General features: G+C 36.1%; 1 protein-coding gene and 1 pseudogene across 1 annotated transcript; both read right to left on the reverse strand.

Annotated features, from left to right (window-relative positions):
- Positions 1-18,678: 18,678 nt before the first annotated feature.
- LOC145771225 (receptor-type tyrosine-protein phosphatase epsilon-like) lies at positions 18,679-52,423 on the reverse strand. The gene is made up of 22 exons (XM_082582959.1): positions 52,141-52,423; positions 49,637-49,743; positions 42,293-42,385; positions 41,809-41,955; positions 40,616-40,794; positions 40,154-40,218; positions 39,452-39,574; positions 38,352-38,455; positions 35,463-35,559; positions 34,657-34,715; positions 34,116-34,250; positions 29,023-29,157; positions 28,644-28,792; positions 24,607-24,742; positions 23,772-23,875; positions 23,478-23,587; positions 22,795-22,868; positions 22,081-22,200; positions 21,375-21,518; positions 20,530-20,675; positions 19,638-19,773; positions 18,679-18,953 (listed from the first exon to the last, which is right to left on the reverse strand). Exons 1-22 carry the CDS (start codon positions 52,421-52,423, stop codon positions 18,894-18,896), a joined length of 2,706 nt encoding a protein of 901 aa, XP_082439085.1. The 3' UTR covers positions 18,679-18,893.
- On the reverse strand, positions 30,030-30,875 carry LOC145770134 (uncharacterized; annotated as a pseudogene).
- Positions 52,424-71,920: the final 19,497 nt, after the last annotated feature.

Consider the following 71,920-nt stretch of genomic DNA (forward strand, 5'->3'; position numbering starts at 1 on the left):
CAGTGATCAATGAAGAATATAAAAACAATGATAAAAAATGATTATAAAAAATGTTACAGTACTACAGCATGAGTAATTGAGTATTGTATGATCTTATTAATGGAAAAGTCAACTATGTGTAATTTGCTAAACCTAAGGGTGAAACAAGTCGTTTTCATTTATAGTATATTGTGAGATAACTTATTTAGTTATACCATTGTTGTACTTCTGTTGCATCAAAGTTATCAATCCATCCTTGTCAATTTCGCTTCTTGATTGAAAAAGATTTCCACCGGATGCCATGCACGTTTGATGAGCGCTGTTTGCATTTGTTTTATCATCCGACCAAACGTATATCTTGTTTTGTTGTCCATGAAAACTGTTATGGCATTCTGTATAAAAAACGTGAATATGTGGATTTTTTGTTTGATATTTCTAAACTTTCCATCAAGTAACAATATGTTTCCCGAGTGCCGAGAAACACATGTTTTTAGGAAAAGTCTTGTTGGCTAGTTTGGAGGCTACACCAGTATGGTTAGCGAAACACAATGCTCGCTGTTCTATAGTGAGTAGTCAGGTAGTGCTGACGTCAGGAAAATTGCTCTTTCTCAATCAAGTAACAATCTCATAGATTGCAGAGTTCATCTCGCTACGGGGTGAAGGTCTACGCGTCTTGGATGATGACACCTACGACTGGCTGTCCTCTAATAGCCATCCAGTGTAGTCCGGGAACATTGGTCAAAAATAGATCATGCTTGATGCTTCATTAGATTTCTTTATATTGTTGCAATCATAAAATAAAGTTCGGTTTTTGCACTTCATATTTATATGAAACATGTTTTCTCTGCGATTACATTAATCCTTTTTCCTGTGACGTTTTTTGGTCAGTTGACCTGCAGACGGGGGGGTCGGTTCCACACTAGCACTTTAAGCTCATGTAACTCAAAAACTACGCAAGATAGATCAATCAAATTTTCACATGATGCAGATAATTTATCTGACAACACAGCATCGAAACTCTTTTAAAAATTTGTTCAAAAAAACAACTTAAAAAATCAAATAATTTGATGGTTGGTCATATTTTTTTTATTTGACTTGAGAAATCGCTTCTTAATTAACTTATAATTAAGTGTGACGGGTTAATTCCATTGTGTTCGATTGTAATATTTTACGCGGAGACGTCGTCCACGCTTCAATGAAATCGTAATTGGTGTCCGACTTGCGTTTGCTTGTTGTTTTGCCGGAGGCATTGTAACAATGTTTTGCTTTGTTTCAACATTTGCAGAGAATGAGACAAAATCACCACAAAAAACTATTTCAAGTTCTTTTTGAGCCACATGTTTATAGTTTACACTTTTTCAAACGTACTCTCATTACTTGATATTAGAACGAAATCAAGCATTTTTTTTCACATTTACACTGTCGAATTTGGTTATGCTTGATCAAGAAACACTTTGTATTTCACAGCACATCTCAGGGAGCAATTTATTCGTTTTTAACATTGTTTTTAACGTCTAGAGACGTTGAATCGATGTAAAAAGTGTCTGATTTGCTGTCTGGGCAGCGGTTGAATACAGAAAAGTAAGGTAGCGTAATGGTGTCACGTGGTATTTGAACAACAACCTATCCAAAGGTAGTGACTTGCTTCGATAGGAGCTCGTTCCATTTTAGGCCATCATCCCATGCCATCATGCACTCGAAAAACAAAGAGCGTCTAAAATTCCTGACTGATAAACTATGTCACGATGCATTACAAAAGTGATATGTTTCAATACTTACCAACAATGATCACTTTGAATGAAACAATTTTGCAAACAGTTGTAATAAAATGTAGTGGTAATAATCGTTTAATCAAATCGTGTTGGTAGGCTATAGAAGAGGTCGTTTGCACATTGCCAAATGGAACTCCCGTTCTACGTGACAAACTCAAAGTCGTGGCATAACGATACGAAAAATGGATACATTTAGCAAGATATCAAATCTTGCAAAAAAAAGCTTTTTCGGGCCGAGTGCTATTGTCGTACAAAAACAAAAAATCTCTAAAGTGTTGACTTTTTCCTTGGCCAAAATTGAAGGTTATTGATAATTTAAAAATGCACTTTTGTGTCTAAATGATTAAAATGTTTTTTTTTTTCATGTTGTTAACTAGATTTGCAAGATAACGTTTTCTACATTTTTTTTCTAATTTGTTGGACATGCATTTTGTGTCAAGTTATTATATTTATTACGCATTAGAAGATTTCGTTCTTTTCAAATTTTGAAATAGCATTTTAGATGCAGTTTGCGGTTGGTGGCGTTACTGCAAAAGCCATCTTTTGTAATTGACACACACCCAAAAACAAAAGGCGCATAAACTACTGCTGGCTGATAGACCACCTCACAATACATCATAATGATGTTTTTCCGAACCAAAGACCCAGAAAACCAACTTTGTTGTATGTTAGTTTAGACCAGTGGTTCCCAAACTTTTGCAGCTTGTGGCACACTAGAAAAATTATAAAATGCTTGCGGCACACTTATACAAGAGAAGAAAAGTTGCTTCAAAAAAAGTTATTTCCACGTGTTAATGGAATGGATGTGCTTGTTTATATGACTAAAACGAGGTTGCATTGTTGGCAAATATACCCGCATTTCATCGTCCATTCCAAGCAGTCTCTCTCGTTTACAGCTTTTAATTTCAGCCCAAACAGAAAAGCCATGTTCAAATAGCCATGAAGATGCAAATGGTAATATAATTTTGATTGCTTTTGCACCGATCATGGAATAGGATTTGAAAGCAGACAGCCAAAGCTCATCCAGGTTTTTTTGTGGAAATAGCATTTGAAAAATAAATTAATGAGCTGTTCCTCTTCTGCAGAAAGATTGCTTGATTCATTGCTTCCAAATGGTGGGAAGTAATGTTGCAGTGCAAGCTGAAGTCCAGACAATGTGCTCATGATTTGCGAAATGCTTTCTTGTTTATGAGTTGATTTATTAAGAGCAAGAAACAAATCAAAGACTTTTTTCAAGACCCTTATTTTTCCCCTGCATTAAAGGATAACCATCAGTACAAACGCTTACGCAGTTACTCCATTTTAACTCAGAAAGCAAAATATTTTCATTTACCAATTTGAATATGTCTTCTCCTTTGGTTGTGCCCTTCATTTCGTTGCAAAACAAACATTCATTTACCAATGTTTCATTGTTAATGAAGCGAAGAAAAGCCAGCAGATGAGATTTCTCAGTTCTGTCAGTAGATTCGTTAACTTGTTAAGACCATAGTACATACAGCTCTTTGTCTGTAGCAAAAAAGTGGTCGCAAACTTGATCCTTTAAATCTGAGGATAGCTCTTCTATGCTTCATGAAATTGTGTTATTTGACAGTGGAACTCAAACTTCTTCTGGGGAAGCACTACCAAGCATTTCTTCAACAACAATGGCTAATGCTGGCTGATTCTGCATCCGTATGTGATTTTTTTACGTTTTGCCAACAAGTGTGCCACTTTGTAACTTGCAATCAATCCTTTTTCCTGCAGCTTGAGAAAGCTATTATTTCAAATATTTATACAGTTCTTTTCCAAAATTCCAAAAAGATTTGCGGCACACTTGAGAATCTCTGGCGGCACACTTGTGTGCCGCGGCACATAGTTTGAGAATCACTGGTTTAGACGTCTGCAGACATTGAACCAATCACGAAACGTGATTTGCTGATTGAACCAAACTGATTGCTGTTCCTAATGTGCAAACATTTTGATAAAAAGTAATCAAGTTTTGGCCACAGCTTTCTGGTCCACTTAGGCTACTATGGTCAATCAACTCACGTTGCAAATAACTTATCGAGTCGGCATTCCTGGGTAGGCTCACACTGAAGTTGTTCTGTGTAAAGTCTTGCTTGTGAAAAAATCGAAGTAAAAACACAAAATGAAGTAAGTTATATTTACAAAGTATTATATTCTTGAATGAACCATAGTTTAAAAAAAAAATAGTTTGAACAGGTTTCATCTGATAGAAACTATAATTGATATCATCGCGAAGGATCAAATAGCTGCAAAAATCACTTCGAGCAATTGTTTGTTATGATTTTCCTTATGCAAACCAAGGTGAACCTCAATATACATATTTTTACGCCAAACGATAAAAATCGTTGTTTCTTTTTTTCTAATTAGTTTTATGAGACAAGGAAAACAATCCGTATAAAAAATAATTCAATTCAACATACTTCCCTTATTTTGTCAGATATGCATTTTGTGTAACAATGCTTTAGAAAAATTGCTGAGTATGGTATAGCGTTTGAGATGCAGTCAGAGAATGCAACTCTATGGTTAAAGGCGTTATTACAAAAGCCAATATTTTGTCATGGAAATGTATTCGAAAACAAAAAGGCACAAAAGCAGCTGACTGATAGTCTAGATTGCGTTACAATACATTACAACAACGAGGCATTGATTTCAGATTCTTTCAACCCAACAAACAACTTTGCTCCAAATGACACCAACGTCCAAATTTATGAAGAAAAAGATATAGGCCTACACCGTTTTGTGAAATTAAGCTTTTGAAGACCAACATTTGAATGAAAAGTTTGAATTTATTGAGTTGGTCCTAATAGTGTTTCTGCTGAGATATATCAAAACTTTTAAATCCTCGTAGAGAAAAAATAATTTTGTAATCTCTCAAGCAACTGCAAAATTACCATTTAGGTAAAGATTCAGTGCTGCTACAATATGCACAATGTTTGTCAAAGCACAATAATTTAGCTGCTCATGTTTTTCCACAAAAGCCAAGCAGTTTAGATATGCATCAGCTTGCTGGGCGTGCAGTTGTTCTCTTGCGTTATATTGCCTTTTTCATTATTTTTTGCATTTAATTGATAGTGACTGTATCAATTTGATCCGTTATAGGGCAATTTTGTGTCACTTTTGTGCGAGGATGGCTTGCCTCCCCAGAATCCCTCCCTGGCGTTGTCACTCCGTTTTACTAATGTATGACTTAGCCTAATTCCCTTCATAATTTACATAATATTGTCACTACTGCTCGCAGACTAAATTTATTTGTTTCTTAGCAACCGAAAAACACTATTGTTGATTTCTTTCTAAACTTAACTGCTGCATTCTTAAACTGACCTACTGAAGATTTTACTATGCCTGTTATAAAGTTGTGCTGAAGAGAATTTATTATTCGAAATCGCGATCTACACAACAAGATAACTTGACATGAATTGGACTAGTCGTACATTCATCTTGAATTTATAATTATTTGGCAGTGCATCCTATGGATCCGTAATTGGGCCTCTCTCTTGCATCAGCTTGCTGGGCGTGCAGTTGTTCTCTTGCGTTATATTGCCTTTTTCATTATTTTTTGCAGTTTAGATAGTCTGTGTCAAGTTCGTTTCAGTATCCACCAGTCTCTCGTTTTGATAAAACATTTTCACAACATCCATAAATATTCATGTGAATATAAGTGTACAGGTACATGCAAAAGTTCATTGGCGGGTCAAGAACGCACTCCTTGCTTTCCGACAAGAAATCAAGAAACTTACCACATCAGTCTGCTTGTTTTATGAGATAAACAGAGTTTTGTCAAGAATTTTCCTACTGCTTCTTGTTATAAGTTAGAAACAAAATGTATTAGCCATAGAAAACAACGTAAAATTACATTTCTTTCAGCATAGCTTATCGGATGCTCTCTGATAATTTCATAGTAACTCAGATGTAATTAAAAGATTAATAAAAGCAACTCAAAACTCGAGTTTGCAAACAAAAAGCGGAATCATTACGGTTGAATGCTTTACAACAAAGCCAACTAGTAACTAGCTAAAATATCAGAGTATGTTATGAAAATCATGTAATATCTTTAAAACTATAGACAATAGCAACGTCATTTAAAGCGGAATAAATACTCGAATAATTTTTAGGAAAAGTCAAGAAAATTCAAAGCTGTTGATGGCGTAGTTCTGTAATGATATTGCTTTGAAAAGTACCAAGTCCCCACCGACCCCCCCCCCCCCACAGGAAATAGGTTTAACAGTCAAGTTCAAGTATTTACCTGCATCGGCCATCCTCTTGGTGACAGTTAGTAATATGACTATAAAGATGCATTTTATTTCAGCGAACATCTTACACAATTATCGTTACACTTCATTCAGTATTAGATTAGACTCAATTAAATATCTTCTACCAATCACAGCAAACTTGTCAGTTGAGCTGTTTTGTATGTTTCACAATTGATTGACTATTTCTGGATTTAATAGCCAGAAATTTGTATAGATGCCAAAAAAGTCACCAAAGTAGTTTACAGGGCAATTAAAGAAGTATTTTTAGTCGCAAATTATTTGCGGCTGGACAGTGGACATCTCTGGATGAGTATGCAAACTATTTTGATTGCAACTGCTAGTTGCAGTTTTGTTCAACGCCAATCCAGTGGAATTTAAGATTTGAGTTGAATTAAGCTACTGATATTCTCAGTTTTTGTCTGAGCTTTGTTCTACGTGTTTTGGAAATCAAGCCTTGAGCTTAAGAACAATTTCAGTCACAAAAATAATTTGTAAAGCAAAATTGATTAAGTTTTGTAAAAGTAAAACAAAACACTTTCAAAAATTATTGTAAAGGTCAATGTAACAAGATTAATCTGCTCTTGAAAATGAACTTTCTATGAAAATTGGCTCTGATTGTAACTTCAGTAGCTTTCAAAGTCAGGTCTTCTGTTTACAAGTTGGAGTTGCAATGACAGGTTGTTTTGTACACAATTTTGTTATGGAGCAACGTTCACTCGCTTATCCATGCTTATTCACATTTTATAGTAATCATGTTTCCTAACTCTTTGAAATATCTTACTTTAAAACTCAGTTGTTGAATTTTTGAAACTCCCATTGCAAGTTTGCCTCTTATTTGCTATATTTTGCTATGTTGTCTCAATAATCACAACCCAAATGCCTATCGTGAACCTGAAATCACTACATTTGTTATGAGATTCGTAAATAAACTGCTTAGCTCTTCTTCCCTAATCAGGTTCTTACAACGTTTGTTGGATTATCTACACAAGCCTATACATCACTGTGTGATTTTAAATTCAATTGTCTGGATTGCATGACTCACGCACTGATGATTCTGGGAGTTTATTCCTAATTGAATTGCATAGAACAATATGGCAATTGTAGTTTTCAACAACCTGGCAGGTTTTAATTAATCTCAACCATATACCTTTTTTAATAGATCTTGTTTAGGCTGCAAAAAGAAACTACTTTGAAGCCTGGTTGCAAATTGGCCAAACTAATGCACAGACAGTAAGCTTGCGCTATCAGCCTGTAAGAAAGCATTCCATAAATAACATGATGAGTTCTACTGGTGCAAATGAAGCTAAACTGTCACAAGATGTATAAAGTGACAATCTGCTTTTATTCCGACGTTTCGTCAATCAGACACGACTGAGTTCTTCATGAAGCTAGACAGGTAGTCACTACCTGGTCTAGCTCCCTGAAGAAGTCCGTAGGTACGTAATCTAGGAAAGTAGGCTACGTAATCGTTTACTCTCCTGCTATGAAGCTATTTTCAATGAGGTTGTTGTTGCTTGTCTTCAACAAGAACACGAAAACGTGGAGTGGTTTTTGACAAGGCAACACGCATGTCATTTTTGGCCTCAATTTATATTGTTTCAAGGTAAAGATAAGCTAGTCGCTTGTGATGTATCTTTGGGTAGTCATGCCTACAAGAGGGCAACCACACAGTTGGCCAGTCCCATATCCCGTGGGGTCTAACAAGGTTGAAATATGCAGCTTCAATTGAGCCGATTGCACCAAGCTGTCAGTTGCCTTCTCTCTCAAGTTTTACCTTAAAGGCCCGCGGACAAACTTTTTGCGCCCTCGAACAATCTTACTTTTAGTGCATAAACTAAAGTTTCATCATTATCTACGCATGAATTTATTTTATATCATGAAGAGATGAATGCTGTGCATCAAGATCTGGTGTATTTTTGCGAGGTTAGATGGCTAAGTCGCAGTGCCATGTTACAACAATTTTATGATTTGCGAAACGAAATAGTGACTTTCTTGAAACAAAAGAATGCAGGTTTCGGCATTGATGAACTTAGTGATCCTGATTGGTTAACAGATTTAGGGTCGAATGCACCAACAGTGATTAACTTAAACAATGATTAAAGTTAATCATTGATTAACTAAACAGTGATTAAAGTTGATTCGTTGTTGGTATGCACCAACAAAATTTTGTGCATGATTAGCTAATCAATGATTTAATCAGACTGTTGATGGTTTTTGCTGAGTCATAACTCTAGCAATGAGTACTTGTTTGGAGTTCAGTACAGTTCAGTGGCAGAAAAAGGTACCTAGGTCCTACATACATTATTTGTTCATAGTAATGGCAAAAAGCGTTATATTTGCTGATAAATTATTTGGTAGAAACGTAAGCTGGACCGGTGTTCACAAATTTGCTCGAAATGATATCTGCTGTAATATGTACTGAGCCAGGTAGCCTACTAAGCAGCCCTTTTGTCAGGTGCCAATGAAACACCTTTTTAAAGTGCTCCCTGGTTTTAACTACTGAAGTTGGGGTGCCGTAACTTTCACTACATTGCAGAAGCAGCCTGAAATCAGCTGAATTTAGCAGATGCAGTTAGGCTACAAGGTTGTTCATCAGAAATTTGAAAGTGAATCTTTGAGACAATTCCACTTAGAACAGTGTTTCCTAACCTGGGATGGGAGAGGTGTTATGACAGTCTAATATCAGAAACCATTTCTCATGCTTTTTAAGAAGTTTTGAAAGGGCATTTCAAGGGTCAGCGACGGTTGTGCAAGGTCGCTTTGCAAGTTGCTTTGCTTTTCAAAGCTTTGGGGGCCTGGATTTTTGCTTGGTACCGGGCCCGAAATGTTCTCTCAATGGCCCTGATAGAAACCGTTGCATTTTGAAAGAGGTTTATCTTGTTTTTGACCATTTTGTGCTCGAAATTCTCAGAATGAACTAAATTTAATGTAATTTTTTCAAAATTCTCTGAGGGAGGCCTTCACCTGTTACTGGGGTTGCCTAAGTCAACACACTGGAGGGGGTCCATCTATATGAATTGACTCCTTGCTGTTTAAACTCCTGGCAATGCCACTATAAGACTACAGGGTGCTAAACTGTCCAGACCAGTTTACAGTACGGTACTGCTCAGGCTTTGTTAAAAACAACATGTTTTATTTTACACCCATTGCGACAACATACAGTACACTGCAATTACACATGCAACACAACAGACGACTGGAAGCAGCGAAGGAACCATACAGCTATCGAGCAGACGCTCTCACCAGTCAGGCGGCTAGATGTTAAGGTGGAGGTAATGGAATGCATTTCATCAAGACACAACTGCCAACTAGAAATTTATTTTCATAAACATTGGGCTAATATAAATTTTTCTGAAATGATTTGACTACATTATTTTACTGTTTTGTATTTCAGTGTAGAACAAATATTTCAACATTTTTTCTTGACTGTTAAATTTATATAATTCATTTATAAAATGTCAAAACAACGTTCGCAAATGTTTTCTTCACACGAAAAAGATCTGTTTCTCACTTGCATTGCAACATATTGCAATATTATTGAATGCAAGAAGACTGATGGTGTGACTATACACAACAAAAATGATGCCTGGCGGGAACTCACCAAAGATTTTAATGGTGCCTCAACCTTGGCAGTTAAAGAAGAGGGTACGCTTTGAAGGTTGTGGACAAACATGAAGGCCCAAGCAAAAAAAAGAGTCTCTTTGGCCCGCCAAGAACGCTTCACCACTGGCGGTGGTCCACCCCAAAAGAGTAATGACACCGAAAAAGAAAATTTGAATTAGCTGAACAACTGATACAGGCACAAATCGAGCAATGTAAAAAATAACAAATTTGAGCTTTGCTACTCTGTTTAAGTATTTATGTGATAACTAGGGCGATTTTTTGTAACCAAAGTTAATTTTTTATAGTTGTACCAATTAACAAAAGAAATGTATATATAACCAAAATTTCATGGTTGTGGGGGGTCAATGTTTAAGATGTTATAAAGTTACCAAAAGTCACTTTTTGTGTTTTTAGATTACTTTTCATTTGTTAGGTCACTTTATTTTGCATACTTTTTTGCCTAATTCCCCTATTTGTATATCTTTTATTGCTACTGGAGAGATGAATTTACATTTTATGTACAGTAATGCCAAGACTTTAAATATATCTTCTACTATGGTATGGATTTTAGGTATGCACGAGCCCATGCTTGTTTGTATCACGTGTATTACCGAAAACTCGTTAATAAATTTTTGTGATCAAACAAATTGTGTTAACTATATTTAACCAATTGTTTTCCCTGCAACAGCTAAAGTGTTTGTTTTTTCCTGCAACAGCTAACTTGTATAAAGTGTTCGATTGACAGAAACTTCTTCCCAGAGAATGTAAAACATTACATTGTGTAATTTGAATGTGTAATTCTGATTTGAGTACAAATTGAAACTAATTTAGATGCTTTTTTATGTGGAATTGTTGCCATTTCTTTCGCTTTCTTGTTTTCGTTGAATAAAGTTACTTTTTGGTGACTTTTTCACAAAATTGAAGTCATTTTGGTTACAAAAAATCGCCCTAGTGATAACATTTTGTATGTGTACAATTGAATGGTTGTAACTTTTCGCTGTTCGTAATTGTTATTCATACAGAACAATTTAGAAATAAACACACCAGGTAGCTGTAGCCATGGTTTCATAACTTCATTAAAACAGACAGAAAAAACTACTACCCTGCCAGCAAATCAACCACTATTTACATTGATTCAACGTCTGTAAACGTTGAATCAATGTAAAAAAATGATTTGCTGGCTGTGTATTTACTCACAGATCCCTCATCAGGTGTACAATGAAAGAAAACAGCAACCGGCTCATTTACAGCACTGGGTGAAAATCAATCAATTACGTTAAAAATATTACTTTAGTTTAAAAATATTGACAACCCATGTCCTCCTGGTGACAAGATTGGTGTATGAGTTCCAAGACCGGATTACTTTAGAAGTATTGAGTGATAAGTTGCCGTCTCATTGCGTTTCCACCAACTGTGGGCATGGGTTGCCGTTGGCTCTTTATGCTGGAGTTGGCGTGAGATGAAGATTCTTCAAAATCCACCACGGCGAACAGCAAAATTATGCAAACAAGCAGTTGTGACTATAATGGGAAGGGTGTTATCCAGTTTAGTTCGGAGAGGAATTCGCAAGCACCGAAACCTTTGCTTCCAAACTTCGCTTTGTGAGGTCTTCAGCATCAAGTTCAGCAGAATCCACTACATTCACTGCATCAACCATGTTGATATTACTATTTTGTATCTAATTGTACCCACTGGTACACATGAATTCCATACATGTAATGAAAATACAAAGTGATAGGTGTGCATGGTCACTGTGATTAGGTAAACATTGATGACAAGCAAAAGGGTTAGGGATGGACAATGTAGTATGAGTATCAAGTATGTACGGTATGTTGTACAACAACTCCTACCATAAAAATAGTTCTAAATATAAGTCATGAAATGCCAAAATATGAACAGTCACATATATAAATATATCAAACAGCTTGTTAAACAATATTTAATAGGCCTGGGACAATGTATTTTGGGACATCCCTAGAAAGGGGTCTAAAATAGTATGTATATCTATGTTATACAACAACTCCTACCATAGAAATAGTTCTATATAACATATCATTGAATGCTAAAATATGGACAGCCACATGCATATAATATATCAAATATAGTTATTACGGTATCATACATACTCCCTAAAACCTCTACAGCCTGTTTCATCCTAAAAGAAGGATCAGCAGAAGGTCCTTATTCGAAAACAGCTTGTTAAACAATTTTTTATAGGCCTGGGACAGTGTATTACAGGTATAAAGTCACACCAAGCCATCAGTAATAGAGCATATGCTACAATCAGGGGTGCCGGTAAGCTACTGCACATATTGCAATATAACAATTTCTGCTATTCGCTTTTAGCCTAATTATAATCTTTTATTTTTGCCTCAAAATAATATTCACGGCACAAAATTCTGCAACACAGTAGTCAGTAGTTTACATCATTATAACAAAGCATGATGCCTTTCTTTGTATACCGGACACTTGTTCATTACTCAATAGTGAGCTGATAGATGAGCATTATCGCTATATCTTATCTTAAAACTTTTAAAAGAATTGGCCTTTCAGCAACAAAAATGCCCTTGTTTCATAATCCTGCACCCCCAAGTCGAAAATTGTTCCGGCACCCCTGGCTACAATAGCCAAATTTTGGTAAGCAACCCATAACCTCAGCTCAATCAGTTGCTGTCCATGAAAAGTGAAGAACCTTTACAATTACATTTTGGTCATTCTAATCCTATCACACATCACACCTTCCATACCGTAGTTCAAAAGGTGCAGCCTGATGTTGCAATTACCAAGAACTAATACAATACCAGTACTAGAAACCTTTGCTGGAAAGTTAATCAAGCTTTAAACCTACTCTAGAGCTGTATTAACTCTGTTACTTAACTTCCTAGTTAATCACAGTTTAATCATGGTTTAAATAGCCCTTGGTGTTGGTGCATACCAAAGTCTCACTTAATTGTAGTTTAATTTAAGATTAAGTTAAATACAGTTTAATCACTGTTGGTGCATTCGACCCTGAGCCTCTCACTGATTTCACTTCTCATATGAACAAAGTAAACTTACAGCTACAAGGAAAGGAGCAATTTATTAATCAGATGTATGATCATTGATCATATTACTGCCTTCGTAAACAAGCTACGTCTTTGGGAAACTCAACTAATCAATTCCAACTTTGCTCATTTTCCCAATTTTGGCCTTTGTAAACCTTTCAACCCTGATAAGTACATAATCACCTATCATTTCCACTAAAACTAACTTTGAATCTCGATTTTGCGATTTGAAAAATCAAAAAAAAACAGATTCGATTTATATGCCATTCCATTTTTAATGGATGTCAATACTGTGCCACATGCAGGCCCGTAGCCAGCCGGGGGCCAGGGGGGGCCTCGCCCCCCCTGAAAAAAATTTCGCCCCCCCTGGCAAAATTCCAACATTCTCGAGCAACAGCTACAATTGTAATGATTTTGCCCATCTTTCCCGTTGCAGAGCTCCAACCTAGGCCCAATTAACTACAATTGTTTTGTTTAGTTAACAGCTAAGATGATTAAACAATTTCGCCCCCCCCCCCACCCCCTCCTTTGGCAACCTCAGCATGTTCAATTCAACCAAGGCCAACACGTGTTAGGTTGGTAGAAAAATTGTCAGAAACTGTGCAAAATAAAAATGTTTTGAGAAAGAATGATAACCTAACAAAGAGGGAATGGTTTTCCAGCAGGCCTACAAACCGGTACAAATTAGGCTATTTGATATCAGCTGTCGATATTCTCGGTACCATATTCTAAGGGTCAGTGATAACCAATTTGTGCACTGATAAACCAAATTTGTGCAGAGATAAATCGCAAAATGTGCAGTGGTAAGGAAAGTGGTTTTTGAAGACAACGTATACAAAATATAAACCGTAATCTTTTAAGCAGTGTTTATTTTTTCTCTTCAATCAGTGTAAATAAATTTTGTTTCTAGTTTTCTAATCTGTACAGTGTTCAACCTTGCAGCAGATATTGCTACATTTGGATCTAGCACTGCCGTTTGTGAGTGTGGATTCTCAGTGTTAACAAGGGTTGACGCTCCCACTAGACGGAGCATGTTACAACCAAAACAGGCAAACTTGGTGCTTATGGCCTTTGAACATTCTGTATCGAAATCTATCGATTTAGACTTGTTTGTGAGACGGTTTGCATCCAAACATCCGCGACTGCAATAGACTAGCTCACGGGTGTATAGGCGGAATGTAATCATATCTATCAAAATCCTCGGCACTAGCTTCTTCGAGCCAGTTAAAGTTTTTGCTCATAACCAGTGGCGTAGCCAAAGGGGAGGGTCTCTTTATGTCTCTAAAACAAAGTTTGCCTAACTTTAAACGAAACTGCAAAGAGCGAGTTTTGCCATTACCAAACATTCAAATATCTTAGCCTGGAATTAGCAACAAGAAAACATAGAGACTTGTAGCTTTATTTCCGAAAAATGCCGAAGAAAACATGATCTTATCCTTTTGCTATGCCACCGGACAGCACCATTTTACAGGAATATTCATATCCACATTTTTGTTGAAAATACTCTCAGAATGCACCAAATTCAAAGTAATTTTTCAAAATTTTCTGGGGGAGGCCCCCCAGACCCTCCGCCGCTGGGTGTCGCGATAAGCGAAACTCGCCTTCAACCCCACCCCCTTTCAAAATTCCTGGCTACGCTACTGCTCATAACAAGTAGCCTAACGCTATTTATACAACAAGTCAACAATTGCTGTGTTATGTTGGTCATTGTAATATGGTTGCCGTGATTTAACTAGCGGATAAAATAAGAGACCAGTGTTGGTCTTAACACTAATCTGATATATTACAATTTTTGTGGATACCGGTATTTAAGAGGTTAAAATGCCAAAATCATTTAAATTTTTTTGGCCCCCCTTAACAAAAAGTTGGCCCCCCTAGCTCTGCGGTCTGGCTACGGCCCTGGCCACATGAGATGCAAATGGAAATAATTGAACTTCAATCATCCAACATATTGAAGGCCAAATACGATTCAGTTCCAATTGTCAACTTTTATAAAGAATATGTCCAGAAATCCTCATCTGTATGACAATGCAAAACGTGTAATGTGCATGTTTGGAAGCACATATTGCTGTGAGCAGCTTTTTTCAAAAATGAATTACGCAAAGAATAGACTTCGCACTCGTCCGTCAGATCGTCATTTGAATGACGTATTGCAAATACCATCAACAAAGTTGCCAGTTGATTTAAACACCTTGGCCATGACACAGAAACAACATCATCCTTCACATTGATAAATGATAAGCAAATAAAAACAATGCATTGCGTTTTAATACGTGTTTGATAATAAATTTGAAACGGCAACAAACACGTCTCATTGTGCAATAGACACAGCAATAGGAGTTGCAGGTGTGCAATGATTTTAAGGATAATGTGGCGATTGTTTATAGGTTGACATTTATGCGGCCCGCACGTTACCGGAAGTTTGTAGATTTGGCCCAGTAGTACAGAAAGTTTGCCGACCCCTGCTTTAAAGTAATAAACGTTTCCTCTTTTCCCTGTTTTAAGCAGACAAGTAGCAAATTCCAGTCACTCGGGATGTCTTATGTTGTAAATGTACAACTTCTGATAATCTCTTCTGATAGGTTGCGTTAAATTAATCTTGCAATGCTCAATGCACAGTCGACGTGTTGGTTTTTGGCGTGATTCATAAAGCTCTTGTTCATGTTTCTCAATGTATACTTTTCACTTTAATTAGAACAAGTTACGTTAGCTATGTGTTTATAAAGCCTTTGCTAAGGCAACTTTATGAGCTAAATAAAATGTGTCATTTTGTGTCTTGCCAGTCAAAACTCCCCAGACGTTTAATCATTCTCTCGTTATTATTTCTACTGTGGTATTGAAGATTACTTTGGTTGGTTCTAAATCTCTATTCTCGGACTGACAAAGCCTTGATTGGTTATTCCTGGTAGTTTCGCATACTTGTAGAGGCTCTTGACGCAGGGCTGGTTAGCGAGATTGGCAGAGTAAAGTTTTCCGATTTTTGAAGTGTTGTTGCCGGGAATTTGTTCCATTCACTAGGTGCCGCTGAATGGAGAGTAGTCCTTAAATGCATTGCTCAAGCGCATACCCCCGAGAGTCGAACTTGCGCCGCGTGATCTTGAGCTGGACGCGTAACCACTGAGTTAACGGGGCGCACTGAGCTAACGGGACGGACTTTTACAAAAATGACAGTGAAAATGAAAGTAAAATGAATGAATTAGCGCACTCACGTACAAAAAACAGTGGATGTGAATGTTTATGTAAAAACTATGTAAGAATTGTTTGTGTTGATGAAAAAAATCATCGTTTATGTAAAATGGCAGATTGTAATTATTGTTCGCCATGTCGTTGCTTACTTTTTGTTACTGTATTTTTCATATTTCAAAAAAAGAAAAAATCTGTATTTTTGTGCATAGTTTTACTTTTTGTCTTGGTCAATGAGATGCCGGTATTGTCGTAGTTCATTAATCCCAGTACTGTTCTTCTAAGGTTGTTTTTTGCCGTCCTACTGAAGTCATTGCATGAACAACTTGGTAAAGTGATTAAGTATGATAAAGTATTTGCTACCTACTTGTTTTTTTTAAAGGTACTGCAGATGCTTAATTTATCGCAACGATAAGATTTGGTACATAGATTGAGTTGATAACCACTCGACACTCCATCTTTGAATGTAGCCTAATCCTTTGAATTTACTCAGAGCATAACTTTCAAATAAAACGATTTATCAACATTGGATTCTCTGTACGTGTTTTAGTGCAACTCGGAATCTCATACAACAACCATGATCTTGTATGATTGATTGTTAAGAATTTAACTTAGAATTTATCTTAGTGTTTGAGGCCAGGAGTCCAATAAAACGTTGCTGCGTTCCACTGACGTTAGAGGAGGTGGGCACTGGGCATCCATTGCTTTAAAAGTATCTTGCTACTGTTCACATTTATAAGTGATACTAAACAACATGACTTCCATGACTTGCAACGCACAAAGATATCCCACGAAAAGTAAGAGAAATGCGAGTATAACGCAGACAATAGAATTACATCACTTTTCTGGGTGCTAACGGTCTAGAAGATAAAAATTATTGTAAAGTTTTAATTTTGTAATTTTTGAAGTGGTTATTCACAATTTCAAGTTTGAAAAAAATGTTGATGAAAAACGTTTTAAGTCTATTTAGTTGAATCCGACAAATGACTATGTTAGCATGTTTAGTTCGCTAAAAGACAGGTTACACATATTACACATCAAACTATTTCAAGGTAAAGATCAAACATTACATTATTACATTTATTTCTCTATGGTTCAAAAAATGAAACGAAATACAACAGGGTGAGACAGTGAAAATATTTACTAAAGTATAAATTGCTACTGTACATGGCATTATTGGCAATCTTAAAAATCAAAACAAATGGTTGTTGACTGAATAAGCAGTAAAGAATACTATTACAAGCTGGGCTGTGCACAACAGAAAAAAAAACGTTATTTACAAAAGGCTAAAAACTGCTCATCATATTCGGGAACGGTAACGGTCTTTTCTCTTTAGTTCACAATTATAACATGCCGCAAGAAACTAAGGTGAACTGCAGTATTTTTAATTCCTTCGAGGAAGGCCATGCTATCAACTGCATGCATTTCGAATGCACTACACAAATTAAATGAAAGCGTCCAGCGAATTGAAGCATTTTAAAGACATTAAATACTGTACAATTGAAGACGCCAAAGAAAGGCGAAGCCTTGCATCACTTTCTTACATGTTCCTTAACTTTTGAATTGAATGTTTTCAACTTAAAAAAAGACAAGGAACTTATTGCAGAATTGACGAACAAACAAGATAAGCCATGCCCTTGCTTTCTCTGATTGCGACGTTTTGCCTTGAATTACTGTAGATAATAAGTAACCAACTGTTCGTTTCTAGCACTAGTTGCTACGTTCATCTGATGAAATTGAAAGTAAAATTAACAACAAACAAGATGGTTTATTGCTTCACTGACGTTTCGCGCACCATGACAATGCGCATCCTCAGAGCGAATAACATACAAAATAAAATTTCACCAGGTTATATACTGCAGTGCGATTGAAGGCAAGAAAAAATAAAATAAAACACGCAATATTTTAAAAAATTGGCCAATAATGTTTGAGCGGTTACTTTCCTCGTTAAATTACGTAAAAAACTTCCAACAATAAACATAAAAATTCGAAGCGGTGACGACCAACAGAAAAAGTGCGATTGAAGGCAAGAGAAATAGAACACAATGTTTTTAAAGATTGGCTAATGATGTGCGGTTACTTTCGACGTTAAATTACGTAAAAACTTCCAACAATAAACATAAATTCGAAGCACTGAAGACCACTAGAAATTCGAGACAAAATTAGATTGCAATGACTTTTCTAACTGTGTTTAAGTAGGCTTGAAGCCTGCATGTCGAGACAATAATGATTTATAAGGTTTTGGTAAAAGGTTTCCGTCGTAAGTCAGCCCTCTGTTCACATATGTTAGAAGAGGATCACAAAATTAACTGGTCAGAAACAAAAATTTTGAAAAATGAAAGTAATTATTATCAACGCACCACCGCAGAAAGTTGCTTCATCAACATCACATCCAAACAGTGCAATGTACTCAACCGGAACGACGGAAACCTTTTACCAAAACCTTATAAATCATTATTGTCTCGACATGCAGGCTTCAAGCCTACTTAAACACAGTTAGAAAAGTCATTGCAATCTAATTTTGTCTCGAATTTCTAGTGGTCTTCAGTGCTTCGAATTTATGTTTATTGTTGGAAGTTTTTACGTAATTTAACGTCGAAAGTAACCGCACATCATTAGCCAATCTTTAAAAACATTGTGTTCTATTTCTCTTGCCTTCAATCGCACTTTTTCTGTTGGTCGTCACCGCTTCGAATTTTTATGTTTATTGTTGGAAGTTTTTTACGTAATTTAACGAGGAAAGTAACCGCTCAAACATTATTGGCCAATTTTTTAAAATATTGCGTGTTTTATTTTATTTTTTCTTGCCTTCAATCGCACTGCAGTATATAACCTGGTGAAATTTTATTTTGTATGTTATTCGCTCTGAGGATGCGCATTGTCATGGTGCGCGAAACGTCAGTGAAGCAATAAACCATCTTGTTTGTTGTTAATTTTACTTTCAATTTCATCAGATGAACGTAGCAACTAGTGCTAGAAACGATAATTGTCCTGATGAACACCCAAACTTTTCAGTATTCAGTTTAACCAACTGTTTATATCTTTCGAATGCTTGACTAAATGGCATTGGTCGCTAGGTACTCGCTGATGACCAGATAACACGCTTTGTACAACTCCTGGAAGTAATATAAGAAGATAATTACCTGCATTACTTAGTAACTTCAAAACAAAAATTCAAAATATTTTGGTTTGTTTTGGCATCAACACACTGCCTTGATTTTGCTACGTTCTAGAAAAGCAAAAATTATTTCAGATGGCCTTTGGTTTTTTCTTCTTTTATTATTTGTTCAGGGTGACAGTATTTGCTGATCAAGTTGTAGAAGATGTACAGTAAAAAAAATTAGTTCATTGCAAAGGTTCCAGAAAGTTTATCCTAATAAAATTTATATTTCTGAGTTTACAATATAACCATTTCTTTTTTGATAAACAATACATATAAAATAAAATGATTACATAATATAAATGTTCAACGAGATTTATGAAGGAAAAAAGAGAAAAACGTAAAGAAATGGAAGACACTGCTTCAGAGAGGATATAAAAGCTATGGGATTGAAATAAGACCATTCTCATATTACACTGATGTGTACATAAAATATCTCCGCATTAGCGACCACATATCCTACGATAAAAGCCATAATAAAATAACACGTTAGCATACTAGGCTACATGCAAAGATAGCTTGTCGATATTTTTAGTACTTATGCAGTTTTCGCTACGCAACATGGTCACTGAAAAAATGGATGAACTTCTATCCTATATATCCTCAGAAAGAACACTTTACAAATCATATATCTTCTTACCAAGGTATCTACCATGCCACATCTCCAATCCTTCAAATCTTTGATAGTCCGGAAAATGTCAACTTTATTTTCAGTTTTGATTTGTTCTGTGGAATCCGCTACAGCGAGAAAAAGTCCGGTTCTGTTCCTCCCGTTCCTTTAACGATTGTATTACAGTATTATTGCATATTTTTTAATACAACTATGTCTCTGTTTGATATAATTTGTTTTCCTATGATATTTCTACATATTGTATTTTGTTTATATTCTAGCTTATTATTATATTATTCTACAACATACAATAATTATCACTTTCATTAAAAAAAAGCTCAATGCCAAAGTTAGGCTCACTGGAAAAATTTAAGCCAAGCAAATTTAAACTATTGTGTTTATGTCACAGTAATATATTTTAAATGTGGTAAGCATTCTTAACATCGTGCGGTAGCCTTGTTTGCTTTCACCAAAATAGTGTAAAGCATTGTTACATAAATAAATGCCAGGTACACAGTCTTATTTTGTATTTAATTACTACGCTGTGTCATAATAATATTTTTGATTTATTGATATTTTCCTGTTTATTTATGTTTGGTCAATGTTCAAATTATAGTTTGATAAAAAGCAATTAAGATTTTGAATCTGAAAACAAGCTTAGATTTTAAGTCTATTTCCATTTATTGCAATACAAAGTTTGATTATTTATATTCAAAGGTTTAACTGTTAGTGTTTTGATTAAAAAAAACCTAAAGTTTTATGTGTATTAAGAAATAATCTCACTTTATCTACAATCTACATGAAGAAGAAGATCTACATATGATATTAAATTAATTAAAACAAACTATGTCTGTACACCTGCACAGAAATATCATAAAAAAAATTGTTTGTATTTTGATTAAAGGAACGTGACTGCACTCACAAGCAATAAACGAGAGCTGTAGATCCCGAGTGGACTTCCATTGACAACTTTATTTTTGAAATAATTTCTAGAAAATTATTTACGCTTGGTGGTGGTAAAGTGTCGTTCCAGCATCGAAGGAGCACATGTGTGACATCAACCGTGGACTAAAATGATACAAAATTATATGTAGGCCTCTTCGTGTGAATTTTATTTTATAAGCCGAATAAATTTAGTAAAAATAATAAGATAACTAAATTTTATAAAGAAAAATTTGATGTACAGTACGAACAAATTTTAACATTTTGTCCATTTAATATCTCATTTAATAAACATAAATCAATAATAAAAATAAATTTAAATAATAATAAATATAAATCGACTTGTTTGGTTTAAAACTTAACATTTTTGGGTAAGAGATAAGCAATTTTGTTTCCAAGGATGGTTAAAGTTCTACATTTACAGCTTATCTACAGAACTAATTTAATGCATAAAATCAAAACTCAGAGAATACTTTGGTGATTTATCATTATCATGGTGTCATAGTGTCAATGATATTTTCAAAGTTAATCACTTGAGACATACAAGTTCGAAAATACACATAAAGTGTACACAAAAAAGAAAAAGGTTTTGTCAATACATAATTAAAATATAAATTAAAGCAAAGTTTCTATTGAAGACATAGACTTCTTTAGTTTTCTAAAGGAGTGTATGGTTGAAGATGACATACAGTTTTTGGACTAAACTCGTCAATAGATCTAGAAATGGCTGAAAAAGTTTGTTTTTGTACAGTATAGTGTATATTCAGAGTAGCCTACTATCTAACAACGACTCAATCTACCCCAAGGTTTCAAATAGCCTCATACCGCTGTACTGTCTTTAAAAGAAACACGCAGCTTCTGAATTACTATATCATTGGACTCTGTCACTTGCTGAATAGAAATCATGACATTTCTCAGGTCCACTACTTCTCCATCTTGCCTTGGCTTTGACGTGAGAACATCTTCATTCTGTAAGTGGACATAGTTACTTTAGCTCTGATGCTATATCGACCTAACTTTACTTTAAAGAATTCGTATCAATACCAGACGGTGCAAAGCTACAGCATAAGTTGCTACAAACGTAAAAAAAAATTAAAAAAGCTGAACAGTGAGTAGAAAAAAAAGCTAATTTTTAAAGAAAGACAATTTAAAGTTCACAGAATTTAAAGAACATGTGAAATATAGACTTTGATAACATTTTATCATAAATAAAAAGAAAATTTGTAATCAAGTTGATCCTTAAAGATACACTTGGTGAAAGCTAAATAGTTTTGAACAGCACAGAGAACTACTATAGTTTTTAAAAAAGTTCTCTCCTTGTATAATTTGCAGTGCAAAAAATTGGAGGTTACTTTTTAGAAACTTCCTGCATGATAAGTAGCTTATGACTAAATTTCAAGAAATTCTTTGACTAAGTGTGACTTGAAGACTAAGGGATGAAGTTTGATTGAAATCTACGATCTGTTGTGAATGTTATATCAAACTTCGAATAGAGTTAATCCGTAGGAATATCGCCACCACAGTCTCTTACAGTTGATTCTAAAGCGACTACAATATTCGCATTGTGTTGAACAATCATCGACCAGAATTCCAGCTCCTTCCCCGCTCTTGGGGATGACGCCGCGATAAAGCTTCCAGGGTATCTTGTACTCTAAACAGTAACAAATTGCAGTAATAATCGGGAGGTAGTAGATTTGCATGGAATTTTCACAAGTAAAGCTCGTTGTTTTTCAGAAAATTTTTTAATGTACTGTATTTCTGCATTGGCGAAATGTGTTGTAACCAACGAGAATGCCGTCTGTGGACAGTCTAAAATCAAACGACCGTCAAATTGCCTGATTTTTGAAGTTTGGACAAATTTGTGTGTTTTGATGGCCCCATCAATGAATAGGTGTAGCAGTTCAGGCATGGCTGGATACAATTTTATTCCATCTGATTGATACTGAATCAAGCCAAAGGTGGTATGTAATCGAGAGGTGAACATTTATGGTACAACATTTAAATGTGACCTTTAATTCGGTTACATCTCAACAAAGTATTTTAACTTTTTTCTTCGTAAGCAGTCTTCACTATTGCAATTAGCCTACAACTCATATCACTCACTCTAGTCGAATTATTGGGTTAAAGTTACCAATTAACAAAGCTTTAGTACTGATTTTGTCACACCATTAACTTTTTACTGTTAATACAATGGTTTATTATGCATTCGATTTAGAAAGGCCCTAGAGTTGTAAAAAAAACTTACGTTAATGAAATGTGCATCCATTTTAATTGGTTTGTCTTGGTTTTTAAGAGTGATGTTTACTTGGTTCCATGCATCTAGAAAGGAATTAATTTTCTATTGTTATTAAATCATTATCATAAAACACAAACTGATATTGTCACAAAATACGGTTTTAGTGGATTAATCATAATTTGATGCATTGTTGTAAACAAATATCAAATTTGTTCATAAAAAAATTTCAAATATTTAATTATAAAATAATTTCTTGTTCTGCAGTTCACTAGAAAAATTTTAAACTACTAAAGTGATGTAAGACTACTCTAGTAGATATTAAAATCATGTTCAGCAATAAATGAACATAGCACTTATATTTATGGCACTGAGGATGAAAACATTTATAGCGCTGAAGATGAAGACAGTATAGTTTTCGAAACGTTTGTTTACTGAACAGTTTAGTATGTACATTTTAGGCGCTCTCATGTTTGATTAGAGTAACCAGGCATTCCAACCATTTTGCTCCTAAGATATATAGGCTACTTATAAATTTTAATAAATCTAGATCTACTGTTATATTTTATTCAACAATTATACAAAGTCTGTTTTCCCTTGTTTACCCCAGGCTTATAAATATGTGTATATAATATAAAAATATTGTTTATTTTTAAAACTACACTCTTCAAATAGATGGTCAGATATAAACATACTGGTGTTAGCTTGAAACGATTCATTCTGGTAAACGTTGTCAGCAGCTTCAGAGGAGTTTTCTGCTGCTAGGCGAGAGAAGAGTTGAAATTCATACTCCAACTTCTTTTCCCTGATATACGATATCACAACAACGAACAAATTATTTCTACGCAAACAAAACCTTCAACAAAAACTTTAGGCAATTGGACTTATAACTCTAATACTAAATAAAATAAATATGAATAACAGTTTAAAATTTTGGACTAATGATACTATTTGTATTGATATAGCAACATGATAATTATCTTACTTACCAGTGATTTTGTGACATAACACTTGAAAATTCTGTTATCAATATGTCTGTGGAAGGGAGGATGTAATTCTCCAACAGCAACTGATGGACATAGATATATTGATTCTGTTGAATTACAATGATAAATAGTGAGCATAAGTGAGGTTAGATTAAATTATAAACCAATAGTGTTAGTGAAAACAGCCACATACGTGATGGACGATTCAATAGAGGTTCATTCAGTAATGTTTTGTGTTTTAAGCTACACCCTTGAAAGTAATTAAGGATTGTTTCACACTAGATGTCAAGCACAGGATGTAAGAAGATAAGCTTCAGCCTTTAAGCACTATAGAGAATAGATTAGTTGTTTCCTTTCTATTGGCAGGTTTTCTTAACAAACCACTCCGGATTTCGACAACCCAGTATTAACCACTACAGCAAATCTGCTACACCATTTCTTTGCTATTTATTTTGACCTTGATTAGGTGTTTATTTTATTTTTACAATGACATTCAGCTTAATCGTTTTCACATAACAAGAGAATGGGATGGAATGTAGTATAAATAAATTTAGGATTCAATAATTTTTTCAATAATCTTCTTCTTGCGCGAAAGATACTTTGCATAGTTATGATGTTTCAAGTTGCCTGTAATAGTTCTTCGTTTCTATATGTCCCACATAGTGCTAGACTGTCTGCTTGTCAAGTAGTGTAACTGCAGAAAAAAATCAACTAACAGTATTTAAAAAAAAATATATATATACAGTAAATTATTACAAACGTATTTTAAACCATGCCTACTTTGCAGTTTAACTATTTTCAAAATATAATAAATATCATAAGATTTTTTGAAACTTACAGCAGTTTGCACCATATCTTTTCTATTTTTTCTCATTTTTAGCACAGCAGCTACCACATCCACTTTACCAGTTGCATCCAATTCTTCCATGCAGTTATCTACCGCAATGTATGTACCTGTCCGTCCAGCGCCGGCGCTGATTCAGATAAAAAAACTTTTATTTACAAACCAGAAACGACTCTACTTTAGTCAGAATAATGAAATGATTAAACTATACATTACAAAGCTACTGCAATCACATAGCTTAAAAATCAATACTGTTACAATGGGTTTTAAAGAATAAAAGCATCAATAAATTATTGGCATTATTTTTTTATTTTATTAGTGTAAAACCTATGCACTGTTTTGTTGAATCAGACATTTAGTAAAACAACTGCTATGACAGAAATCTCAAATTAATCATAGCATTGGAAGACTAGTCAGAATAACAAAAAAAAAACACAAAAAACACAGAGGATTTGCACAGCAACTTTCGTAATCCTATACTACAATAGTTCTTGTGGAATGCAGTTAATGCTTTGTTTGATTCACCTTTCTAGGAACTACTGTACAGTAATGAACTTTAACCCTTTGCTTTTCAACGTTTTTTTGGAAGTTAACTGCTCAAGGGGGGGCCGTTTTTGGATCAAATTCAATCAGCTGTTACGTGTTATCTGCTGATGCTATTTCAACAAAAGTTGCACTGGTGTGAAAAAAAATCATTTGTCTATAAGTTTGAAAAGTCATTATTTTAAAATTTTGTATGTTAAACTTGATATTTCAATTTTTGCAAAGGTACCCAAAAACGACAATTTTGATTTATCTTGCCGCTATTTAATTACCGTGCTAATCCGATTTCATGCAAACTTCTGAATAACAAAGAGCTCGATCGAACGCACGAAGTGTGTGTGCGGTGTGCCGAATCATTGCATTGATTAGAATTTACGACTTGCGAGCAAATCTTATTGTAAGCTACTCACTGATTCTAAAATAGTTACAATCAGAGTAATATTGTTACACGAATTTGAAAAAAAACAAAACTGCGTTTGTTGTCTTACATTTTCGTCCTAAACTAATGCATTCCCAAACTCATGGCTAGCTTCTAGTTTTATGGAACCAAATTTCTCATAAGTAACACCTTAGCCTGCTTGAATAGCTGTTTACATCTTCGTTTGTGTATTTTAGGTCTACAATTGAGTTTGTAGTATGAATATTTTTAGTAGAGAGAAGACAATTGAACAAGTTGTTGAAATTATCTGAAATTTCTAAGTTCAAATTAGGTGCTTTTGAAATAGTGGATTTGTGTCAAGTCGCATCACAAATATCATGCAAGCTACATCATAAGTCATTTCGCTTACGGGTGTTTATAAACATGACTCATAAATTACATCCACCAACAATACAGCATTTACATCAACAAAGCTAAGTTCGAAGCTAAACTTTTTATTGAAGATTGTGTCAATCAATTTAAAATAACATTTTTAGTCCGCCAGCGTCGAAACAATGCAACAGCGAATTGAGGAACATGCGTAAACAAAGGAAATGTGAAATAACCCACAGTCAGCAAAGCTACATAAATTTAACGTTTACAAATGTTGAATCAATGTAAAAGGAATGGATTGCTGACTGGGTCGTCATTGTTTGAAGCACAAAAAATACGCGTAAATGCGACAACATCAGCAAGGCAGCGATTATGTTTCTGGCCAAAAAAAAATTAACTTTTGAATTCAAAGATAAAAATGATTATAACGAAGCTTCAAAGTTTGTCGTAAAAAATATTGCAGAGATACAATAAACATAATCATTTTGTGCCAGATTGTGAGAAGACTTCCTAGATTCTTTCCAAACATTTGCAGGATTGCAAATTATTTTTTATAACTTTATATTGCCAAAAAATGGCTTCTTTGTTGAAACAACGTGGCTACAATTCTATAAAAAATTCTTAGGCCTACTACATTGAAGTAATGAAATTTTTTTTTGTGATTTTGCTGATGACGTTTTACAATATCCGAGAAGTAAAAAATAATAATGATGAATTATTTTACAAAACCGTGGTTTGCAAGCGCTTCACAAAAAATTGTTGGGGGAAAATTTACCATTAGACGTAAAACGTTTGTAAAAGAAAATTGTCGGTTTACGTATTTATAATGTTTATTGCCCTGTTCGAATTATAAACTGCCTGTATTGTCTACCTTTGTGGTTGCCGGCCAGCTTAGAGCAGCATGCAAACTACGCGTTTATGGTATTTGCATCGTGTTATGATTCTCGAAAATTTCCCACAAGGTCTTTATTTTTATCGTGACATTTTTGTGCCTTTTCTGTTCTAAACTTGAAGTCATTGTGCAGCACAATCCACATCGGTTTTTAGACTCAGTCTTCATTGAAAATCTTTTGTGTGGTGCATCATTTCAAGTAGTGTCTTCCCCTAAGCTGTTACACAAACCGCCCAGAACCAGGTTGATTATTATGTATCTTACAGCCGTTGAGAGCCCGTTATTGTATGTGTGGAATTATTACTGAAGATGTCTGACTACATTCATGCCAAAGTCGAGCAAATTCTGCTTTCGGGATCCTTGCCGTTATTTACGGTATTTTTTGTGGATAAGTTTAGGCAGCATTTTTCAAAGATAAATGAAGATATGGGTATTGTTCGTCACTTAGATTTAGTTTTCTCAGCATTGTTTATTCATTCTTTGATCCACTAATTTGTCCCACTTTTGGTATAATCGGATCGTTTATAAATGGCGGGTCTTCACAATAGCTGGCCTCTTATACATTGGCGCAACGTATTCAGATGTTGAATCAATGATGAAAAAAGCTGATTTGTTGTTTGTCTGATGTGACGCCTAGCTTTATGCCTCTTCTACATTACAAAATATTTAGTAATGTAGATGAGGCATTATCATCTTCATTTTGCGCTCTTTGGTACAACACACAGTGCACTGTGAAACAAAAATGCAGGACATAACAACAAGTAGGCGACATAAAGCAGGGAAGGGACATATTGTAGCCATCGAGTTAGGTGCTACGTGTAAATGGAGCCTATCTCATAATTTTGAATGTATCTCACAATTACTGTTTGCAAAAACGCCATTTCTTCGGCCTCTCCCAAAAGCATTTGCAGTGATACATTTCCTCAATTGCAAGTTTTGTCAATGAGAGCATTTCCATAGAACGTTTATTTCGAAACCAGGTTTTCGTGCATTTACCCAAGAGAAGATTTCTTATTGTAACGTTTTTTATTCGTCAATGAATATTATCTGCTTGAAACAACTGTTTTGAATAGTTTGTGGCCTACATAGCCTACTATTTTGATCGTGGATTGCTATTCTTCTTTGTAGAGCTGATAACGCAAAAAACGTTTGCTATTATTGTTTCTAATTAACAGCTTTGTGATCACTGGCTTTTCTTTTGTGGCATAAGAAATAACGCGCTTTGTATTATTGAGGTCAAACCAAACAAAGGAAACCAAGAGGATGTTTCTCTCTGCTCGCGCATATCGATGCACGAAGCAATTATGAGCTTATGGCTTGTTATCGCAATGTAATCCATTTCACGCTTTGCTGGAAGTGAGCTAGAAATAGCAAAAATTCACCAAAATCTTGAATTTACAAGAAAACTACACAACTTTTAGCATCAAATTTAATATCATCAGATCCGCCTGGCAATTTTAGGAAAAGTCAAGAAAAACCAAGTGCATGGCGTTACTGTGCTTCAAATAATTAAAGGAAATATGAGGGGGGGGCCAAATCTGGCCTCCCTTTGAGGAGCAAAGTGTTAAGATAAATAACAGTACAGTGTGTATGTAAATGAATATTGAACAGCCACATCACCTGAAGCTGATAAAATAGTGGAGTTGCTAACATTTATCATGACGTAACGGCTAGTTTTGTTTTAACATAGAACAAAAGTCGTGTATTACTAATCACATAACGAAGCGCATTAGTTTATATTACAAATATTCAAGAATTTGGGTTAGAGTAATTTTCTAACCTGTTTCAGCAAAATTAACAACGCGATTTCATAGATGAAAAATATTTTTAATGTTCTTGTTAAACCTGCAGTGCAGTACAATTGGAGCTTGTGACTTTGCCGCTGAATATTCAGAGTTCACCAAAATCCTGAGAAGAGTCATTCCAGATGTCGTAATTGGGACGTCGTGGTCCGGCCAGGAAATGAAGTGGAATTGCACGACAGTTCTATTCTCCTAAGAAACAACACCGTTTGAAAAAATAGGAGGTTTAATTGAAAAATTTTGCATATTTGTATTTCGTAAGCATTTGGACTGAGCAGTAGCTGTGCCTTTTGCAAGTGGATAAACACTAAACAGGTCGACCAGCATGTAGAATTTTCCTTCCGCTCATTTTCAAGGTTTCAAAAAGAGAGTTGCTACAAACAGACAATTTTTTAAACTGTTCATATTCAAATGCACTTTACCTCATCTTTTTCATTACTGATGGAAAATGTTCTTTTGATTATTTCGCCAATTTTCTTTTCAGACTTTGATTTGATTTTGTAATCTCCGTGCTGAACACTAGAGTTTTTCGAAGGCCAATATTGCTCACATTTCGTCTACAAATGACAAGTGATAATGTTAGACAGATTTTAGAAAATTTATTTCCTATTTACGGTATCTTATAGGTATTAAAACAACGTCGTGCAGAAATGTTATATTATGGCAAATTTTATATTAATATAATTTTATATGTCATTTTAGCCTATATTGTTCCAAGTTACTGTACAGTTCTAAAAAGATTTATCTTGACTGGCGGATTGTCATCATAATATGAGCGTTTGAGGCTGAGGGTCTATCATTTTAACCTCTATGTTGTTGTTTTCCTGAATACAATGAGAGGCTACTGGAGAGATGCCAGTCTTTGGTATCGTCATCTAAGATGTACAGACTTTCTGGTTCATTTGATGAATGTCACATGGTACAGTTCTTGTCTGTAATCTGTTACAAAGCAATGCACTTGCTGGAAAAAGTAAGATGCATCTTACTACCTTCAACGATTTAGCAGAAAACCATCACCATCATCTATCATAATAATGATAATGTTTGGGTTTATATAGCGCTGTATTTGTCGTAAAATGCGTTGCTCCTCAGTGTTACGAAATAAACCAAACTAGAAACATAACTTGGCTTTAATCAACTTAAATTCGTGCTAAACAAACAAAACAAATATAAGGTTAACTAAATATATCTACGGTAGACATAGTTCTGCACAATTCTATTCTCCTGGTTCTGCCAGTACAACTACAAGATGAAACAATGGCAAGGCTAGAGTACAGAACTAGAAAAGCGTACAATTACCTAGGGCACACAAGATTACGTAAGCGAGTAAACAAGGTGAACTACAGGCAAGCAATCATCACATTCCTCCCCGCTGATTTATGAACATGTTTAAAATTTCGATACTTGTTGTCTCAAGAAAATAGATACATCAATGTTTCACATAAGCTCCATATCGGTCAGGTTCTTTTCGTACCCGAGAGGATCTGCAAAGGGCAGGAACCTCAACATCGATTACGACCGGTTTCTGCGAGTGTTCAACAACCGGATTTTCAGGTGTAGACTTTGGAGATTCAAGTCCGGACTTTGGTGATTCAAGTGCAGGTTGTGAATTTAAATCCAGTAGTTCGGGTGAGGCGGTAACGTTGTTGTCTTCTGCTGGTTTTTCTTTTTGCGGACAAGGAGCAAGGTCTGTAGTCGATACAGTTGATTCTCGGCCATTTGGATATCGAACATGTGCAAAGCTAGGGTTCGCATCGAGCAATTCAACTTCATCTACTAATGGCTCGTCCTTGTTCCTGACAAACCGACGAAGCAAGACAGATCCTGGTTGGAGCAACCAACCAGGTAAACTCTTCCCGAGCATTGAACGTCGTTCAAACCTAAGAAAACGTTCGTGCGGCGTAGCATTTGTGCTGGTACATAATAATGATCGTGCTGCATGTAGAGCGTCAGGTAGGACTTCTTACCACCTCTCCTGCGGAAGATGACGATCATGTAACATTAACTGTACGGTTTGCCAAATAGTTTGATTCGTTCATTCTACTTGTGAATTACCAGTGGGATGATATGGTGTGCTCCTACTGGTAGCCACACCTTTACTTGTAAGGTAGGTTTTTACATCATTGGACATAAAGGCCGAACCTCTATCACTATGTACGTATCCAGGAACGCCAAATAGTACAAAAAGTTCTGATAAACACTTTAACACCGTTGATGAGGATTGGTCTTTGCATGCGAAAGCAAATGTATAACGAGAATACTCGTCAATAACCATTAAAATGTATGGTTTGACACCTTTTACTGGACCCTTGAAATCGATACTTATTCTCTCCCAGGGACTCGTGGCACGTATTAAATGTTGGTTTTTATCCAAGCTGTGATAGCGAGGCAGGCTTCACTTCACAACACGAACGAGTGAATTGCCAAAGACGAGTGACTCCCGGGTGCCCAAGTTGGCGATGAATGTCTTTTAGATTGGGTTGTTGAGAGTAGCTAGAGATCACTTTGGAACGAGATAGAGTGTCAGGAGCAACGTTATCGACTCCTGGCCGATGCTCTACACTGTAGTCGAAGCAACCCAGTTCTGCTCTCCAAAGTTAAATTTTGGCATTTTTGACTTTACCTTTGCTAGTTGGGTCAAGCATAAATGAAAGAGCTCGTTGATCAGTAATTAATTTAAACTTTTTACCATGAAGATAGTGACACCAACGTCTAACTGCTTCGATTATAGCTAAAGCCTCTTTTTCTACAACAGGGTACGCTCTTTCACATTTTGAAAGTGTTTTTGAGAAAAAGGCTACCGGTCTCCCCCCTTGGTTTAAAGTTGCAGCTATTGTATGTTCAGATGCATCACAATCAACCTGAAAAGGCAAGTCATCACGAATAAACGATAGACAAGTATTCATAAGTCCTTGTCTTAATGATTCAAAAGCTTGTAACGCCAGTTGAGATAAGGGGAAGGTGTTTCCAGTAATTGCAAGGTTTAGTGGACGTACCTTTTGTGAGAATTGGGGTATCCAACGAGCGTAGTAAGCGAACATCCCAACGACTCTTTGAAGTTCAGTTTTACACTTTGGAACGGGTAAATCCAGTAGTGGTTGCAATCTTGAGGGATCTGGTTTGATTACTCCGTGAGAAACCCTGTAGCCAAGTACGTCGATTTCGTATTTGCAAATAAGAGATTTTGAATCATTAAACGTTAAACCTTCTTCATCAGCAGCTTTCAAGAGAGCTTTGAGCTTATGATCATAATCTTCTTTACTTGTTCCAGCAACTGTGATGTTGTCTAAATATGCATATGTCCCTCGGAGTTTATGCTTGCGGATAATATCGTCTATAATTCTTTGAAATGCTGATACTCCATTTGTAACTCCGAAAGGGAGTCTACAGTATTGGAACAGTCTCCCTACGGCTTCGAATGCAGTGTATTCTTGATCTTCCATGCACAGGGGAACTTGGTAATAAGCTGACTTTAGATCTAATGTGCTGAATATCTTTCCGTGGGCAATTGCATTCACTTGGTCATCAATTCTTGGTAAAGGAAAGACGTCAAGAAGTGTAAACTTGTTAATGGTGCGAGAGTAATCTATTACCATCCGCTTTTTATGGCGTCCGTCATCTGCGATTAAAACTTGAGCTCTCCAAGGTGAAGTAGAAGGCTCTATAACCCCATCAGCAAGGAGTTTGTTGATTTCCTGACGAATAAAATGCTGATCTTCTGGATTAAAACGTTTAGACTTCGTGACGATTGGTCGGACTCCTGGATCCAGATTCTTGAATAGACGAGGTGCTGTGACTTTAGCCGCTGCAACACTACAGTTTGAAGGTGTTATTATGATATCATCCTTTTTATCGTTAAATTCAAAAATCACCCGTCGATGCAGCGCCATGAAGTCTTGTCCGAGGATGATGTCTGCACAAAGTTCGCGTACAACTCCCAGTTGTAAATCATATTCGCGATTAAATAAAGTCATTTTAGCAGCAGTCTTTCCTAGACACTCAAAATTTTGAGTTACGCGAGCTAGTGAAACTGAAGAAGTGGGTCCTGATGGAGGATCCAGCCCAAGCCATTTCGCAACCTTCCAGTCAATATGGCTATGAGATGCCCCGGAGTCTAGAAGAGCAGTGATGTGTTTCCCGGCTATTTCCACCGAAACTGAAGAAGACGACAAACAGGATGGCACACCGGCTAAAACCGACGATAAATAAGAAGAAACTGTTGAAGCGACAATGCCATCTTCAGATCCAGACGATAAGTGCTGATCTCCCAGTATTGAAGCAGATGTAGATTGTGCTTTGATACGATTGTTTTGTCTTTTTTGTGATTTTAAACAGGCTCTTTCGAAATGACCTTTTTTTCCACATGCTCGGCAAGAAGCGTCCCGAGCAGGACATTCCATCCTTCCGCCCGGGTGCAGTTTTCCGGAGCAAAAGTAGCATTTCCTTACGGGGATATTGGCATTTCTTGACGATGCAGCGACGGAAGATTGAAGAGTAGTTGAAAGACATCCGGATTAATTGTGCGCTTGTTCGAGTAATTCAGCCTTAGCTATAGCATCCTCAAGAGTGAGTGATTTTTCTTGTAGTAGTTTCTGCTTGATAGATGAAGAAGAGATTCCAGTAATAAATGCATCTCGAGTTAATTCCCTTTTGAAATCTTCCGCGCTGACAGCTCGCCACTGGAAATCTCGGGCAAGTGCCTTGAGTGCTCTTGAGTACGATGTGATGGTTTCATCATGCTTCTGTTCCCTGGTGAGTAAAAGGTGACGGGCAAAAGTTTCGTTTTTCTCCTTTAATTAAGTAGGCTCTATCGAGTACTTCCTTTGCTGCGTCGAAGATAGAACAGTCCTCAACAAGGTCGTACACTTCAGGTGACAAATAGCAGTGCAGTAATGCTAGTTTATCTACTGCTGAGAAATTCTGAGAGCTATGGTTGCCTTCAGAGGGTTCACGGCTTGGCACAGAACGCTGAACTGCTTCAAGAAAGGCGTTAAACGTTTTCAGCCAATGTCTGTAGTGCTTAGCAGCAAGTGCGTCACTCGGGTCAAGGTCTAGCACTTTCGGTTTAAACAAACGTTCCATCACCAGATAAATAAGTTGATTAAATTGTTACGAAATAAACCAAACTAGAAACATAACTTGGCTTTAATCAACTTAAATTCGTGCTAAACAAACAAAACAAATATAAGGTTAACTAAATATATCTACGGTAGACATAGTTCTGCAAAATTCTATTCTCCTGGTTCTGCCAGTACAACTACAAGATGAAACAATGGCAAGGCTAGAGTACAGAACTAGAAAAGCGTACAATTACCTAGGGCACACAAGATTACGTAAGCGAGTAAACAAGGTGAACTACAGGCAAGCAATCATCACCCTCAGCGCTTTAGAATGCAGACAGTATCAGCGCAGCCGGATAGAGTGCATCCCCATAATCATCTTCCTCATCAACAATTATCATCAATAAAGTAAAGATTTTTAACAGGGCAGCCTCGAATCATGCAGGTTCTTTTACCTTATTTTTTTCAACGCAGTTGCAAAGCATTACAATGATACGTGAGTTTTGCATCCAAATCATCTCCCAAAAGTCATTCACAGTATTTGGTTTTGGGCCTTGTGTGGCTATAAAACTTTTTGAGCCATTAAAATCCTAAACAAAGTGCAGACATGATTAATGGAAGACCAATTGTTACATTTGGATGTTTCAAACAGGTTGCATGATGCATGTATAACGTTTCAAAACATTTTCACCCGCTTTAGATTCTTTGCACGTGTTTGAAGTGCAATTGTCAGCGCAACTTACCAAGTGACAAAATGTTTGACTAAGTATTTCGATTTAAAAATTATAGGGTAGGCTATATCAAAAAGACTTTATCAAAAATGAAATGGAAACAAACTTTAGTTAAATAAAACTATGTGCTTCAGTACTTTATACCTCAGTGGTGGCGGTTCTTGGAAACTATTTATGGAAAAGGCAGTCAGTGCTTGGAATCAAATGCGACAATAAAAGAAGTGGTGGCGGTTACAAACAAGTTTTAATTTTAAGTATGAATTACCTGTATTGCTGAAGCGTTAATGTATCTTCCATTGTACAGCTTAATGCAAGAATGGTCGTCTAAAAACGGAACAAACTGTTACATACTAAATCATCTATGATAAAATGGGCATAAGTGAAGTTTACTTGTATTTTTCAACTAAGATAAACTATTTACTGCCAGCAACAATATTATTTGACTGTTGAGAAGGAGCGATTTTCCTGGCGTCAGCACTACCTGACTACTCACTATAGAACAGCGAGCATTATGTTTCGATAATCATACCAGTGTAGCCTCCTCAGTCCACACTAGCCATCATTTTTACAAAAACATGTATTTCTCGGCAGTGGAATGTAGCAAGAATTGACAGCGATAGACACGTGCTTCGCCCATGAGGCTGGACTCATCAGTATCGCACCACTAATCCATGCCACATAATTCTCGACTGCTTTTTCTGTCAGTCAATTGAATCCTTACCTTTGTAGAAAGAAAACAACTAAGCTAACTGTCACCAAGGATATGCACTGTTAAGAAGAAGCGATCTTCCTGACGTCAGCACTACCTGACTATACCTGTCAATTCTTGCTTCGCTTTACTGCCGAGAAACAATATTTGAATCAAGGGAATGTGGGGATTTTAAAGTCATTTAGGTCCCGATCGAATGAAAATAAAAGACGTCATACACGATTTTTACCCTTGTTTGGGATCATCATCATATCCATATTATATCAAACTACACTATAACAACATTATTTAAAACTGGTGTCACTTCACTTTTAACATAATAAAATGTGGGTTAGTGCTTATAGTAACTTTATGAATCTTACACGGATAAATATTCTTGTATCTATTTTTCTTTGTATTTTGCGATTGCTTTGATATCCCAAACGGAGGTTCATTTGCTGATGCAAAAGTCTGAATTTCCTTTAAAATAATGTTTTCGTTATGGTATAATATTGGCAGACATCTCACTTTATTAGAATCTGCAAAAACTGTGTTCGGTAATACTAGGTAATACAAGCAATTTTTATTTAGAATCACGTAAATCATCACTTAATTGATGGTTCATGCAGATCTTATCGTACAGTAGTTGATACTGATATTTTGAATTCGTCAAATGCTGGCATTTGCACAACAATCTAACCTCTTAGTGTAATTTATTAAGAATCAATTTCGCTATAGTAATAGCATCTTCAGCTAGCACATGTAAAAAAGAAAATTTAAAAAATACATAAATCGAACAAATAAATCAAACTCCGATATCATCAATACGCATAAAAATTCTACTTTAAATAGATGGTTACATAAAATTAAAATCAAAAGCTGCAAGCCTAAATCTTAAACTGGTTTTCTGCCACGATTTCCAAGACATTATTGGAAATAGGAATAATTTTCTTGTATTAGGTTTTTGTGTGTTTACTTTTTAACAAACTCATTTGATTTAAGTTATTTTGGCAGCCGATTGTAGCATCGAATAGACAGCGATAGACACGTGTTTCGCCCATGAGGCTGGGCTCATCAGTATCGCACCGTATTCTTGCCACTTGAGTAATCGACCGCCGCTTTACCAGTCAGTTTAACTCTTATCTTTGTGGAAAGAAAGAGCCAACAAAACCAGCAGGTGCCAGGGGTAGGTCAATGTGAAGAAAGGCGTTCTTCCTGGCTATCAGCACAAGGCTGATTACTCACTAGCACAGCGAGCTGCAGTGACGCTTCGCTAACCAGAACGGTGTAGCTTCCACGCCAGCCATTGAGACCTCCAATTAAACGTTTAAGTTATTTTGGCAGCCGATTGTAGCATCGAATAGACAGCGATAGACACGTGTTTCGCCCATGAGGCTGGGCTCATCAGTATCGCACCGTATTCTTGCCACTTGAGTAATCGACCGCCGCTTTACCAGTCAGTTTAACTCTTATCTTTGTGGAAAGAAGAGCCAACAAAACCAGCAGGTGCCATGGGTAGGTCAATGTGAAGAAAGGCGTTCTTCCCGGCTATCAGCACAAGGCTGATTACTCACTAGCACAGCGAGCTGCAGTGACGCTTCGCTAACCAGAACGGTGTAGCTTCCACGCCAGCCATTGAGACCTCCAATTAAACGTTTAAGTTATTTTGGCAGCCGATTGTAGCATCGAATAGACAGCGATAGACACGTGTTTCGCCCATGAGGCTGGGCTCATCAGTATCGCACCGTATTCTTGCCACTTGAGTAATCGACCGCCGCTTTACCAGTCAGTTTAACTCTTATCTTTGTGGAAAGAAAGAGCCAACAAAACCAGCAGGTGCCAGGGGTAGGTCAATGTGAAGAAAGGCGTTCTTCCCGGCTATCAGCACAAGGCTGATTACTCACTAGCACAGCGAGCTGCAGTGACGCTTCGCTAACCAGAACGGTGTAGCTTCCACGCCAGCCATTGAGACCTCCAATTAAACGTTTAAGTTATTTTGGCAGCCGATTGTAGCATCGAATAGACAGCGATAGACACGTGTTTCGCCCATGAGGCTGGGCTCATCAGTATCGCACCGTATTCTTGCCACTTGAGTAATCGACCGCCGCTTTACCAGTCAGTTTAACTCTTATCTTTGTGGAAAGAAAGAGCCAACAAAACCAGCAGGTGCCAGGGGTAGGTCAATGTGAAGAAAGGCGTTCTTCCCGGCTATCAGCACAAGGCTGATTACTCACTAGCACAGCGAGTTGGCTCTTTCTTTCCACAAAGATAAGAGTTAAACTGACTGGTAAAGCGGCGGTCGATTACTCAAGTGGCAAGAATACGGTGCGATACTGATGAGCCCAGCCTCATGGGCGAAACACGTGTCTATCGCTGTCTATTCGATGCTACAATCGGCTGCCAAAATAACTTAAACGTTTAATTGGAGGTCTCAATGGCTGGCGTGGAAGCTACACCGTTCTGGTTAGCGAAGCGTCACTGCAGCTCGCTGTGCTAGTGAGTAATCAGCCTTGTGCTGATAGCCGGGAAGAACGCCTTTCTTCACATTGACCTACCCCTGGCACCTGCTGGTTTTGTTGGCTCTTTCTTTCCACAAAGATAAGAGTTAAACTGACTGGTAAAGCGGCGGTCGATTACTCAAGTGGCAAGAATACGGTGCGATACTGATGAGCCCAGCCTCATGGGCGAAACACGTGTCTATCGCTGTCTATTCGATGCTACAATCGGCTGCCAAAATAACTTAAACGTTTAATTGGAGGTCTCAATGGCTGGCGTGGAAGCTACACCGTTCTGGTTAGCGAAGCGTCACTGCAGCTCGCTGTGCTAGTGAGTAATCAGCCTTGTGCTGATAGCCGGGAAGAACGCCTTTCTTCACATTGACCTACCCCTGGCACCTGCTGGTTTTGTTGGCTCTTTCTTTCCACAAAGATAAGAGTTAAACTGACTGGTAAAGCGGCGGTCGATTACTCAAGTGGCAAGAATACGGTGCGATACTGATGAGCCCAGCCTCATGGGCGAAACACGTGTCTATCGCTGTCTATTCGATGCTACAATCGGCTGCCAAAATAACTTAAACGTTTAATTGGAGGTCTCAATGGCTGGCGTGGAAGCTACACCGTTCTGGTTAGCGAAGCGTCACTGCAGCTCGCTGTGCTAGTGAGTAATCAGCCTTGTGCTGATAGCCGGGAAGAACGCCTTTCTTCACACAAACTCATTTGATAATTATAATTGGAAATTTTAGTAAATAATCAAACATTTGTTTATTTGCTAACCTTGAATTCTGTTTTTAATTTTTTAAATCCATCTTCTTTATCCGAGAAATAATTGTGCTCAAAATCCTTTATCCAGACCAAGTTGCTTGGCGCTTGGAAATTTTCTAACAAGAACACAGATAACAAATCAATCGTTTTTACACTGAATCAGCGTTTGCAGACGTTTAATCAATGTAGTTATCAATTGCAGATAGTAGCAACCTGCATTCCTGTCAATTGTAATTAAAGTAAAAAGTCTGATATAATATTTGCACGACGTCCTTAGAAATTTTGATCGACGTACAGATTAAGTAGCACTATGTTAAACTATCCCTTTGCTAATACACGACTGTTTTGGCAAGGTACCTATTTGCCAAAATTAGAGAATATAACTGTGTGAAAATAGATTATTCAATTATAATATATGTAGGTCTATGTAGTTATTATGTGAGTTGCTTAAGCGGATGTAAGCGTAAAACCAATTTAATAGTGCATATACCTTATCGATGATGAAAATCAATTTATGTGATGTTTATTTTTTTGTAAAATGTGGAAATGAAATAAACAATATGTGTAAGCAAAGATAATATTTTTTTTCACAATCAATACAAAAAGTATCAGATAAGAATATCCAACATTTTAAGGCATTAAATTTCAAAAATGGAAACACACCGTAAATAGCACTTGAAGGGTCAGTTCCGTTCTGCACTGACGCTGCTTTGTCTTTCTAGATTCAAAACAAACGTTTTCATGTCAAGAAAAACAAGTATATAGTGTACATTACGTATCACAAGTATGCATGACATTTCATAATAATAACTTAATAATAAATAAACAATAGTAATTGGATAATAATTTTTACCCTCAAATATACTGCAATATCAGTAAATTTACTATTGTTTTTAAAATACACGCAATAAACAGCAAGCAACCAAGTCGGCTAGATTATTGATTTACTAAACCCCCATACGTTCTGTTAGCCTCCTAAACAATACAGTAATAAGTTACATGGGTTGCTCTTGCAGAACAGATTACTTCTACAATACATTGATTTTGGCTTTTAGCACAATCTTTACTTGGCAAATGAAGTAAGCAAAGTCATCATTTGTGAAGTAAATTACTGATATTCTTTATTAAATGTAATGTTGTTCCTTTAAGTTGATAAGAAACTTGTGGAAAACCTACTTTTGGTTTTAAGCCAAGAGGGATGTTTAAAGTGCTGTCGTGTAATTCTGGTCCAGGATCTGAAACACAACCAATCAACTAATCAAATTTTGTTGTGTTGCGGCTAATGCCCGGTGATTAAAGACTTACATCATGTGGACGGGACGCAAGAAATCCAATCTTTATGTATACTTACAAGCATGAAGGCCAAGTGTCTCACCAGACAGCACAATCGTATCTTCGCGATTTCAACACTCGTTCTACCGACGTGTCGGGTTCTCACAAGTTGGAAGAACAGCCAAAAATCAAGATTACCAATCAACTAAGTAACGAAATACAAAAATAAGAAGATGTTCTGAAGCAAGTTAGTTGTACTGAAATGAGCAGCAAAAAATATAGAAATATGCTTTTGACACTTAATTTGCAAGGGTGCTTTTGACACTGCAGTAGAGAAGAATCTTACTTACAAAAACACTTGCCAAATTATTACAAAGTAGGCTATTGTTGGGTTAGCTGTTTCTCTTGATAACAGACCACTGCCACATTCATTACATCTTTGAAATATTAACATCACCACCAAAACATAGTAAAAACTTCGCAAATGCCAACGTCAGACTTATAGAACTTTCATTGTAGATATTGTTTTGAATCTTACGAACCTTCCATCGATTGGGAGTAATCGTTAGATACAGAGTCCTGGGGAGGTTTTCTTGATTTTTTCAATCTAAAGAAAGTGTTCATCAATTGCTCAGTAATAAATTAAATTATAAATTTACTTTTAAAGTAGTAATGTAGCAAAAAATTATGGTGATTGTAACAGCATGTTAGTTTTGTTTAGTTAAATTTAATGTAAAAAATTATAATTTTGTTATTTCTATAACAATCGGAAATAAAGATGACAATAACTCATGAAATTAATTATTTTACCCACTTTATAACAAGTAACTATAACCATAAACAACTATACATAAATTATTACTATTATCTCAAAACCAACTAATTACCAACTAAAAAACCAATCAACCAACCAACAAAATTAACTATTTTACTATTACAAGTGAAACTAAGTAACTATTGATAACTAAATAAGAGAAAGGTTATAACAGGTTGATATTTTATACCTTTTATATAGTAAGACAGCAATTATGATTAACAAAATCAAGAGCACAATTGCCACTGCTATCCCTGCGTACACTCCTGCACTCGTTGATGTTAGGTTGGATGGGGGTTGTGGAGGGGAAGTACAGAACCCTTGAACATTTCTTTTCCGACTACTTCCTTGACAGGATACCGCTTGAATCTGTGGCAATAAAAATACAACAAGTTGGTGACAAAGGTTATAAAGTCACACCTCAGGCTTGAAACTTGTTTCAAATCGTCACATTCACTCTTGTATAAAGTTATTTAGCTTATAACAAAACTTCGAATTTTCATTATTTTGTCTGTTTCTTAACCGAGTGGTGAAAGCGTCTGTTCTCAGATTGAAAGGACGTCTGTTCGTCACCGTTCCACACCACGTCGCTGCGTCTTGGCAAGACAGTTAATGTTTCTAGAACTAGTTGCAACTGTTCATCTGATTCATCTAAATGAAAGTACTTTCACTTTCATCAGATGAACGTTGCAACTAGTGGTAGAAGCGATAGTTGTCCTGATGAACATCCAAGATTTCAGTAATCAAGACAGTTAATGACAATTCAAAAATATTGTGAGTAGCTGACGCGTGACTGCATCTTGCCTTGCTTCTTTAATTGACTTGTTTTTGTACATTTGTGATTCATAGTGTATATGCCATATGTTGTCACAATGAACACAAAATAAAAATGTCATCAGTTGCACATCTACCTTTGATCTAAACAAGTCAACGATGTTTGACAACTGCTCAGCATTGGAAAGTTTAAAATATATTTTGGTAGACAGCACGGTCCGATAATTTAGATGACTTTTTCACTATCGCTCTGATTTTATTACAACATTTTCAACCACCGCATATGTCAGTCAAATTCTTATCACAAGCACACAAAGCCAAGTAACTGAACCAGACTTAACATAGATAGTTTTATTAAAAAAACGACTTAAATTTGTTAAATTTTGGTGGGTTTCTCCGTTTTCTGTGTTTATGGTACAACAAGACAAATTTCCTGCAGAAGCTCTAGAATTCTTATCAAAATGTAACGAAAATAATTAATCAACTAATTGCAACCAAAAGCGCAAATACAAAGAAGGTTATTCTTGGCTATCAGCAATATGATTAGTACTCATCAGTACAGCTGACAACTGTATATTAAAACCTTTCAAAGTACTGTAGTTAGATCACCTGAAACATGACTGTGTTATTGTATCCATGTTGCGACAAATCAACAGTGTTGTTTAATTGTCCATCTGTAGAGAACGCAGCAGTATCTGTGGTGTCTTGGAGGTCAACAACTATTGTCGATGAGTAATTTGTGCTGCTTGTGAGTATCTGGATGAAAAAAGCAATAATATGATAATAATGAAGTCTATTTGTATATAGCATTATAATCATTACCAATAGGATTGTTCTCAACGCTTTACAAAACATACCGTATCACGCCAGTGCCATGTCAATGCCGCATTATAACCATATATTAAACGTGGAATAGTTATAAATTATTATGCTAATTATTACATTGTTATTATTAAAATTTAATCAAGTGTAATTGTTATTATTAATTTTTTTTATATCGGTACTGTTTTTGTTTGTTGTTAGCTTTTGTTTGCAAAACAAAAAATGAAATTCGCGGATGTATTTGAAAGGATCGACAGGACAACTACAGTACATCAAATTGGTTATCAAAGGTATGGGAAGGTGGGGCAAAGAGGGACGCGGGGCAAAGAGGGACGCGGGGCAAAGAGGGACATTCAAATTTCTCCTAAAATACAAAATAAAATTAAAATAACAAGTTTTCATCGGAAACTTTGTTTGAATGACTGGCACCAGATGTAATTTGATTTGCAAAAAATGATGTGAGGTGACAGCGGTTGTTGATAGTAGGTTTTGCACCTAAATTTTAAAAAGTTGAAACAAAACTTTTTGAGTTTTATGAAGTGTTACGGGGCAAAATGTTTCAAATGACAATGACCAGTTATTACTGTAATATTTGAAGTTTGTGATGATATGTTTTGTTAGGTCATGGGTTTGAGACAAAGCAAGCTAAGTTAATTTTTCTTAATGGACTAGCTTGGGGCAAAGAAGGACATGCAGAATGGGGCAAGCAGGGACAGTGGAGGTGTATGCATATTTTCATTAATGTTTTAATATAGACCCAAAGTCAATCTTGCCTGTGACAATACTTAGGCCTGTGAATAAATAAATGTACTGAAGCAGTGAAGTGGTTATTTAATGGCTTGGTTGCTGTTGGATGGTGATTCCAATGCTTGTAGCCTAAGCCTAGACCATGGGTTTAGCTTATTATAATCATTAAACAACTTATATTTGTAGGATTTGATTTTGATCTATTCTAACAAATTTCTTGGTTTTGAGCCCTCAATATTCAAAAATTTAAACCTCAGGGAAAAAAAAAGAAACTGTCACTCTTTGCCCCGGATGGGGGGCAAAGAGGGACAATTTTCAAAAAATAAAAAATTGCTATAACTCAGCCATTGCTCAGAATTTTTTGATAAAGTTTGATTTGGAACATCTATGAGTTGTTGCACGCCTGTGTATAAAAAACAATCGGGATCCATTGAGAATTACCTAAAATATGGCTATTTAAATATTTTTGTCCCTGCTTGCCACACCTTTTCCTATTGTGGAAGGAAAGAGGTGCAGGGGAAAAAGGAGACGAACTTGGGGAAATGTGGTAAAACAGTGGGCTGACTTGCGAAGCATCGGAGAAGCAAAAATAGTAGCGGATGCACGTGACGTGTGGAAGTAATTGACAGCCAAACTTTCGTTCGGAGACGGCACATGATCATGATGATGATGATTGTTTTGCTGATGAATTGATTATACTGATATCAAGTGAATAAGGAGAAAAATATCTGCCCCCATTCTTAGAGTAATTTACAGTATCTTAGGTTTACGTTTGCCTACAGACATTGCCACACAGGTGTCCGACGTTTTCTTCGTAAACAGTTCTTCGTAAAACAATTCTTCGTAAACAATTCTTTGTAAACAATTCTTCCCAAAGCATTTCTTCGTGCATGCAATTGAGATTTGATGTATACGAAGACATGCTTTAAGAAGAATTGCTTTACGGATTTTATTTCACCAACAACAGTTTACCAACAATTGTTTTGCGAGCAACTGTTTACGAAAAATTTGCCTATAACCGCCACACCAATGTGATTCAGAAGGCTGATAAGGGTTTGCCATAACAATAATTAACCTTATATGATGTAATATTTAAATCCCGAGGATCATATTTCCAAGTAACGATGCAGATGCTTGTTTCTTTTGGTGTATTTTGTGCTGTGGCTGAAGTGACAGGATCTGGCAATCCGTACGATGTTTGAGAGGATACGGTTGTTTGCACATTCAGTCGAATTTGACAATTGCGCAGAAAAAGGCGTACCTACATATATTGCCATGTTGTTATTTGTTACCAGTTAATTAGTTGAGAGTTACGGCCGTTTCATTAGTTTTTATCATTGTAACTACTTGAATGCTTTCCCTCTTATAATTTGAAACAATCTATTCTTCATTAAATAAATTTTAAAAGAAATACAAGTAACACAACAAGCAACAGGGATAAGTATTTAATGTTTTACTGTAGAAGATTTTTGATTATGCTAGTGGTTTAAAGCTACACACACGCACATGCAACAAATAACTTTACAATGAAAGTACACTATATACAATAATGCTTATAATACAAATCTAATTGATGCTTGTTTTATATTAAATAAAGATAGCATTAACTAAGTGATAATGCATACGTCTACGGAGTAGCGGGTTCTCTGAGCTAATCCATTGATAGTGGCCTCAGCGATATTGTAAGGGAAGGTCTTATTTATGTTGGTATTTTGCACAGTCACCTGGTTTGACAAAAAAGTGAAGTTTTTTAGAGCTGTGTCCTACAATACATGCCTGTGATTTTTAATATTATTAATCTATACATTAGTCTATGATCGAACGAATGCTTAATGAACGATGGTGAATATTGCTGACCAGTGACCACCTTCAAAAGCTTTAATTTTGGAATCAACCAAGTTAGAAAGTTTTACCATATTATACAATTGGATTGTAACCAATTGGTTATATACAAATAACTACTATAATCTATGACATGTCATTCAAAGTAAAATGCGATCTAGAATATTTTTTTAATTTGGAAGATCATTTTATTTTATTATGTACTGTGTGTAGTACAATAAATATATTGTTATAGTCGTCATTTTATTTACGTTGAATATATGTAACTCGTGACCAGCGTCACTACATAATCACAGTTCAGCGTTTTCTGGTACAGACGTTGGAATTGATTACCACCGCACTGCGCGTGTAATCAATTGAGCGTTCTGTACCACGTTCCTCAGTTGATTGTTTTGCGTTTCTTTCTTACTATATATTGCGTTGCTTTTATACACTGAATCAGTAAGTACAAGAGGTAAATGGTTTTCTCACTTGGTTGGCTATCGCTACAATTATTATTGTTTATTTTATATTAAACGTCTGGAAATACAACAGACATTTAACTGGCGTCGTCGGCAGGATCTTTACAGAATTTCTACAGGATTTTAGAAACATGGAGAAACTGATCGAAGTCCTGCAACAACAAATTGCCAACCAAGAACGCCAGACGAAGGAGCAAATTGCCAGACATGAAGAACGTCACCAAGAACAAGTACAACGTCACCAAGAACAAGAACAACGTCATCAAGATCAAATTGCCAACCAAGAAAAGCGCCACCTTGAACAACTACGAGAAATACGAGCCCAAACTTCAAGACCACAACCAACAACAATACAACAACAGGTATCTTTACCTAAGTTCGTAACGTTCGATGCCACCACTGAACTGTGGGCAGACTATTGGAAGAGGTTTAACACCTTTGTAGCAGCACATTCAGTCGCACAAGACAAAATGCCACAGGTTTTTCTCACCAATCAATCACCTACAATCTACAAAATGTTAACAAATTTGGCTGCGCAGGAAACAAACCCAAAAGAAGTCAACGATCTCACCATGACGGAAATTACAAATTACAGGGCTCAACAATTCGACCCAAAACGCTTCATCGTGAGGGAGCGATTCCGTTTCTGGAGCGAAATGAAGCGCAAGCCCGGTGAAACAGCTCAAGAACTAGCCATCCGCATACGCCAGGCAGCTGCCACCTGTGACTTCTCGTCCATTTCAAATCCATTGAACGAAGCTTTACGTACTCGTTTTATTTATTCAATAGGTAACGAGGCGGTGCTTAAGGCGTTATTCAAAATCAGAGCTGATGAACTTACTTTCAAACGTGCGGTGGAGGTTGCATCAGAAACCGAAGAGGCAGCCAAGGTGGCCAAAGAAACTGTTTACGGCACTCCACCAGTACCAGTTGCGAAAGTAAGGACCATCAGCAAACCTCCAAAAACTAGGCAACTTACAGGTACTTTCTTTTCTTTTAAAAATAAAGAATGCTATCGCTGTGGTAATTCCAACCACAACGCCAATGACTGTAGGTTTAAGAAAGCCACTTGCAATTTCTGCAATATTACGGGACACTTACAGAGTGTTTGTCGAAAGAAAGCTAGACAGTTCAAACCTTGTAAGGTAAATTGTATCGAGGAAATTAACATGCTTTTTAGTTCTTGCAGAAAACCTCGAAATTCAAAGTTGGAAGTACCGATCTCCATTAATTCGGTAACCACACACTTAGAACTGGACACTGCTACAAATGGAAATTTCCTTTCCAACGACGTCTGGACTCGGGTAGGCGCACCTCAATTGCAAGCACCGGTGTCGCAGTTCCAATCTGCTACCAAGCATCTAGTACCAATCACGGGTTCTTTCACTGCCCAGGTAACTTGTCCTTCCACGGGAAGGTCAGATAGTATTCCTTTCGTAGTCACGACAGTCAAAGGACTAAACTTGCTAGGTCGTGATGCAATCTCGTCATTAGGAATTTCTATCGATAAATTCCTTCTGTCTAACTATTCTACTTTACAGAGTATCCAGTCAAGCGACAAGCCTGATAAGAGTCTGGAGAAAGCATGCTCCCTCTTATGTGACGAGTTCAAAGATGTTTTTAAGCCTGAACTCGGGTGCCTACGAGATTATGAACTAGACATAGATTTTAAGTCTGATGCTAAACCTGTTTTTCTCAAACCTAGGCCTGTACCTTTCGCGCTAAAGGAGGACTTAGCACAAGCCTATGATTCGGGCATTGCACGTGGTGTATGGACACCAGTTCAGTTTTGCGATTGGGGTACACCGGTTGTTCCAGTCCGTAAGCCTTCAAACTCTTCAGAAGCGAAGGCCAAGTTACGCATATGTGGCGATTATTCAGTCACGGTGAACCCTTCCCTGGAGACCCATCGTCACCCGTTACCCTTACCAGAAGACTTAATGCAAAAGTTGGGTGGTGGGTACGGTTTCAGCAAGATAGACTTGGCTGATGCCTACAATCAGATTCGACTTGGTCCTGACAGTCGAAAACGACTCGCATTAAGCACTCACCGTGGCGTACTTTTACAAAATGTTTTACCTTTTGGCATATCTTCTGCTCCAGGTTATTTTCAGAAGATCATGGATGACCTTACAGCCGACCTTCCAGGGGTTGCAGTCTACCTAGACGACATTCTTGTCAGTGGCACTACTGCTGAGGAGCATCTCCAGAATCTTAGACGGCTCCTCGATCGACTTCACTCAAAAGGCCTGAGGTGTAGGAAAGACAAGTGTAAGTTTGCACAACCTCAGGTAGAGTATCTCGGACACATTTTGTCCAGGCAAGGCATCTCCAAAGGTCCCAAGGTAAACGCCGTACTGGAGATGTCTGCCCCCACTGACGTATCTTCTCTTCGTTCATTTTTAGGTTCCTTACAATTTTATTCGAAGTTTCTACCGTTGAACACTTCCACTGTAGCAGAACCACTATACCATCTCACGAAAAAGGACATTCCTTGGAGATGGGGAAAACAAGAGGAAAACTCTTTTGTTCAGCTGAAGCATTATCTTTCTACTGATGAGGTTCTTACACATTTCAATGCGTCACTTCCGGTAGGTATCGCATGTGATGCTTCTAGTGTGGGCATCGGTGCTACTTTGTTTCACCGTTACCCAGATGGCACAGAACGGCCTATAGCAAACGTTTCAAAAGTATTAACAGCCTCTCAGAGGAACTATAGTCAAATTCAGAAAGAGGCTTTGTCGATAATTTTTGCGCTAAAGAAATTCTATCAATATCTTTTTGGTAGATCATTCATTTTGGTCACAGATCATAAACCATTGCTTAGTTTTTTTGGCCCGGCCAAATCGACACCTTCTTTGGCAGCAAATCGTTTGGCTCGTTGGGCACTCTTTTTGTCGCAATTTACATACACTATTGAGTACAGGAAGACAAAGGATCATCAAAACGCTGATGCTTTGAGTTGCTTACCAGCAGGAGCAATAACGAAATGAAGTACACTTAACCTAAGATTAAGTAGCCTATTAGATTGGACTATTATTTTTTATTTTTTATAACTTATTCTGTAAAGGTTCTAGCCTATCTACTAGTCTTCTTTACTTTTATACTACACTACTAATGAAGGGAAGAAGGTTTTGAGAGTATACCCAATTATTATTATGTAGTCTAGTAGGCCTAACCCAATTGTTATTCTACTGTACATTGCCAATAAAGGTGGGGAAGTCTCTGTAATTTACCCGTTTTTTACCCCATTAATTACCAGTAACAGTTATTATGTGCTACCAGCCTAATTTTTTCAAGATACTTCTAACCCAAAATAATTCTTTGCAGATTATTCCAATGTCATATTAGTACGAGGTTTGAAGAAATATATTTAAATAGCTTGCTTTACAGTAGTATCTGGAGTAAGAGATGGCAAATTCTGTTAGGCCTATAGAACAACTAGGCCTACCCACGGATGAATTAGCTGGACCCAGTCACAGACCTACTTCAAATTCAGCTTCAAGTTCTACACCAAAATGCTTAAGTCCATCATTTGTGTCTAAAAGTGCTTAAGTCCAGCAATTTTAAAGAAAAGTGCATAAGTCCAAAAAAGAATATTATCAATATTTTTTGACAAGTTCAACTAAAAAATCAATTAATAGTGCAATCAGAACTAGGTTGGGGTTGTAGACACTGACATATGGTAAAAACAAAAAATCTTTTAAATCTTGATTTTACAATGCAATTAAAAACTGTACATGTCAATATCTCCTTAGTAGTATTTTGTGACTTAGTCGCTTTTCGTTCTAAACGCTTCATTTATAGAATAGTTTGACGTGATGTTTGACATATCCAATAACTAAAAATCCATGTTGATTTTGATCATGTCCAAGCACTAACCTCCACATTGAAATCTGGTTCGTCTTCGAGCAACCCAGAAAAGCTGATTTGATTCCAAGACAATTGAAGAATCGAACCATTGCATTGTGCTGGTGCGATGGAAGCAATAACTGAAGGTTACATTTTTTATTATTTGTATATCATTAATACAAAAAACAGAGTCTAGTGAACTTAAATTAAATTATTTAATTATTATTCTAAAGTTTGCTTGTGATCTACGAAAAAAAATACAGTGTCAATTTTTTGTAAGCTTTTTCATCCAAAGTCCATTGCCTCATTTTTGTTTTTTTATTTGCAAGAAAGGCGTTTCATAACAGTAAAATATTTTAAACAATGAGTTTGTAGATTAATAGTCTTGAAAATCTGATTATCATACAAATGTACAGTATAATGCTTGAAATGCTCAGTGTATGAAATATTTGACATAAATACTAGCAAGAGACAAAGAAGAATGCAGTCTTTGCTGCAGCTACAACGACTAACAAGAGCATACTAAGTGTTTAAACCAATTATTTTTAAAATTGTAAGGCCAGCACATATGCTGAAACTTGTGCAAATTTGAAACAGCTGAAACAGCACTTACAATTGAATTCACAAGCAAAATACGCTCGCTCTTGACATTGTTTGGGTAGTAAGTTAATAATGCTGTTATATGTCAAAGGCCATGACATTTGTTGACAAACGCTTGCATCGGATGTTGGATAGTCTGAATCAGTTACCATTGTTCTATCACTCCAAAACCAACTAGTTTCCCCAACATCTGATCGCGCTCCAATGAATACACTGTTGTCTGAAATTGTATAATGATTGTAACGCTTGAAAGATGTCCAGTTTTGATTTGGACACCATCTTATCACAATAATAGCCTACATAAAAAAAATCATAAATCTCTAATTATTAAATGTTTAATTAATTATAAAATGTAAAACAAAATTTTGTTTAATAATTAATTAATCAAAATGATGCATTTAAATTGTAATAATTTCTTATGTTCTGTGATTGTCGTATTAGCTTGTATAAAATATGCTGTTTCAGGATATTTCCTGTTTAAATACAGTTCTTTAGTAAGTGATGGTAGACTTGCGCAGATGCTTGATGGGGTACTAATGGTTGTTGCCAAACACGTAAAACATCTTTAGTGGCAAGCGCAAGAATATTAAACAAATATGTCACTTTCTAAGTGCATTTCAGTTGAAAAATTATAGATTAACAAAGTGTTAAATAACACTGGCCAAAAAAAAATTTTTTTTCTTAAAAGGTACGACATGTTAGAGTAATCTTAAGGTATTTCGAGGCCTCTGATTCCGAAAAAGCACTTGTTTTTTTGAATTGGCTCTAGTTTTTGTGATACAGCAAAAACATTTTTTTCGCAATTTTGAGCCCCTATAGATTTAACGTCGTGTCGTTTATTACATAGACAAAACTGAAAGTAATCCCAGGCACATTTCTGAATTGTACAAAGGCTATTTGGAACCAATCACGTTGATTACTACCCAAACAAACAGCTATTTAACGTTAACTGTTCCAGTAACAATCAAAATACGACGTGAAGCAAGCCTGAGGGTACAAGATGTAGCATATATAGCTTGTGTTTTGCGTTAATATATTTGTTGACTTCAACAGTATCAGATTTACTAACTAAGCTACTAAGTACAAACAAAATGCATACATTGTTTTGCTTTAACAAACTAGACAAATAAGCAAAACAAAGCTATCGATGAACAAACGCAACTCGTTATTGTTGTAAGTATACTGAGCAACACCCCATCAAGGCATGAAGGCCATTTATGTAATTACAGAATACAAAGTTATGTCTTTCAGAAAAGTAGCTGCTTGGAATTTTATCCTTGTTACGGAAGAACGTAGTCTTGGCCTCGGATTCAGAATGCCACGTTGATCGTGATGAGGAGCCAAGATTCCAGCTGCCACTTTTGATAACTAAACCTCTAACTACAATATGTGATAGAAATGGTTTTGAGAAAAAAGCTTGACCTTGCTCCAAAACATTGCTAAAGGTATTGAAGTTTCTCTGGGTTATTCCCGTTTTACTATTGTTTCAAGCAAATCCCCACTTGAAACAAGAGAGGACAAAGAAAAACCATCAATGGCAACGTCCATGCAATGGCCGTCTTGCACACTCCATGTAAACATGATGTTCCTACTTCCTTTGTGACGACTTCATTCGAACATGTTCACCGCACATAAGTAGCCTATCAATAAGGTGATTCCACGGCTCTCTTTACGCCATGGCACTCTGAACTTTTTCTTTGCCTTGAGCCCAGAAACGGGTTTGAGTGCAATGTTTGCATACTTTAGGAGGAATCTAGGACCTATCTTGATCAACCAGTTTCAAGTCAAAGTAATAATAATAATGCTTGTTTTTATATAGCGCTGTTTTAATCCATCGCAGAATGCTTGCTCCTCAGCGCATCACAAAGCAGTCAGTGTCAATGTAGCCGTATAGAGGACAGCATCCTTCTCGTCAAAGGCATATTTTATTAGCCTATGCCATTTATTAGCCTATAGATAAAAAATAAACTTCTTGCAGCAAAGACTTGGCCTTAGCACAGGTTTAGAATGAAATTTCATTTGTACAAGTATCCATTTCAGTAGGCCTACCTTTTCAATATAAAGCTGCATTCATAAATACATGACTTTCGGGCTACTTTTGTTGTGAGGTACTGATTCACAACTGTTTTCATTGAATATTCAAGTTTCCCTTACATAATCAAAGTTCATTTCGACCCTTCCTTGCGTTTTGAAGTTGCGTAAAATATCAACCAATTGAACTAAACAAGTGCAATTATGACATCACAATAGAAATCAGGGCTGAAAATAAGTAATGTGGCAATTGAAAGCTTTTGAGTAACGATTTCAAAAATATATTCATTGTCGAATATCTCGAAAACTAGAGCCAATTCGAAAAAACTAAGTGCATTTTCAGAATCAGGGGCCCTAAAATACTCCAAAATGACTCTCACCTTTTGTGCCAAAATTTTTTTGTTGGCCTGTGTAATGCATTAATGTATTATGCTTTTATAATACAATTTATGGTTGACTTCCTGTACTGTATATGACTTTTGAGAGACCTTTCTGGTGCTGTATGAACAATGGTTCTAGTTTTACGCTTCTAGTCTTTTCTTTGTGCAAATATGTAGTTAAACAATTTCTGATCACAGTGACTTACCTGGAATAGTCAAAGTGATATAATTTCTTTCACTAGGTGTCAGTACCGTGAAACCATTAGGGATTGGTTGTCCAGGCAGCAGAAATCTGCTACTTCCAGGGGTATTAGCAAACACATGACGTAGTGTGATTGCATCTTCAGTTTGAGGTGTGCCACCGAAGAGATTAAAGTTGAGTCCCCATCCTTGGTCGCACACTCCACGGTAAGCATCTCGTGCATGGACAAAACAGAAGGTTGCTCTGGTGCTGAAATCTCCAGTTGCACTGCAAAAACAAATTATCATTTTTGCACGTTTTGTTGAACAAACTCCGATGTTGCATGACATTGATTTTAGAAATGAAGTTAGGTGATGGAGTTAGTTAGGTAGTTAGTCTATTTAACTGATATCACAATATGTGTACAATAAATTCCCGCTTTATGGTCGCAATGTTTATTTTGAGACTGTGGAAACACTCTATACAGACAAAAAATTGTACAAAAAGAAATAAATTAAAATTACAAAAAGAGACAATTTAACGAATGAGATAAAACTGAAATAATAGAGTAAAAACATTATCACTCGTTGTCAAACAATTTCGTTTGATAGATATTAACCCAGGCTTTAGTTTAACCCTTTGCTTTTCAACGTTTTTTTGGAAGTTAACTGCTCAAGGGGGGGCCGTTTTTGGATCGAATTCAATCAGCTGTTACGTGTGATCCGCTGGTGCTATTTCAACAGAAGTTGCACTGGTGTGAAAACAAATCATTTGTCTATAAGTTTGAAAAGTCATTATTCTAAAATTTTATATGTTAAACTTGATATTTCAACTTTTGCAAGGGTACCCAAAAACGACAATTTGATTTAACTTGCCGCCTTTAATTACCGTGCTAATTCGATTTCATGCAAAGTTCTCAAGGATAAAGAGCGCGATCAGCCGCACGAAGTGTGTGTGCGGTGTGCCGACTCATTGCATTGATAAAGATTTACGAGTTACGAGCAAATCTTATTGTAGGCTACTCATTAATTATAAAATAGTTACAGAGTATGATTGTTACATAAATTTAAAGAAAACAAAACTGCGTTGTTTTATATTTTTGTCCTAAACTAATGCTTTGCGAAACCCATGGCCAGCTTCTTGTTTTATGGAACCAAACTTCTCATGAGTAACACCTTGGCCTACTTGAATAGCTGTTTACCTGTTCGTTTGTGCATTTTAGGTCTACAATATTGAGTTTGTAGTATGAATATTTTTAGTAGAGAGAAGACAATTGAACAAGTTGTTGAAATTATCTGAAATTTCTAACTTCAAATTAGGCGCTTTTGGAATTGTGGATTTGTGTCAAGTCGCATCACAAATATCATGCAGGCTTCATCATAAGTCATTTGGCTTACGGGTGTTTATAAACATGACTCATGAATTATATCCACTAAAAATACAGCATTTACATCAACAAAGCTAAGTTCGAAGTTCACTTTTTATTGAAGATTGTGTCAATCAATTTGAAAATGCATTTACAGTCCGCCAGCGTCGAAACAATGTAACAGCGAAGTGAGGAACATGGGTAAACAAAGGAAATGTGAAATAAAGCCACAGTCAGCAGATCTACATTAATTTTACGTTTACAAATGTTGAATCAATGTAAAAAGACTGAATTGCTGACTGGGTCGTTATTGTTTGGAAAACAAAAAATACGCGTAAACGCGACAAAGCGATACAAAAGCAAGGCAGCGATTATGTTTCTGGCCAAAAAAAATTAACTTATGACTTGAAAGATAAAAATGATTATAACGAAGCTTCAAAATTTGTCGTAAAAAATATTGCAGAGATAAAATAAACATCATCATTTTGTGCTAGACTGTGAGAAGACTTCCTAGATTCTTTTCAAACATTTGCAGAATTGCAAATTATTTTGTATAACTTTATATTGCCAAAAAATGGCTTCTTGGTTGATATAACGTGTCTACAGTTCTATAAAAAATTCTTAGGCCTACTACATTGAAGCAATGAAATGTTTTTTTCGGATTTTTTCTGATGAGGTTTTACAACATCCGAAAAGTAAAAATAATAATGATGAATAATTTTACATAACCATGGTTTGTAAACGCTTCACAAAAACTGTCGCGGAGACTTTACTGTTAGACGTAAAACGTTTGTAAAAGAAAACTGTCGGGTTACGTATTTATAATGTTTATCACGCTGTTATCGAGTTATAAACTGCCTTTGGTGTCTACCTTTGTGGTTGCCGGCCAGCTTAGAGCAGCATGCAAACTACGCGTTTATGGTATTTGCATCGTGTTATGATTCCCGCAAATTTTCCGCAAGGTCTTTGTTTTTATCTTGATATTTTGTGCCTTTTCTGTCCTAAACTTGAAGTCACTGTGCAGCACAATCCACACCGGTTTTTAGACTCAGTCTTCATTGAAAATCATTTGTGCGGTGCATCATTTCAAGTAGTGTCTTCCCCTGAACTGTTACACAAACCGCCCAGAACCAGAGTGATTATGAATATTATAGCCGTTGAGTGGCCGTTATTGTATGTGTGGATTTATTAGCTGTCTGACTAAATTCATGCTAAAGTCGAGCAAGTTCTGCTTTCGGGATTCCTGCCGTTATTTACGTTTTTTTTGTTGATAAGTTTAGGCAGCATTTTTCCAAAATAAATGAAGACATCGGTATTGTTCGTCACTTAGATTTAGTTTTCTCAGCATTGTTTATTCATTCTTTGATCCATTAGTTTATCCCACTTTTGGAATAATCGGATCGTTTATAAATGGCGGGTGTTCACAATAGCCGGTCTCTTATACATTGGCGCAACGTATTCAGATGTTGAATCAATGATCAAGAAAGCTGATTTGTTGTTTGTTTTATGTGACGCCGAGCATTATGCCTAGTCTACAATACAAAATATTTTGTAGTGAAGACGAGGCATTATCATCTTTATTTTGAGCTCTTTGGAACAACACACAGTGCACTGTGAAACAAAAATGCAACACATAACAAGTAGGCCTAGGCGACATGAAGCAGCGAAGGGACATGTAGTCATCGAGTAAGCTGCTACGTGATCTCATAATTTTGAGCATATCTCAAAATTACTGTTTGCAAAAACGCCATTTCTTCAGCTTCTTCCAAAAGCGTTTGCAGTGATACATTTCCTCAACTGCAAGTTTTGTCAATGAGAGAATTTCCATAGATCCTTTATTTCGAAACCAGGTTTTTCATGTCACTACTCACTACCTAAGGGAAGATTTCTTATTGTAACGCTTTTTATTCGTCAATGGATATTTGCTAGTTGAAACAACTGTTTTGAATAGTTTATGGCCTACATTGATCGTAGATTGCTATTCTTCGTAAAGCTGATAACGCAAAAAACGTTAGCTATTATTGTTTCTAATTAACAACTTTGTGACCACTGGATTTTCTTTTGTAGCATAAGAAATAACGCGCTTTGTATTATTGAGGTCAAACCAAACAAAGGAAAACAAGAGGATGTTTCTCTCTGCTCGCGCATATCGATGCACGAAGCAATTATGAGCTTATGGCTTGTTATCGCAATGTAATCCATTTCACGCTTTGCTGGAAGTTAGCCAGAAATACCAAAAATTCACCAAAATTTTGAATTTACAAGAAAACTACACAACTTTTAGCATCAAATTTAGTATCATCAGATCCGCCTAAAAATTTTAGGAAAAGTCAAGAAAAACCAAGTGCATGGCGTTATTGTGCTTCAAGTAATCAACGGAAATAGGAGGGGGGGGGGCCAAATCTGGCCTCCCTTTGAGGAGCAAAGTGTTAACGTTTTATGAGTGATTGCAATATAGATCATCTTTAGTCTGATGAAAATACAAATAATTGAATCCCAACGTTGTTGTATAGATTTATTTCCCCACCTCTGGAACAATTTAAAACTTCTAACATCCCCCCGCGATGGACGATTCCAGAAACTTTCAATGTTCACTTGGTCTCGTAACTGTGGTGCTCTATATTTGTATGCTCGAGAATTGGATGGTCTCACGTAAACTTTAACGGTCCTCAACAGTTCTGCAATATTGCATATCATTACTATTAAACTAAAAGTATTAATTAGATTCAACTATTTTGTGTAATTCTAAAATTACAATGTAAAACAAAAATACATTTAATAATGGAAACACCGTATGTTTATTTATATAAATTATATTTTATTAACCCTATTCGGACTAACGGGTGGACGGGTTCCGTCTATACCTAAAACTTTCGTCGATTACATAAAAGTTACTGGCTCAAATTAGCTGAAGTTTTATGAATTTTCCTAAAAATTATTCATCTTTGGTTTAGTAATGAAATGACATTTTTATGTGGTATAGTTTTTTAGTTATCAGTAGGGCCATTTTTATATGACCTTAAAAAATCAATAATATGACTTTATTTTTTGAAAAATATGACTTTATGTGAAAATCGTTTATTTTTACATACGAACAACGTCACTCACCGAACTAAAGCGCAACATAACAGTAATACACATCCATTTTTATTTTAAACCACTGTTGTAGTACAGTTTCATGTAGTGTGGAATGTTAGAGTCTTTGAAGTTACGATTTGGACGTAAAAATGACTTTAGTAAGGAAAATGAGCTCTCCACAGACGCTGACGTGGGTTGACACTTCTGCAGTTTTGCATAAAGCGCTGGTGAAATGTCTTGTCTTTGTAGCTCCATAATTTGTTTCACATCGTTTTTGTCCAATTGCTTCTTAATGTAATTTTTGAGCTCAAGCGGATCTTTTCCGAAATCAAGGGCATTTAGATCAGCATGGGGCCTCTTTGATGGTGTAGCCTACGTACAACTTTACATTTTGAGTATTAAGTTTGAAATATTGTTGTAGTGGAGGCATATTTCTGTTAACTGACTAGTCAACTTTGGATCGTTGACTGAATTTTTGACGCTCTTTACAGTGACTCTTACTTTCTTAGTGCTTAATTGCTTCACCGCTTAAATTGGTACTTTTTATTTAAAGTATACAACGGTATGACTTTATAACTCAAAAATATGACTATATAACTTAAAAAGCTGATTTATGACCTAACCAGGAAAATATGACTTTATATGACTTCATAACTTTCTTATTATACCTCGTAGGGATGCGGTTTTTGCGTTAAAATTGATTTCACGACTTACTGATGCATAGAAAAAAATATGACTTTAATGACTTTAAATGGCCCTAGTTATCAGCAGTTTTTGACACCCTACTCCTAAAATTGCCAGGTCATCTGAAAAACTTTATCATCTTGTACAAGCAAGTTAGCAAACATCTGTATTGTTTTGTGCCTTCCAAGATTTACTGCGTGACCTACATGACTACTGACCATTTCGGATTGCATGCATGACTGGACCGTGTGCCTTTAACGAAAATATTAACGATTTCAGGAGATTATGACGGAGACATCAGAAAAATGAAAAAAAATGACTACTTTTAGCAAAAAAGCAATAGCAAAAAACTGGTAGAGTATGCGTGTCCACTTAAAATTTTAACTTGTCAATAATTTTGCTTTAACTTTGCGAAAAAAGCAACCTCGTAACGTTTTTATATCAAAAGTTATTAGAAAATGAAAGTGTGGATGGAATAAGTCCACACGTCAGGCCATTACCTCACAAAAATAGCTTAGTCCGAATAGGGTTAATATTTTGTTTATTTATGTAACTTTGAACAAAAGCCGATCGTCGTGTGAAAATTGCATCCTCGTATGCTTTAAATTTCTATTGTAATTAAGTAACTAAGAAATGATGCTTCATAAAACTCTTTTTTGATTGGCAGTAATGTATAGGCTTACAGTATATCTAATTCACAGCTTTCAATGACTTTGGTAAATATTCTACACTTGTTTGATGATGACTATCCTTCGTCTTCGAGGATGATAGTCTGTGCAATAAACGCTAACGGTGATTATGAGTCAAATCCTCGCTTTAAAAATAAACCATTAATTAACCGAATAGGGACTCGTCAATTAAAATCGTATTAGAGAAAAAAATGAATCTTCTATACCTTGATTGTACTTTTGCTGCATTACGCTTCTAATGAGGCTTTTTTGAAAATTGTTTCCAATCTGAGCAAGTCTTCCTCCCATGGAAGAGCACGTTTTTCCTGCAGTTTTTGCATCCGTTCTGTTGTCCGACCAGACATAGAAAGTGCCGGTTTGAGCTCCTTGAAAACTGTCGAGGCATTCTAAATAAATCATAAAAATTCAGCACTGTAAAACTGTGTTATTAAAGTTTAGTTTTAGAAAACAGCTTATAGGATGATTACTATGCAAAGTTTTGATTTTCTGTGACATCTACTAAATATTTAAAACGTCACGTAATCTCAGCTTGTTAGAACATTGTGTATTAACCAGTGGACCATGGTGCCGTCTACAATTAGCACTCATATTCTAAGAATTTAATATCATAAAAAAGTGTTTTTACAAAAAACTTTCAATAGCATGAATATTTTGTGGTATACTCTTTATTGGCTGCTTCAACCTGCTTGTACTGCCATAGGTGGCGGTGCAGTATTTTGACGTAGAAATTCTATACCAAAAATAGTTGGAAAATTTGAAAAATATTGACATATCACTTGTTGCAGCAAGGTCTTCTATTATGCCATGGATCTACAGAATGAGTTTTGGTTATATCCTTCAGTTGCTCCACGTTGCCCAGAATCACTAATTTGTTTGTCATCGAGTTTCTAATTTTGAAAGTAAATAGCTGATAAATACAATTGAGCAATTTTTGAATTTTGAACACTTTTTTGTTTTTCTTTTTTGAAGTTTTTTTGTCTCAGATATTTATCTATTGTACCTAATTTTTGGTGTTGTTTGTTTAAACTTTAGGTTGCAGATGGTTTTAGTGACTTTCACTGCCAACCCTGTTCAAATTATTGAGGTTTGTTGTGTTTTGCTTTTGCCTTTTCGCCACCAAAACAAATAAACTGAACTGAACTTGGACTTAACTCGTCTTCAAAGCAACTCGTCTAATTCAAATTAACACACACTGGAATTGAAACGAACATAATCTTTGTCATGGAGTAAATTAAATGATGGAGTTGATAAAAATATGTCATCAAAGGTTTTGTCGAAGGCAAAAGGCAAAGGAGAAAGCAAACAGTGAAATTGTTTGGTGTTATCATGAACTGCAACAGTTATGGTGAAGTGTAGAGGAAAGCACAAGATAGGGATGTATGACAAAAAACAGTGCAGCCGACATGTCAAGAGGCAAAGAACTCACTCGGTTATGTAATGTAGATAACAAAGTTTTGAAAAGTTAGGGAAGCATTGTTGCATTCAGATGCTACTTAAGAAAATGTAACTTCCATGAACAAGTGTAAGATACTTTTATGGTATTGTATATAACTTGACTGCAGACGACACATGTTTTCAAAAAACGAGAATGATGCTCCTTGCAAACAAAAACTTTCTTTTGTGCTTTGCTGTATACCAAGATTTAAGTCCTACCACTATTAGTAAATGCTACAAAATGCATCAAAATGCAAATCAATTTCACCGTCATACACCTATTGTCGTTAATACCTAACAGCGAAGGTACTTTCGAAATAACATTCACAAAGTTATGATTTTGCGGTGTTTTTACAAAAAAAAAATGAAACTGTGATATGCAATTTGCAATCCAATCTATGACAAATCATGAATAAATAAACGAACTGTATTTTTGTTATTTTGTAGCTTCTATATAAAAAAAACAAAAACATATAGGCCCAAATATGCACGGCCTTTGCTGGATCATGCAACCACACTCTCATAAGGTGCCGACTGCATAGAGAGCGACGAGAGCTCTGAATCAGCACTTAAAAGGGCGCCAGTTCGATACCGCTCATGAGCGTGCGGCTTTGTCTTTCGCAGGCCACTTAAAAGACATGTTTGAAACTGGTTTCCTTGCTTTCCCGTTCATTTAATCTAAAGTTCATTTAATCTTCTAATTAATCTTCTATAATTTAATTAAAGTTCATTTAATCTTCCGTTTCGTTTAATCTAAAGTCGGCTGCATAGCCGAGTGGTGAAAGCCCTGGAACGGCAATCGAAAGGTCGCCGGTTCGACACCGCTCAAGAGCATGCGGCTGTGTCTTTGGCAGGACACTTAAAGGCATGCCTGAAGGTGGACACGAAGATTGGCTTCCTTGCCTTCCCGTCCACTTAATCTAAATCTTCAACCACCGGGTGTAAGCCTGGATACGACGACGACGACGACGATTTAATCTAAATCCTCAACTATCGGGATTAAAGCTTGGATACAAAAAATTATACACATCATTTCGTTTTGTTCTGTATATAACGTGATACGTACGTGCACTGCTTCTTGCGAAGAATTGCAGCATAATCATCATAACCATTCCAAAATGACAAGCTTTCATTGTGAATTACTCCAAATCTTGATGTGGAAACTTGTATCAACAAATAGCAGCATTAAATTAAACACAACTTTTTGGCACAAGAATTCTTTAAATCTGCAAAGTAGTCTACCTCAAGTTAAGCATCGCTTTCAAAAATCCTAGACTAGAACAATTAAGTTAGTTGAAATAAGCTTTTATCCAAATATTTTCACTAAGGTTGCAAATATTTTAAATAGAAACTGTTTGAAACTTACAATTGCTTTCTAAGTACAATTTTTAGTTTATTTGGTTACCCACAATTACTAGATCTACTTACAACGGCTAGCAAGATCGAAAACAACCTATGTAAAGACACAGCTACATCAATTTGTTTAACCCATCCAGCAGGGTGTATATCTTGTTCTGGATAAAATAATGAGAGCAATATAGTTGCAGTTTGTTCTGATTTAAATGTGTAAGGTTGCAATTACTTCTGCTGAATCTACATATTAGAGCTGGTAGTAAAGCAACACCTAAAGAGATCATAAAAACATACTAAACGTTTGTAACAAGTTGTTTTAATCTAGAAACTGCTCACTTGTAAAGTACCACTGCAAACAGAAATAATATAGTATTGGTATCAGCAGTGTACGGGTGTAATAGAAACAACACAGACATTGTATGGGATAGCTTAATGCAGTTAATTAATAATTATATCATCATGTATGTATAAAAATATACAGTTTCTCTGCTTGTTCTTTAAATGTAAATTTAAAAAAATAGATCTTTTAGCTGCAAAAATAGAAGATTTAAACTGGCACCTGGTGAAGATTTAAACTGGTGCCTGGTGAACATTTAAACTGGTGCCTGGTGAAGATTTAAACTGGTGCCTGGTGAAGATTTATACTGGTGCCTGGTGAACATTTAAACTGGTGCCTGGTGAAGACTTAAACTGGTGCCTGGTTAAGATTTAAACTGGTGCCTGGTAAAGATTTAAACTGGTGCCTGGTAAAGATTTAAACTGGTGCCTGGTAAAGATTTAAACTGGTGCCTGGTGAACATTTAAACTGGTGCCTGGTAAAGATTTAAACTGGTGCCTGGTGAACATTTAAACTGGTGCCTGGTAAAGATTTAAACTGGTGCCTGGTAAAGATTTAAACTGGTGCCTGGTGAAGATTTAAACTGGTGCCTAGTAAAGATTTAAACTGGTGCCTGGTGAACATTTAAACTGGTGCCTGGTAAAGATTTAAACTGGTGCCTGGTAAAGATTTAAACTGGTGCCTGGTAAAGATTTAAACTGGTGCCTGGTAAAGATTTAAACTGGTGCCTGGTAAAGATTTAAACTGGTGCCTGGTAAAGATTTAAACTGGTGCCTGGTAAAGATTTAAACTGGTGCCTGGTGAACATTTAAACTGGTGCCTGGTAAAGATTTAAACTGGTGCCTGGTAAAGATTTAAACTGGTGCCTGGTAAAGATTTAAACTGGTGCCTGGTGAACATTTAAACTGGTGCCTGGTGAAGATTTAAACTGGTGCCTGGTGAAGACTTAAACTGGTGCCTGGTGAAGATTTAAACTGGTGCCTGGTAAAGATTTAAACTGGTGCCTGGTGAGCATTTAAACTGGTGCCTGGTAAAGATTTAAACTGGTGCCTGGTGAAGATTTAAACTGGTGCCTGGTAAAGATTTAAACTGTTACAATTTGGAGTGTAACAACATTAGCTTGCAAGGTGTAACACAAAAGTAAAAAATAAGCTTTTTTAGGAAAAAGTAGAAACATTAAATAGATCGATATCAATCTCAACGGTCGTTAGAGTTATGCATGCAGTCTGGTTCCTAAGGTTAAGAGTTAAATATGCGGAATACGTTTTTATTGTTTTTGGACATTCATTATTATCAATTGTTACTATATACACAGTTCTGCAGACGTTGAATTATTGTAGAAATAACAGATATTTCTGTCTGGGTAGGTATTGTTTCTATGCGAATTTAGGAGCCATGGCGATTCTACAGTATGTGGACTCAAGGCAGAATGAGATAGGTACTTTTTCAATACTGTTCCACCGGCTTGATTGCATTTTCTGGAATTTGTATTTTTTTACCGTAATTTTTGAGTTGTTTCACCTTTATTTTCAATGGCGTGACCGGCCTGCTGACGGCAGGCGTGAATTTAGCGTTTCTGCAGCATACCATGCAATGGCAAATATGAAAAATGTCACGTTTCAGATGATTTCAAGACGGCCTTTACGTGGATGGGTGTTTATATTAGTTTTGTTGTGTTACTGTACTAGACAACTGACGTCTTTTCTATCCTTCTAAAATTAAGTTTCCATCTTCGTCGTTAAACTTAATTTTAATCATCTTATAAATAATTACAAGATCCATATCTTTGGCAGTCAATCGAGCGAGCCAGGGGATATAATTGAACAAAAAGCACAAAAAACGCTTCACCAATTACCTCGCTATATCTGAATGTTGCAAATCTGCAAAGAGCTGTAGGCTACTGCTAACTGTTTTTTATTAGTTGGACTTGCATTTTAACACTTCTTTCTGATCGGTTTGCACATTTCTTTCTCATGTCACTGCACTGCTTGTAGTTCTGCTTTTTGCACTCTCAGCAAGTTATTCTTTTCCTCGCAACTAATGTATTAGCATCACTACCAGTTGCATACTGCTGTATCAATTGTAAAGGTTTACGTGAACGGGCTCGTTGATGTCCTGTAGCTCTGTGGTGCACAATAACTGTCTTAATTGCAAACAAGTAGCGCTTGCTATTCTGAGCCATGTAGAATTGTAGATATCTTTGGCTATCGCTAATAGATTTAAAAAGTTATATCTAACAACTAAAATTAATAATTACATTCGACGTCTGGTTGCAGTTTTCGTCAAGAACATCAATATCTAGCCTCCCTTTAATTGCCTTATTGAGAAAAGTCGTTTTGGGGTTTGTTGTCAATGTTATTGTTTTTCAAAACGGAAGCAGTGTACATCGATGATAGCAAAATGTGGATTATTTTTTTGCTTGGCCTTGCAATGAAACAGTTTGTGGCAATTTTCGCCGTTAAAACAAAAGTGTAGCTCTAATATGTAGCTCAAAAGCTTAAGCGTAGCTCTACATGTAACAACACACTGCATATCTTCTATTCTCATGCCTTTACAAACATAAAAAAAATATAACGAACAGCCAAAGCTAATAGACAACAAATGTGACATTTTCTTGGTTCACAAATGAATAAACGCGCCAGAATTACTTGCAAGCAACGTATCCTAACATTTAATTGACCAATCGCATCCTACTGTATCGAGTCTTTTCAATTTCAATGGTAACCCATAAGTATTCCTCTGGATCAGAAATGTTCAATGAAAGCTGCCAAGTTTTCTCGATGGTAAACGGGAGCTAGTTTTAAGACGGGGTTCTGAAACTAGGCTACTGAGAGAAATTTCGGGGGTACTCGAGCAAGTTCATTTCACTGTGACGATTTTTCGCAGCAGTGGTTTAAACTAAAGAGATTGTTACTTTTATGTGACAAGTGAGAAGAAACTTTCACTAAGTGCTACGCATGCTTATGACTTGCTGTTAGACATCAACAAATCGCTGCTATTGGAATGCTATTTGAAGTACCAAACTATTAAATCTTTCCACCATGACCAACGTTTTGTTTTGACACTAATTGTAAGTGCAACTGACATAACACTGTTTTAAATACAAACAGCACTGCACTAATTGTGTGAAATGATGGTTGGAATTTTAACCATATCTTAATACGAGGCTGTTTTCGTACGAGGAAAGCACGTCAAGGGCTATCTTAGCCCCGTGCTAATTAATCGTTAATAACGGGAGCTATGAAAATCGTAGAACTAAAATATTTTACAAGATAATAGCCATGTGTATTGTGCGTATAGAAATTAAATTTTTTTTACCCAAACAAGTTATTGAAATAAAGTGCTTGATATGACAAAACCTCAGAAAGTCGGTTTTTATTCTAATTTCTCAAAAATAGCTTCAAAATTGAAATTTTTGAATTATAACATAAAGTAATGATGAACTAAACAAAAAATTACTTTTGCTCATAAATATAAGGTATTTTTAGGCGTTTTTACATTTCAAAGTTATTGTACTAATATTTATATTGCACTAATATTAAATTATATATATCTAGCATTGCAGGAAAATGTCTAGCCTCCTGAGACGAAATGCTTATTGTGAAGGGCAGGAAGGTAGAAAACTTACCAGTGTAGGTTTAAAAAATTTGCAAAGAACAAAAACTAAAAGTCAAGAAATTTTACACTTTTAGCATATTTCCTTCTGAGAAATATTTCACTACTACAGTGGGGCGTCCTCATAAAATCCCGTGTCGCTACAGATAGGGTTAAACAGATGGTTTGTTATGGTTTGTCTTTTCAATTACCTTCTCTATGCTACATTATTTTTTAGAGGTGCGCACTACATGCAGATAATTTGAAAGGGTACGCAGCTGTAAAAAGTTTGAAAATCCCTGTTCTAAGTATAAGTACAAACGGTACTTTATGGATAAATAAAATCAATTTCGGCTCAGGAGGTAAAACTCAAACATCAAAAGATATTTTTATTTCACTCAAGCTTTTTTCTCTTTGGTGCTGGCTGGGCAATGACGTTTAATAAGTGCAGCCATGGCCACCTGGAGATACGGCCTGATTTGTCACATTTTGCAGATTTTGATTACAGCTACTGGTAGTGCTTGACTGACATTTTTTGAGATGTTTTTACTTTTTGCTGTTTCCTAATGACATAAAACTTTTTTGTTGTCTTGTGGAAGCAGTAGCAAATGAGAAAAAGTAAGTTGAAAAACGCTAAATCAGACTGTTATTGAAAAATTAACAGTCTGACTAAAATCTTCGAAATCAAATTTTCTTTGTTTTTCAACATGTGAGAATGCTAAAACCTATTGTGTCATCTGGGGAAAAGAGAAAAGAAAGCGTAAAAATCTAATTATTAAAAATTGTTATTTAAACGTTCGCCCAAAGTTAGAAAAACCTGGAAATTTCTGCAAAATGTGACAAATCAGGCCGTACCTTTAGGTGGCAGACTTTCCTTCAATACGTTTCCTTATCACGTTTTTCCGGTCACTGGGAAACTACATTTTTTTTTATCAAATTTTTTATTCAAAAATTGATAATTTTTCTTTATTAATGGTTATATCAATATCTACTTTATTATTTCTATTGTAGGTCGATGATTTCTGATGACGGTTAGCTGTTTGACGCTGTTGCAAGCAAGTTTGCTCTAGGGAGGAAAATTAAAGAAACTACAAGTATGAGTTTCGTTTCAAAGGTCTCTTACACGAATAAAACAACAAGACATAAACCTTTCACTGTTTATTTCACAATAAATAGTAAGCTGGCAGCCGTAAGTATTGTTGTTTACTCAATTAGCATATGCCTGATTAGTGATTACGGTTGTAAGGACTGCGGTTACAACCACAGGTACAAACAAAAATTCTGTTCTAATTTCTGAAGAAAAATATACATCAGACCAGTAGCACACACAGCTCGATAGTTGGATAATTCATAATCTCAGAAACAATGACTATCGTTTATGAAACTTTATTTCCTGATCACGTGACTGCCACAATATCTTAGTTCTCAGAAGGCCATAGACCAAACTGAAAATAACGCTTCACGCTCGTTTTATGACGTCACATGAGTCACACTGCCTAAAACTCAATTGTACGCGCGTACATCCAAGGGTCTAATAAAGCAATATTTATGAAGAACTTTTGATGCCTTTCCACAAAGTCCCTGTTAAACTACTTGCTTATATCTAAGATGTTGACTTGCGATTTTCAAAATTTCTTGCCAGAAAAAAACTAAAGATTGCAGAGGACAATACTGCTGTACCAAAAAGCATTTCTTTTGTTTTCCCCCAAACTCTTTTAAAAGGAAAGAATACAAATGAAGTGAAAAATGTAATACCAGTTGACTACTTATGAAACAAATTACATTAAAATAATATTTTTTTCGACAAAATATAAAATTGAAACTGCACCCGTGGAACATGGTAATATGGTACATGTTATACAAGCTTATTTGGTTGCCAATAAAATTAATTTGACACTCATAGCAACAGTCTAAGCAATTAAACACCGCCGCAAATAATCTCAAATACTATTTGTCAATTAATTTATCACATTGTTGTGCGGTCAATTTGTTTTCATGTATTTGCATTACTCTCCGTAAAACTGACAAAGTGAGCTTGCCTCTTGGAAAAACTGGCTGATGGAATCATCCTAATCCCCAATTTCGGTTTCGTCAAAGTAGAGGACAAAGAAACTCAACTGCATTTATTTGCTTCTTTGCTTTTCATATTTTTAAATTTCATCAAAGAACATGTTAGGAACCACTCTTTCTCGCTGGTTTGAAAAACTATCTTACAAGCATTCGCAAAAGAAAAAACAAGTTTTTCTGTTGACATTGTGAAACTTTCTGAGCAATACATGTTGTGACTTTGTAGCGCGCTCAAGTTATAAAGCGTATCGATTTTCCTGTTAAAGCTAGCAAGTAATGGGTTGTTTGTAACAACTTGTAGCAATAGTTTCTGTTGAATAGCAGGAAATACTTGGTTTACAAAAGCAGTCCCTTTTTCCTTCAGTTGAAACTTAAACGGCGTCAAATGTCCCTCAAAACTATGACTTAATACTTCAAAAAATATCTATTTTTGTGGACAAAAATAACCTATTTCCAAAGTCGCAATGCTTTTCTTTCGCATTAGTTTAATACAACTGATACTGTATATTGAAATTATATTTGTAATCTTTTATGCATTAATTTGGATCAACTCTGACGACTGGTCTTCTGACGCTTCTAGCCAGCTATGCGAGACTACTTGTAATATTTTCTGTAGACTCAACGAATTGGTTAAAGAATTGCCAGTTGCCACCCACACTGCAGTAGATCTCCCACTCATATTTTGATGTGATTATGAAGCACTGATGACTTCAACTCTTAAACGAAGTGCTTTTGTGTTTTACAAGCTTTGTCTTAGAACTTAAAACGCAATATAATAAAGTTTTCAATGAAAACTGTGTTATACAACTAGAATGAACTTGTTGCTTCTGTCATAAGCAATACAATCTTGTTGGGAGGTCATACGGTGCTTTGTTGGATCATAAACAAACAACCTAAGCGGGCTACAGAATAGATAATCTGTTTGAGGAAAGCCAAAAACGTTTTGATTTTTGCTTTTAATCGTTTTGCTTGGTTTCGCGCCCTATCAAGAGTCATGAAAAGTTTTTAGTTGTGAAGGACTTTAATTCGTTTTCAAAAACTAGTTGATTTATGAGGAAAAATACAACTAAATCATTAGCGTTACATGTGTGACGTTATATATAAAGATAAATGTAACATCACTTAGTGATTACGCACTGCAGTTAGCTACTTCCTTGTTGTAAGCCTAAGTTGAAAGTTCGTGTAATCTGCAACAAACTCATCGATATTTGTCGTTGTTATACAGAACGATGAACAGGAAACTCGCTTTGTACGAGATGGGATATCACCAACAATGTACAATTGAGTTCCAAAACGAACTGAAGTTTGAAAAATGAAATAATCACGCAGCGGCATGTGGCATGTTGTTGTACTGTATATTACCAACAAAGCACATAACATTTGGACTTTTTCAGCCCATAAAGATTAGACTACCGTTATACGCGACAGTATCTTATATAAGTTCACACACTCACGTTGCACAACAAACATTTTCTTTGTGGCAACCCAAATCGATGTGACATCGATTCCAGTCTTGGAGTTTAAATCTGATAAGGAATATCGATAGCTGGCTGGAGTAACTGATTTAACCTTCCACTGGCAATGATAGCAAAGATCGGGCTCTCACGTGATGTGGTGGTACCAGGGCCGTGTGAGCACCATCTCTCCTTCCCCCCTTGAAATCCACTAATGGGCTTCTACGTTTAGTGATTGATTTTAAAAATACGACCAGAAAGTGTTTGAGCGGCCAACTCTTTTAGAGTGGGGAAAAATTTTACATTTATAAATTTAGCCAAGAGTAAACACCTTTTAAGCTTTTATAGAAAAAAAAAGAGTTAATAGGTTATGCCGACAATGCAGAAGGAGATCTAGAAAACAGTTGGGAAAAGACTATTAACAAAATAAAATTTACAGTATAACATGAATGAACATCGCAATGCAAAACTTAAGGTCCAAATACATGAAACGGAATTGTGGGTTGGAGGGCTTACCCACAGAAAATTTTGACAAACGTAATTTTGTTTTGGTCACTTTTTAAGCATTTTTAAAAGTAATATTTTTTTTATCAAGATTTACACTTTGTACACAACCAAATTCATCAAATTAAAATTGGATTGGGGTAGAAGTTTTATTGAAAATTGAAGTTAGCTTGCTATTTCAAAAACTTTTTATTCACAACCACAGGAAGATAAAGCTTTGCTAAAGAGTTTGTAAAAGCGTTTGATAAAGCTTTGGTAAAGGTAAAAACACCAGAGATAAGGATAAGAATAGCGCTGGGAAGAAATGCATTTGTTGGAATAAATAGCATTTGGAAGAGTAAGGATGTAAAATTAGAAACAAAAAAGAAGCTGATCAAAACTATAATATTCCCAATTGCAACTTACGGATGTGAAACATGGACAATGAACAAAACAGACAGAAGAAAGATTGGCGCATTGGAATTGTGGTGTTGGAGAAGGTTACTGCGTGTTCCATGGACAACCAAAGTAGGCTAACAAATGAGAAAATTCTCGAACAATTTAAACCGGACATATCCCTAGAAGCTAGAATCGCCATGTAGAAATTTGCATATTTTGGCCACAAAATGAGAAGCAAATCAATGGAAAACGACATCATGCTTGGTTTCGTTAGCGGAGGAAAAGGAAGGGGGCGCCCAAAAACAAGATGGCTTGACACAATAGTAAATGACAGTGGTATGGGAGTGCATGAATTGAAGGAGGCTGCGTGGAATCGAGAGATGTGGAGAAAGATGACATATAGAGTGATCGAGAATCGTAAACGACTGAACGGATGAAGAAGAAGAAAAAGTTTGCTTTGTTGAAACATAAACAAACAAACCAAAGTAACTTTAGCCGGTATAACCTAACACAAAATGTTAAACTCGCTAAAGTTACTTTATTTTGTTTGTCTATGACCACAGAAGGAATTCAACAATGTACTTCTTGAAACTTTATATAGCCAAGAGTGGTGTAGCCTTTCAGCAGGATAGAACTTTGAAAATTTTATCTGAGGTGTCCCTACCTTTACAGATAACATTTTCACTTCATAACCTATCTCAGTTCACATTGAGATGTATCAATTTAATTATTAATAATTAAGTGGCTATTTGAGTGAGCAGCGTTTACATTGAAATATGACGTCATTTTATTAGTTTTTTTTAGACACAAAAAACTGTTCACTTCCTTAATCCCAGACTATGCTTTCGCAATATCGCCGAGATGAACGAAATGTGGTTGAGCGAGCGAAGCAAGAGAAAATGTTTTCACAAAAATCGAGAAAATAATTGCAAAATTAAAAGCCTCAAAACGATGCACAAACTAAATATGAGTGGGACCCTAGAGGTAGGCTCCCCATCGGGGGTTTGGAAAGCAGTAAATACGGCCTTGCATGATTTAACTAGCTATTGATGATCAAGCTTCTGTAGTATATTTTTATTTTTTAAACAGTCAAAATTACACAGAATAAATTGAGTGGGCCCCTAATCAGCCTTGCCTCCTCTCCCCGGCCGGGGGGTACGAGGGGCGGTTAACACGGCCCTGAGTGGTACAAACATTCAAACTTTATGTTTTTAACTGGTCTCAGTTACAGTATCTAGTTTCCTAAGCTCGTGAGACCCATCTCATTGCTCTTATACGATGTGGAATAAGATCTTGATCAAAAATTTGACAACTCGCAGACAAAATCGAAAAGTTTCTTTGCTTCACAAAATAAACATTGCATGAGTCCAACATGAACGCTTCAAGGTCCAGTGTATCAAAACTATCCCGTTGACTGTCAACGTTGCTATGACGTACATATGGCTACCTGAAGGCCACCAGCCTGCATGAACTGACATGTTTGCCTCATATGAACAAAGAGTCTGATTTACAGACAAGCCAGATTATATTGGTCTTTTTATCAATCTCTCGAGACATCTAGCGGATAACATTTATAACACAAAATAAGCAAAGAAAACAATTTGGTCGATTGGACATCTGCTCGTTTGAGACGCTGAGATTGACTGTTGAGACGGTTAAGACGAAATTAGAATAAAAACCGACTTTCTGACGTTTTTTTCATCTCAAACATTTTATTTCAATAAATTTGTTGGGTAAAAATTTAGTTGCTACACTCAAAATACACTTGGCTATTATCTTGTAAAATATTGTGGCTCTGTGATTTTCATAGCTCCCGTTATTAGCGATTAATTAGCACGGGGCTAAGATAGCTCGTGACGTGCTTTCCGCGTACGAAAACAGCTCGTACTAAGATAGGGTCAAAGCGATCCTCACCCTCATTCAATAGAACAAATATCTACATACTTTGTATGTTAATATCAAGGGTTGACAGCCTTCTGGTGAAGTCGAAGTCCAATCCAGGAAGCATTGTCAGAAAGAAGTGGTAGAAGTATAGATTCTCACACGACGACATTGATCACTGACAGTTTGTGAGAAAGCTAGGTGCAAACCTACCGTGATATGATACGCAAAGCAAAATGTTGTGGTTGTAGAAATTTAAAATGCAGTTATTTGTCTTAACTGGCAACATCAATATTGTTTTGACATATTGCAAAATTTATTAAAAACAGCTAAATTGACATGAGGTTTAACGTCTATAGGTTCTGTAGCTTCTGTTTTTTTCTAGATCTAGGTTTTGTTTGGCATATATTAGTTTTCGTTGTGATGATCAAAAGTATGAACAAATTGAACTGATATGGCCTACAGTGAACGCAATTTGAGGATAATGAAACTGAGGCACGAAATGTTTTTTAGTGAAATTTAAAAAGCCCAAATTGTCACCTTACATGGTGAAGGATTATCAGAACCACAGATATTTATCACAATCAAGATCTGCAAGACAGCAGTTTATCAGACAAGCAAGAAATGTTAAGTGCACGGCTCGTATAACGGCCTGAAGAGGAGGGATACACCCAAAAATAGAATGGAGATAACCGCCTAATGAAATGGATATTCACCAGTAGGGTGGGCCGTTTTTGCCTTTTTTTCGAAATTAAAAAACGGCTGGTCATAAAAAGTGGCACATGCATGAAAAAATTACGTGTGCAAAATTTCATCACTTTGGGGGTGCATCTTCTGCCCCCGCAGGGGGGTCAAACTTTCAATTTTTTGAAAAAAAAGGCGAAATTTCACTTGCCGTTTTAACATAATTTTTTTTCTAATTTCTCTACTGGCTAGTTATAAATTGTAAGTGGGATGTACCCAGAACTTTCCTATGTAAAGGTATG

Source organism: Aplidium turbinatum, chromosome 5 (genome assembly GCF_918807975.1).
Source record: "Aplidium turbinatum chromosome 5, kaAplTurb1.1, whole genome shotgun sequence".
In the NCBI taxonomy this organism is placed as follows: domain Eukaryota; kingdom Metazoa; phylum Chordata; class Ascidiacea; order Aplousobranchia; family Polyclinidae; genus Aplidium; species Aplidium turbinatum.

What these genes read in the sequence shown, in the direction of transcription:
- LOC145771225 (XM_082582959.1), bottom strand. Translation starts at nt 52,423, where the DNA reads ATGATAATTTGTTTTTGCAGTGCAACTGGAGATTTCAGCACCAGAGCA. An exon ending in ACAGCTCTCGTTTATTGCTT is followed by an intron (nt 19,774 to 20,529) that starts GTGAGTGCAGTC and finishes CAATCGTTAAAG; the next exon opens with GAACGGGAGGAACAGAACCG. An exon ending in GTGGCATGGTAGATACCTTG is followed by an intron (nt 18,954 to 19,637) that starts GTAAGAAGATAT and finishes TATTACTTCCAG; the next exon opens with GAGTTGTACAAAGCGTGTTA.